Source organism: Rhineura floridana, chromosome 11 (assembly GCF_030035675.1).
Source record: "Rhineura floridana isolate rRhiFlo1 chromosome 11, rRhiFlo1.hap2, whole genome shotgun sequence".
NCBI lineage: Eukaryota > Metazoa > Chordata > Lepidosauria > Squamata > Rhineuridae > Rhineura > Rhineura floridana.
The window spans coordinates 26,284,229-26,351,846 of record NC_084490.1 but is presented as its reverse complement, the minus strand read 5'-3'; the positions used below and the strand labels follow the sequence as shown (position 1 = coordinate 26,351,846).

At 40.5% G+C, this 67,618-nt stretch overlaps 2 protein-coding genes across 2 annotated transcripts in view; both read left to right on the top strand.

Annotated features, from left to right (window-relative positions):
- The window catches only part of LOC133367610 (vomeronasal type-2 receptor 26-like), an 18,550-nt gene extending 16,965 nt beyond the window's left edge, over positions 1-1,585 (top strand). Inside the window, exon 6 of the mRNA XM_061591707.1 lies at positions 684-1,585. Coding sequence (XP_061447691.1) covers positions 684-1,585 — 902 coding nt within the window. The remainder of the gene's footprint in view (positions 1-683) is intronic.
- Positions 1,586-23,144: 21,559 nt separating this feature from the next.
- On the top strand, positions 23,145-30,217 carry LOC133367609 (vomeronasal type-2 receptor 26-like). Its single transcript, XM_061591705.1, has 5 exons — positions 23,145-23,423; positions 23,569-24,363; positions 25,144-25,371; positions 26,820-26,946; positions 29,316-30,217. The coding sequence occupies exons 1-5, from the start codon at positions 23,145-23,147 to the stop codon at positions 30,215-30,217; spliced, it is 2,331 nt and encodes a 776-aa protein (XP_061447689.1).
- Positions 30,218-67,618: the final 37,401 nt, after the last annotated feature.

Here is a 67,618-nt window from a genome sequence, read left to right as displayed (position 1 = left end):
GTGATATTTCTTTGCATTTGAGGACCTTTTCTAGTTCTCTCATAGCTGCCCTCCCCAGTCCTAACCTTCTTCCTAATTCTTGACTATTGTCTCCATTTTGGTTAGTGACTGTGCCGAGATATTGATAATCCTTGACAAGTTCAATGCCCTCATTGTCAACTTTAAAGTTACATAAATCTTCTGTTGTCATTACTTTACTCTTTTTGATGTTCAGCTATAGTCCTGCTTTTGTGCTTTCCTCTTTAACTTTCATCAGCATTCGCTTCAGATCATTACTGGTTTCTGCTAGTAGTATGGTATTGCCTGCATATCTTGAGTTACTGATATTTCTCCCTCTAATATTCACACCTCCTTCATCTTTGTCCAATCACGCTTTCCGTATGATATGTTCTGCATATAGATTAAACAAATAGGGTGGTAAAATACACCCGTCTCACACCCTTTCCGATGGGGAACCAATTCTGTGAATCATCAAATCATTCAAATAAAAAAAGATAGAAGTTGAACGGGATGATAATGAGTAAAACCAAATTTGGCTTGCACTAAGTGTTGGTAGAACAGGGATGTGCGTACCAAATGCTTAATTGAAGTGTTTGGTCCTGCTTCAAACAATAGGATTTCTCTCTTGTGACATTGCTTGAAGTCTTCAAGTATTTAGGCATCTGTTGTTTTCTTTCTTTCAGACATGGATGCCTGTAGTAATTGCCCAGAAGATCAGTATCCCAACAAGGACCAAAATCAGTGCATTCCCAAGATTTTATCCTACCTCTCTTTTAATGAACTTTTAGGAATCATCTTTACTACATCAGCAATTTCTTTCTCTTTGATTACAGTATTAGTGATTGGAGTATTTAAGAAGTACCAGGACACTCCCATAGTGAAAGCCAACAACAGGACCCTCACCTACATCCTCCTCGTCTCCCTCCTTCTATGTTTTCTCTGTTCCTTGCTCTTCATTGGACAACCTGGAAAGGTGACCTGCCTCCTCCGACAAATGGGTTTTGGCCTTGTCTTCTCTATGGCTCTCTCCTCTGTGTTGGCCAAAACTATCACTGTGGTTATGGCCTTCATGGTAACCAAACCAGGATCCAGGATGAGGAAATGGGTGGGGAAAAGAATGGCATATTCTATTGTCCTTTCTGGCTCATTCTTTCAAGTAGGCATTTGTACAGTTTGGCTGATTACTTCTCCTCCATTTCCAGATACAGACATGCACTCAATGAATGAGGAAATCCTATTTGAATGTAATGAGGGTTCACCCACCATGTTTTACTGTGTCTTGGGTTATTTGAGCTTCCTGGCAACTGTCAGCTTCACTATGGCTTTCCTAGCCAGGAAGTTACCTGACAGTTTCAATGAAGCCAAATTCATCACTTTCAGCATGCTGATCTTTTGTAGTGTTTGGGTGTCTTTTGTTCCAGCATACCAGAGCACAAAAGGAAAATACATGGTAGCTGTGGAGATCTTCTCCATCTTGTCCTCCAGTGCTGGATTACTGGGTTCTATTTTCTCCCCTAAATGCTACATCATTCTTCTGAGGCCTGAGCTGAACAACAAGGAACATTTAAGAAGAAGAGGAAAGTAAAGAGTGCAAATTCTTCTCTGTATATACATTATCTATAATTAGGGTTGCCAGGTTCATGGCCTGAGACTGATCCTGTATCTTTAGGGGAAGAGAAAGTCAGCCAAGTGTAGGTATTCTTGCAACACTGTAATGAGAAAAACCACAAGTTGGAATTCTCCCTTCCCCCTGCACAACTTTTAAAGATTCAGAAAACCTCTTGGAGGCCGGGTCCAGCAACCAAGAGGTCTTCTGTATCTTTAAAAGTTCTGCAGGGGAAAGGGAGAATTCCACCTTGTGGTTTTTCCCATTACAATGTTACAAGATCACCTGCACTTGGCTGACTTTCTCTTCTCCTAAAGCTACAGGATCAGTCTCAGGCCATGAATCTGGCAACCCTATCTATAATACATAATTGTTTGGACTGTCAATCAGGTTGAACACAATTATATCCTTAGACGGCTACAATTCTGAAAGCTCCTTCTATTATAATTTAGAAATGGTTTAAATTTGTAATGGGTCATCACTTCTCTAAAATAAAAAAATAAACTTTTAACTAATTCTCCATTCTGATAAAAAAAAATGAATCCAGGCCATCTGATGTGCCTTGAATAAGCACTATGTGGACTTTTACAAAAAGAGATATTCATCCACACAAAATTGTGAAGCTAAGCAGGGTCAGGTCTAGTCAGTGCCTGGATTGGAGACCTCCTGGGAACCATATGTAAGCTGCCTTGGGTTTCTCTCGTGAAAAGAAAGGAGGGTATAAATGTAATAATAATAGTAGTAGTAGTAGTAGTAGTAGTAATAATTCTCCCTGAAAGATATATGCATCCCAATAAAAAATGAGTCCAGACCATCGTACGTGCCTTGAATAAGCACTGATATGTGAATTTTACACAAGAAGATATTCATCCACACCAAACTGGGAACAACACATATACACCTCAGACTGTTCTGTCTGAATCCATTGAACTCAGGCATGGAGATGAAGGTGTGCTTTTCTTTAATAGGTTTAATAGAAAATTTCAGTTCAGTACTCTTCATGAATCAGCTTACAGGTTACACAGACCTCAGCATGTCTTCAGGTACAAGTAGGCACAGCTACACAGCACTGAGAAGTTGTTGGACCAATTACGCTCCGCTTACAATCCTTAAGTAAGTCTGGGCAAGCTCCTTCATCTTGCATCAGAAAGGTGTTGTGGTCAGGAGCATATGCGCATGTGAGCACTCCTTCTCCGTGGGACAGTAAGAACCCATAGAGCTGCCAGCACAGTAGGCTACATGTCCAAGGCAAGGGTGGTGGAGAAACTTCAGCAAGATTGCCCTCCTCAGGAGGAGTGTGCTGCGGTGACGTTGGGATGGGCAAGGAAGGAGAATGCAGTGAAAGTGAAGAGGCTGCTTCCAGATCAGGCTGAGCCTCCGCAGTTGTAATTGGAGTCACAGGGGCGGAGCTGTCACTGTCAATGGCACTGGAGCCTTCGCTCTCAACCCTCTCTGAAAGCAAGCCACTAGAGCCTTCTCCCAAATCCCAGTCCATCTCCTCCTCTTCATCCTTATCAATGCAGGACTGTACCATGACAGACTTTAGAAATAGGTGAGACATTGATTTGAATCTTGTATGAGTATTGGAATGTAGATTTCCATGCACATTCAAATGCCTACCTGTATCAACAAGTGTTAGGTTCTCACTATTATGTTTTCAGCTGAAGATGTTCAACAAGCCTTTTAAGGGGACATTTGAAATTTTTAAAATAAATTTATTTATTCTTGGTTTTTTATTGATGTTTCTATGATTTTACTGCTCATTGCTTTGAGATGTTTCATGGAAGTGATTCATAAATTAAATGTCTAAATAATGGAATGAGATGGATGCCTCTAGAAGTCCTTCTCCATTAATACACATCCCTACAGAAAAAGGAAAACAATGAGCCTGAGATTGACTTCTATATTTATATACTGGGTGGAGGAGGGAGTTGGACTCAGTGGCCTTATAGGCCCCTTCCAACCCTACTATTCTATGATTCTATACACCTTAAGTATTCACATTTCTAAATAGTATACATGAAAGCAAGCCTACATAAAAACATAAAATGCATTCAGTAACAAGAAATGTTTAGTCATATGTAAGGAATATTAGGTTCACAGAATAACACCCTAGCGGCATTTTGGCATTAGATATCCATCTAAATTCTGAGCAGTTCTTCTTAGCACTTAGCAGTAGTGGACCCTAAAGATTTCAAATAAAAATGTTGCATGGATATGAGGCTGAAAAATGGTCAGGTTGTAGGATCATGTCTTGATGTGTTGCATTGTTGACCTTTGTTCAATTTCTGCAACCTGTTCCCTATCCTTTATTTATATATTTGCATACACCAATAAAATTGTCATTATCCTCAGGAGGCTTTGGAGCCAACCCAGGTCTTTGGCCTATAGCTGCTGCCAGATTCCATTTTCTTCAGTGTCATGGTCATGGGCTTAATAAATACACAAACTACTGCTGATATGGTTGGGGCTATTTGTGGTCATGGGAAGGATGGAATACAAAGACTGGTCTGGGCCAAGGTGTCATCAATGTGGTATTAATACCCAGTTTTCTCTCTTTTGGTCATCAAATATGGCTGAAATAATGAAACAGTGCCAAGACATGACAACCCAGTCTGTGGCAGTTGAAGTTGAAGTTGAAGTTGAAGTTGAAGTTGAAGTTGAAGTTGAAGTTGAAGTTGAAGAAGAAGAAGAAGAAGAAGAAGAAGAAGAAGAAGAAGAAGAAGAAGAAGAAGAAGAAGAAGAAGAAGAAGAATTCCATGCTAGGGATTCAATGCTAGGAAAATAAAACTCTCAATTTCATAGTGATGTTGGATACAAATATACAGTGTTACTGTCCTTGGAATACTGTGTGCAGTTCTGGTAACCTCAGCTCAAAAAGAATATTGAAGAGTTGGAAAAGTGGCAAAAAGAGACAACCAAAATGTTCAAGGGGGTATAGCAACTCCCTGCTGAAGAACGGTACAACCATTTGGGCTTTTTATGTTTTGGGGGAAATGGCAAATAAGGTGGGTCATTAGCCGGGTGTATTAAATTATGCATGGTGTGGAGAAAGTGTAATATGAGCACCTGAGGCCTCGACTTTAGACTACAGGTGGAGCTTCAATTAGTTGAATGTTCATCTCTATACAAAATATAAATCCAGGACTTATGCAATAATATGGAAGTGGAAGGCTAGGCTAGAAATTGTGCCCTTAACATCCAGCATTTTATGTGAATTACACACACACACACACACATACACACATGGGATGAGCATATATGCGGAGTCTGAAGTGGTAGAAACTACAACATAATTTGACTACTCTCACCTGTTAATGCTGTCAAGCTGAATTATGATTAATGACACTTTCTCCACATCACCCTTTCTTTAGGTCAGGAAGCAGGACAACACCTCTTGGTGAGCTAGATTTGGCCCTGTGGCCGCTATTACTCAATCTTTGTGCTACACAAAAATGTAAATGTACTGCCTTCAAGTCGATTCCAACTTATGGTGACCCTATGAATAGGGTTTTCATGAGTCTGAGAGGCAGTGACTGGCCCAAGGTCACCCAATGAGCTTCATGGCTATGTGAGGATTCGAACCCTGGTTTCCCAGGTCATAGTCCAACACCTTAACCACTGCACCACACTGGCTCTCTTGATGACCCATAAATTAATCTTCACTGTCCACATGGAAAAGCTTTCACTCACATTGTTTTAAACTGTGGATGAGACATTTCCCCCTTAGAACTCCTGAAAGCAGTTGCCTTTCCTGGTATGTATGGAGATGTATATTCTGTATATGTATTCTGTATTCTGTATGTATATTCTGCTATACAGAATACTTCAAAGCAGGTTTCGGAAATATTTTTGGCCCGATGGGCCAGAACTTTATATTCCCCACACACCAGGCCAACTTTACAGGTGGGTGGGGCCACCCATTGGTCAATCACCTGGCATCTGATAGGTAGGCTTATTTATTTTATTTATTTAGACTATTTCTATACCGCTTAATATATAAAATATATATCTAACTGGTGTACAAAAAACCCACAAAGTACACAATAAAGCCATAATACAAATAACTCATACTAATACAAATTATTAACAAGTAAATATACCAACATCGCAGATTCCATCACACTTTCCCACTTATCCCCTGCTCCACTCTGTTCCAGCAACTTGGAAGAGAGTCCTGTCGTAAGCCATGGTGCATTCAAAGAGGCTACCCTTCCACTTCTGTTGTTTCAGTCTCCAAGTCGGCTTCCCCTCTGACCTATCAAATTTGGACCATGGAGAAGAGGGAGATACTGCCCAAGTAGGATTGAACTCCCTTAGATCAGCTGATGCACAGGGAGCACAGTCCTTCTTTCTATAGTGTTCAGAACTCACTGGCATGCCCGAACCAAGCAGGATCGTAGTCCTCACTCATCAACTGAACTGTGGAAGATTCAGTCCTGCTTTCTACAGACTTCAGGAACTGGTCAGTGCACTTGGCCTGACAGACACCGACATTCCCCACACCTGTTTTAAAGTGACCTCCATGTGTGGGCTGCTTCATATATAAGAGGCCTGGTATCACTCCTCCTCCCTAATAGGATAACAGAGAAATGGATCAATGGATTAGCTCCCAGAACAAATTATGGAATTGTCTAATGCAGGTCTGAGGAACATTTTTCAGTCCAGGGGCTGCATTCTCTTATGAGCAAACTTCCATTGGTGGACAAGCCAGAGGCAAAAGTGAGTGGAGCTGAGAGTGTGATTTTCCCTCCTATATACAGTAGGCTAGTTTCTACCCACATTCACACACCCCTCTCTATCCTCTATGCAGATAAGGAAGAGACATTTTCAGAGTTCAAGTGCACATTCCAGCCAGGCAGAAACACTCAGGGTTGTATCCAGTGCAGACGCATTGAAATTAAGGGACTTAACTTAGTTATGCTCATTTATTTCAATGGGTCTCCTCTGAGTAGGACTTCCATTGGGTATACAGTCCTCAGAGTGTAAATGAGGACCAGTGATGGGTATGGCCTAGGGAGAGTTCCAAGGGCCAAATAGAGTGTCTAGGAGAGCCACAGTCAGTCCCTGGGCTTGAGGCTTCCCGCCTTTGGCCTAATGTATTCAAGATACAGATTCCAACGTTTCATGACACAGGATTTGGATCTTTGGAGAACAAAGTAAGCACTTATTGAGCAGTAGGAGTGGCTTAGCAGGATTAAAAGAAGTAGACTGCAATCCCTTCATAAACTTTCTGATCTGTATGAAATCAACAATCAAAAGTTCTTGTCTGCCTTACTGTCAACTTGTGTACTTGAATGCTCCTTTTGCCATTTAGAGCTAACTCTCAAAGGGGCAGCTCCCAAAAGCAAAAGCTGAGCCAAGACCCTGCAATTAATTATAACTGATGGAGAAAGTTCACATATCCATCATGGATACCTCACACATGTTGATTAGATAGAACTGTCACAGATGTGGCAAGCACAATTATACTTGACATCTACTATTCTAAGTAACTTTAAAATAACCTTTGCTATATGCACCTTTCTGCCCTGCATTGTCAACATCCCAAAAGCTCTGGTTTGACTTTTAAGCGGCACTAATTGTAACCTATATTTACCTCGACACTGGTTTTTCCGTTTTTGTGCCAAATCCTAAAGAGGCAACTCCCTCAGGCACAGGGCAAGCCAAGACCCTGCAGTTAGGCATAATTGTCACAGATCCAAGAGAAAGCATATAATCGAATCTGACATACAGCTTTCTAACTATGAAATGAATTTTGCCAAGTAGCTGTTTATCAGGTTGCATGTTGGTACAAAGAAATAGACTGGCTTGGACACAGTTGCTGTCTCTCTCACACTTCAGGTTAATCATATCAACAAGCAGACATCACACTGGGGACAGAAGTGACAGGGAGAGACACCAGGGAGAGCTGGTCAATGCAAAAAACCCACAAAGATTCTCCTTTACTCATGCAAACTTTTCATGTGCGTCCCATCCCATCAGAATGTTTGTCGTTTGAACACTATGCTTGAAGTGGTCCATTTATGCAAGCTGCCACTGAAAAGTGTTTGAAAACATGAAAGCTAGTCCAGAACAGTGTGGCCATGCTCTTGCCCAGGACCAGTTATCCAAAGCAAGTGACTCAAGCTTTTTTAACCAAAAAACACCTTCACTGGTTGCCAATGCATGTCAAGGCACAATTCAAAATGCTCATTATGACCTTAAATACTCTAACAAATGTAGGTCTAGGTTATTTGAAGAGAGATATCCCCCTACATGAACCTAACAGAGTTTTGCGATAATAACATAATTGTGAGGATGCAAGATACGGCCTTCTTTGTGGCTATGCCTGGACTTGGCCTGTTTAGCTCCCTCTCTGTTAGCCATTCGTTTGTCAGCTTGCTCTTCTTTTTGATCTATTGTTTTTGTTACGAGGACATCTATAATTTGGGGGCTTTTCATTCTTTGATTCATCTCAGTGAACCAAGTTTGAAATTCCAAGTTGCAATGAATTCTGGGTAATTGCCCCTTACTGTTAACTCTTGAGCTGCTTGTCATTTCCTGTCTATGCTTAGCTTCCAGGAGTCAAAAATGGACATCCTAGTTCTCACAGTCATAAACCAGAAAGTCCTGAGCTTCAGTATCATCAGAGGAAAGACACTTCTAACAAACAATGAGACCATCTGGCTGAGGCTCTGAGATCCTTTGACCTCAAAGGGGTCAGGGACCGATCACTCCCAAACAGGAATTTGAAGTAATACTTCTTAGAAGATAAGTGTGTTATTCGTAAACACATCTGGTAGAGCCAGACTCTCCTCCATAACTCCAAAATCTTATGTTATACTTCACGTCACATCAGCACTTTCTAGGGTTGACAGGTCGGAACCATCGAAAAACCTGAGAAAATGGGGGTGGGCCCTAGTGACGTCACAGGGCGGGCCCTAGTGACATCACAGGGTGGGCCCTAGTGATGTCACCGGGCGGGCCCTAGTGACATCATTAAACATGATACATTGTATCAACCACAGTTGCTTGGAGCATACCATTCAAAAAAAATTATCTAGAAATCTTACCTAAAATAGGGTGTTCCTAGGGCCATCTGAAGTGACAAGGTCATTCTTTCTCACAAGCTTAGGGTGATGCAAAATGGAAATGGACTGCCTTCAAGTTGATCCCAGATAGGGTCTTCATGGTAAGCAGTATTCAGACAGAGGTGGTTTACTATTGCCTTCCTCTGAGTCTGACAGGCAGTGACTGGCCCAAGGTCACCCAGTGAGCTTCATGGCTGTGTGGAGATTCAAACCCTGGTCTGCCAGGTCACAGTTCAACACCTTTAGGGAACATTTAATCTAGCTTACTTGCTTCTGGCAAGAAGGGCTTACGTGACCTCAGGCCAGGCCATTATTGGAAGAAAGGAGCTTAGTGTTGCAGAGATGTTAGATGGGAGCACAGATGGATGCCCCTGAAGGCAGCAACTGTAAGCATGCTTATTAAGGAACTAAGCCCCATAGAACTCAATAGGACTTACTTCTGAGTAGATACGGTTGCAGCCATGTTAAGGACAAGGGGGGCATTCTAGGCAAGCAGTTGGCAACTGCCTGTTAGCATTGTGCTGTTGCTAAGACTTGACTGGGGATCATCCACAAAGTTATCCATAAGGCACTGCAACTTTATGTGTTGGCTGGCTACTGTTCTATCCGTCTCTGTTCAAAGAAATTGAACAATCACAATTATACAATTACCTCTAGTATTAAGGTAAAGGTAAAAACATGTGAGAGAAATAAAACCAATACCACCAGGTTACAAACAATTTTTTTATTAACAAACACTGTATTTTAGAGAACAAAGGCAGGTTACATCACCAATCAAACTGCTAATCATAATCCAATTGCTAGTCCCAACTAGAGTAGAGACCCACTGAAGCAATGGAATTTACATGGTGTAGTTGGGACTAGCAGCTGGATTTAGACATTTATCTCTCTTACAAAAGAGAAGTGGATGACATCCAAGGGATGTTTTCAACCATTATAAACATTATAAACAGTATTACTCTTTATAAAAGAAAAACAGAAATAATGAACAAGGTGCTTTCACTGTAGGAACTGGTGTTAAATAACTAAACAGGCTGAGTTTAGAATTTGTACTTCTCATTCGAAACACAAGCTTTAAGCAACCTTTGCTCTTCCTTCACATATTTAAAAAAATCAGCACAGTTCATGCCAAAGTTTAATTTGACACAAAGCTCTGCTTTCACAAGGGAAGGTTCCTGTTGTCAGTCCATACGTTGCCCATGAGTGAAAACACTCTCTCCACGAAAGCATTCCTTACTGGGATGGCAAACACTGCACTGACAACCTTCACCAGAATTCTTGATCTGATGCTCTTTAGCAACTGCACCCATTTCTCATCTAGAGGAAGATCAGATGTTCTGACCTCAGGCACAAACTTTTTAACCAGGCAAAGTTCATCAAAAAGTCCATCAACATCGACTTCAATGCCCAGATTTGAAGCCACTTTACTAACATGGTCCACTGTTAGCTCATCTGACTCTCTGTCCAGATCAAAGGCTGTGAACTCTTTTAATTGTGAGTTCTCAAAATCATACCATTTATCAAGGCATGCTATTTCCCGATTGTACATCTGGAGAGCATCTGTAGTGAAAGATGTACGTTGAGATTCAGGGAGGTGTTTTAGACCAGAAAGCACCTTTGCTCCAAAAAATCTGTTGTCCACACGATTTACCAGCTTCTCCCTCAAGCTGCACATGAAGGTGTGGAGGTGTGGCCTTACTGAGTGCTTTCTTTCCAAAAGACTAATAGTCTCATGAAACAGTTGCATGTAGTGATGCACAAAGTAGAGGTAACATTCTGGGACAGAAATCTTTTCAGTTGTGTCACCAGTTGCCTCATCTGCCTGGTCTCCAATAAAGTTCCATATCGTGTCATCGGTCTGCTCTTCTCCAAGCTCCAGGAAATAGGATTTTATAGCAGGCCACAATTGGAGTAGCCGCTCAACAGCTGGGAAAAGAGAGAGCCACCGTGTGTTTCCATGATTAATTACTGCATGGTACTGCATGCCTAGCTCATCAAAGCATTCCCTCAGTTTCTCATTTTTAAGGGTGCTCCTGGAGAACTCCGTGTATACCTTATGAACCAGATACGCAACATCATACTTCTTGTTAAACCAGCCATTCCTGGCAGCATTGTGTAGAACATGGCAAAAACAGTTTGCCTTCACAATGGAACTTTTCTGTTGCTTTAGGAACTGGAATACAGAGTTCCTTACCCCGTAATTGACAGCAGCATTGTCTGCTGTATAAGCCACTATATTTTCAACAGATAATCCCAGATCAGTCACAGTCTTCAGAAGGCTATTGTTGATGGCAACAACAGTCTCTGATGGTAACTCATAGAAGTCCAGCAGTTTCTCTTGGACTCCAAGGTCAGCATCAAAGTAACGCACAGCCACAGGAAACATTTTACGGTTGCCTTTGTTAGAGGCATCCGCGGCAATTGAAAAAGGAACTTTTTTAGTGGAACGTCCACCCAGTGCCAGCACCACATTTTCTACTGATTTTGGTCCAAGCACGTTTTCAACAATGCACTCTGCCTTGGTTCTTCCACAGTGCAGTTTTTTAACAAGAGCAGAGTCCTTGATCGTTGTAGAAATCAGTTTCATTCCACAATCCATGCTCATGTAACTGTGCTGGTGCATAACTGCATGATACACATTGCTAACCTCTATAGCAGCAACACGGAGCATTTCTGGTGTACTTTTCTTTGCAAAGAAGGATGTCATGGCAGCACTCTGATTCACCATTCTTGAGGCTCTAATGTGTGCAGCATTTTCCTTGTGTCTCCGAACGGCCTTGACACCATCATGTTTCACAGTGAAAGTAGAATTACAGTACTTGCATCTGACAAGAGAGTCATCTACTTTTACGATCCAGTCTTTGAAATTATCATTCTGCAACCATTCAGTCTGAAATGATGCTGCATATTTCTTCTTCTGTACTAGGTAGTGGGTAGTGGGTACTAGGGAGAAGGCCTTTTCTGTGGTGGCCCCCACTCTCTGGAACTCCCTCCCATATGATCTTCGACATGCCTCTTCCCTAGATGTATTCCGCAAGGCCCTGAAGACGTGGCTATTCCAGCAAGCCTTTGAGGTCATTGGGTAAATCACCATGATTCTGTCATTTATCGTATGTTGTTATTATAATTGCTTTTATATGTATTGATGACTGTCCAGTATTTTACCTATTGTTATTGATGTGATTACATCTGTTATTGTATTTTATCTCTTTTAATGTACGTCGCCTAGAGTGGCTAATTGTCAGATAGGCGACAAACAAATTAATTAATTTATTATTATTATTATTATTATTATTATTATTATTATTATTATTATTATTATTATTATTATTATTATTCGGCTTCTCTCCTTCTGGCTGCATTGAAACAACAGATGTGCAGCACAACAGCACCTGTACAGGAAGAAGAGAGTGTTCATAAGAAAAATGCCTAAATCCACAGCCAAGCAATACCTTTGTTAAGATCAACCCAAATGTCACAAACTAGTAAGCAAACTTTCAAGTTCTCCAGAATGCTTTACCAAGCTGTATGGCAAAGCTGGCTTGCTATTGTTGTCACAGAGTCTACATCTGGTCGCAGTCTGGACGGAGTGTAGGAAGAGGAGATTGTATTTCTTTACTTTATTTATTGGGTTTATATCCAGCCCTTTCTCCCAGTATGAGCCCAGGACGGAGATAGCAGACTGGCAGCACAATCCTAAACTCAGAAGTAAGTCCTGCTGAATTCAATTGGGCTTACCCCTAAATAAGTGGAGTCCGGCTTGCATCCTTAGGTTGCCCTCTCACTTACTTGCCAAAAAGCCCCATTCAAGTCAATGAGACTTACTGCTGACCAGACGTATAGAGGATTACACAGTTACGTTTGATTACTTTGCAAATCTCATTGCATTTAATGTAACATAGTAAATGTGTTTATTATTGAAGCTAGGTAGTTGGATTAATTTGATGCTATGTGGTTTTTAGGTTGTGTTACTCAATGTAGTAAGAATATGCTGATGGCAGTATGCATAGGATCAGGCTACCTGGTGAGAATTCCATCATCATAGTAGTAATAATTTTAAAAACTCACCACAGTGCTGTTGACTGTGCTTCACAAGTCAATCAAATGATCCTCCAAAGTTCTTCACAGACTATCCTTCGCTGCACAGACAGGAATGAGTAATGGTTAAGGAGATTCTCTACAATTTATTGGCTACCCTGTTGTGGGCAGCTATAAAATCACTTTGAAAGACAACCCAAATCTAGTGAGTAATAACTGACAGAGAGAAAACACCCATGGTTTGGTCTATCTTCACAGGGAGCAGCTTGTGAACAACAACTGCAGCCACACTTCCAAATATGTGAATTCTCTTTTACCATTAGTGGGCAAAAAACAAACCATCATGCAACCAACAAGGCACATCATCAATGGGTTTTAGGGGGTTGAGCTGACCACATGGAACTACTGTTGTTGCTTCTATGGATGTAAGGGAGGAGGGTCAAAGGTACATGAAATGCAAACAGAAAATGAAAAAAACCAGACAGTGATGCTTTCCTAAATGCAATACCATACCAACCACAACAAGATTTCAGAGCAGAGGTATCATGTGCTGATAGGATCTCACTCATGTCAGAAACCGTGCTGCAGCATTCTACATTAACTGACAGGTTGCCAGGATTTTTTTAGTTTTGGTTTTTGGTTATGAATCCTGAGTAGTTGTGGGATGCTGAGTTGTCTGCTTTACTCATAGGAATCTTGCTGTGGTTGGTATGGTATTGCATTGATATCTGCATTGGTTGCTGATTTGCTAACAAGCCAAGTTCAAAGTGTGCTTACCATGTTATGGGTGCCACAGCAGTACTACAGTGTAACATTTATTACCCGAATTCAACCACAGCAACACATACCAAAGGGCCAGCGTAACCCCTCAACTTCTGGGTAGAACTCTTACTAGGACATTAGGGACATTTCTTGGGAGGTGCAGTTCTGATGCCTTCAGAAAAGAAGTGTCTTAGTTTTTTCTGGCCCATTGAGGGTTCTTACCATCTTGGGCACCGCAGAGGAAGAGAAAATTTTAAGAGAATGGCGAAAGATGTTATCTGGAAGAAGGGACTAAATCAACCAACCTTTACTTATTTATTAGATTTAGATACCGCCCCATAGCCAAAGCTACCTGGGCGGTTCACAGCAAACTAAAACTTCAGCATACAATTAAAACACATAATTAAACAATTTAAAACAGAACAGAAAAATTTCAAGATTAAAACATTTTAAAACACATACTAAAATGCAGAAATGCAAAAATGCCTGGAAGAAGAGGAAGGTTTTAACCTGGCGCCGAAAAGATAGTAGTGTTGGTGCCAGGTGTACCTCATCAGGAAGATCATTCCATAATTCGGGGCCCACCACTTAGAAGGCCCTTTTCCTCGTTGTCACCCTCCGAGCTTCCCTCTGAGTAGGCACCCGGAGGAGGGCCTTCGATGTGGAGCGCAGTGTACGGGTAGGTTCATATCGGGAGAGGCGTTCCATCAGAACCTTGGCTTCCTCTGCATCATTCAGCTTTCCTCCACTTGCTAAAACTCAGGCCACATTCACACCACACATTTAATTCACTATTAAACTGCTACATCACACAATAATTTGCATTAATTAACTTATTTTGTAGAACCCAAACTTTCTTGTAGACCTGTAGGAGTTTCATAGGCACTAATGCAGGGGCCTAGTGGGAAATCCAGCCCTGCACACAAGTATGCCACAATGCTGCTGGAGGAGCCCTGTTGGATCAGAGTAAAGGCCCTTCATATGACAAGCTATATGGCTCTGTGTACCATTTGCTGGGAATCACAAGTAGGGACAGCGCTGCTGCACTCGGGTCCTGCTTGTGGGCTTCCCACAGGCATCTAGGTGGTCACTGTGCAAACAAGACGCTGGACTAAATGGGCCTTTGGCTGATCCAGCAGGGCTGTCCTTATGTTCTTCAAACCCAGCATCCAACCCTGGCCAGTCAAATGCATCCTGTAAGCTCACAACCAGACAGCAAGGCGATAGACCAGAGATTTGCAAACTCACCACCACCACTACTTGAACATTACTGAGGGTCTTGGCAGACCACTTAATGACTTTTTTGCCTGCTGAAGCTATTGAATGGTTTTTAATTGCATCAAGATGAAACGTCTTATAAAAGATTATACAAAATAAGAATAATCTTTTATAATGCTTGGGAAAATAGCAGGGAGTAGAAAAATAGGAAGGCCAAACAAGACATGGATTGATTCCATAAAGGAAGCCATATGATTCCATAAAGGCATGCCTACCAAGATCCTGCTGTGCGTGCTTCTTGGATGTTCTGGACCTCGTCCCGGCTATCTACAGCAAGATAAAGGTGGAGGGACAGGCACATCAGCGCTGAGAATTGTTCAGCCCACAGCCGCCCCCCTATCTCTGAGGTTATGCAGCCCATTGCTCTCTCTGCCCCCCCCTGAGGTTATGCAGCCCTCTCCCTGGGGTTCCTCAGCCCATCTCCCTGGGCTTCTTCAGCCCATCTCCCTGAGGTTCTCCCCTGCCTGATTCTCCTTTTGGTAAACTAATTAGAAGTGAAAGAAAAGGAGAGCATATTGTTTCTTAGATAGGGGTGTAAGAAGACATTGTTTTGCATTCCACACTGTGCATGGAGCACTGTTGCCATTCAGCTGCACTTTATCTTCTGCCAAAAACTACATCATTAGCTTCACTGTTACTTGTGGCAAAATTATGTCTTACCTAATTTATGTAATTAATTGCATGAATTATGTAAATTACATCATCACTGCGTTATTCCACTCCATTGATCTGAATGAAAAAGAAACACAATGCAAATGTGGGGGGCATATTAAATTGCATATAGTTTGTGGACTAAAAGCAATAACAGCAAATATCAATCATATTTGCTGGATTGATTTCCATTCCAGATATGGGACAAATAAGCAGACACCAGCAATTTCTTTTTCCATTTTGGTTTTCATCTGAATTCTCCGGCATCCTTAGCAGACACCCAGAAATACACTGCTCATCCTAAAGTTTTAGGTTTCCCAGCATTACAACAGTAGCCTCAAAAACATTATTGAATGAATTGCCCTTGAGGACAACTTAGAAACTTCAACTGATCCATAATGCATTGGCCAGGTTACTGGCTAGGGATCCATTTAGAACATATATAACCCATTTTAAAACGACTACACCAGTTGCCAGTTTGTTTCTGTGCTCACGTTGAGTATAAAGCCTTAAATGACTTAGGCTCCAAATATCTGAAAGACCACCTCCTTCCCTTTGGGGTGTTAAGATCAGCAGTGAGGACCCTCTTGAGTGTGGGGAATGGCAGTCTGGGGAAGGGTTGTCTCTGAGGCAGCCCCTAAATTGTGGGATTTCCTCCCCTGAGAGGTTCGTCTAGCGTGATCACTGTATAGCTTCCACTATATGCTGAAAAAGCACCTCTTTGTTGGCTTACTAGGCCATACTACCAATGTGTTTATTCATCAAGTCTGCAATGTTTCAAGAAGTATGGGAAAGCAGCCTTATCTGCTGTGCTGGCCTGAGAGTAGACATCCAAGGCCAGACAGCAGTTGTCATGGTAACGGGAGATAACAGCTGGGAAAGTTGTAACTAGCCTGCTGTTAGTTCTGTGTTCTTCTGTGTCTTGTCTCTGAACTGAGAGCTTCTCCTTGAAGGGGGGGGGAACTCTACATGTATCCACCTTTAAAAGCCTTTTGGCCTTAGTGTCTGAGTAAAGACTCTTAACCAAGTTCTTTGTCTATGGATTTCTTGACCACTTTACTTCTAAAGTAACGAAGCTGTTCACGCAACAACCGCACACACCAACACTCTTTACCCTGTCCTTTGACCAGTAGTGTAGTGGCAAATTCAGATATACAGGGTCCCTTTATGTTTATCACAGCCCTCCTCCTCCTTTTTTTTTTTTTTTTGCTGCTTGGTTGAGAATGAGGTCCTTGTTGACTTCCCAGGAGGATCCCTCCGCCTGTGCAGCCTCTGAGATGGGCTCCCGTCTTGGATGAAACTTTTTCAGTTATAAATCCAGTCAGAAGGGGTTTTTTTGACTGGGGATAATTTCTTCCGGATAAGGAAGAAACGTGAGATTTCCCACACAGCTTTGTTGTGATTGTTGGAGACTGGAATTCGTCAGAATTGTCTGTGAAAGAAGGACTTCCAGCAGCACGGACGGAGCGAGGATTTCTAGCTCAGCTCAGCTGAATAAGTGACCAGTTTTTTTTTCTTTAAAGAAAAACGGACTAACAGGCAAGCATTCTCCTGTCTACGCTTATTACTTTCTTATCTATACAGCTAAAGAGATTTGTCAAAGGTCCAGCAATTAAGAAAACCTGGGTGAGCCAAAACTTTCCTTCTCTTTTACTCACAGAACTAAGGGGGAAGAAATTAAAAATAGCCTATCTTTTTTTTATTGCAAAAAGCTGACATGGAAAATAGCATAATAAAGATTACAACGGATGAGGGGTTTCTGATTGGAAGAGAAAAGAAAAATCTTTTTGATTTATAAGACTTTTGTGTAATATATGTCTGGGACTATTTTTTCTGATCTACTTTTTTTTTGATGAATCTGCTCATCCTTTCTGTTATTAGTTATTTGGACGCTGTGAACTAAAGCTGTTTTTGCACTTCTGGGCATATAAGAGATAAGGGCTGTCTAGAGTGTGACGTCAGTTGGTTTGAAAGATTAACTCCTTTGTAACTGGGTAAAGAAATAAACTGCTCTTTGCTTGGGACATTGAAAATTGAAGGAGTTTTGTTCCTTTGGCTTTAAGAATGACAATTAAGAAGATCATGGATGTACAAGAAGGGACTTGATCTTTAGACATGTTTCAGAAAATAATGAATGGGATTAATTCAATAAAACAAGAACTGAGAAATAATAGTCAAGCATGGAGAATTGAATTTGATGAAATGAGACAGGAGCTGAAAGAAATTCAGGATTCTATGAGAAAGGAGAATAAAGATAGATCTGGAAAACCAAAAAAGGATGAAAGAGAAATTAAAGGCAAGGTTCAAACTATGGAGATTGGATTAAATATGGACATGGAAAAAGATTTGGATTTCCTGGCTGTGATGGAGCCTGGAGACAAATATTATGGTTTGGAACTCAGCGCTGTCCCTGAAGGAATTGAAGAGATTGGAGATAAAGATATTATCGGTTCAAAAAAATTCCTGGACTGGAAGGATTTGATGGAACTTGAAATGGAGAAAGTTAACAGAATTAATCCCTGTTTTGTGTCAATGGAAAAATCTTCAAGAGATGTGCTAGTGTATCATGTAAAAAAGAGGAACAGAGATGCGGCTTTGCAACAATACTTCAGTGATACGTTTGGAATTGATGGCAAGAAAATATCTGTGATAAAGGAAATTCCTATCAGACTCTTATTCTATGACTATGGCAGCAAGATTATTGGGTGCATAAAGATGGAAGATGGAAGATGGAACCAATATGGATAATGGAAGAAGAGCGATTTGAAATTACTGGACTTAGTAGACTTGATGAGTTGGATTAATTGACATGTTTATCTAGAAAAAAAATTGATGGACTTATATCTCAAGGACTGGAAACTTCTCTTTGACTTTTTGTGGAAGAATAAAATGATATGATGTTAATGAGATTTGAAACCAATTAAGATAACCGCTGGAGGAAGGTGATTTTATAATCTATTAAGAGACAGGCATGTTATATATTATAGATTTATAGCTGAACTACGATAAATCGGAAGTCAATATTTTTATATTTTTTATTTTTTTATTGTATTAGTTATTGATTTGTGTTTTTTCTTTTTGTATTGTTTTGGTTTTGAAAATTTGAATAAAAATTAATTTAAAAAAAAGAGAATGAGGTCTTGTTAATGTGTTATCCCACACCAACAGATGATGAAAAAGAAGAGAGTTAGCTACTGAGAAGAGTCTTCTCAGTGGCTGACTCATCTCTTTTTACTCTGATTGGCTAGTATGATGCTGGAGACAGAGGGACCATGCTGGGACCCTGCTGCCAAAAAAGTAAGGGGTCTAAGACTCCCTGAGACCTTGGAAAACTACACCCCTGTCATTGACACTGCTGATATATATGTTTGTGTGTGTATAATATATATATATAGATATATAGATATATAGATATAGATATATATATAGATATATAAAGATAGATAGATAGATAGATATAGATATATAAGATATATAAGTATACTGTGGGTTATAGAACTAACTATAACTTTTATATATATATAAATAATCACAGTATTATTCTTATTGCAAATTGTTTTAATGGATATTAATATTGTATTTTTAGATTGTTATAACACACCTTAGGGCCTTATGGTGAAGGGTAGGTATGGAATTCAAAATCATCATCATACATCTTAACATTAGAAAAGAGCAAATACAGCAATCTTCTGCTCTTGTCCCGTTCCATAATGAGGCACTTAGAACTTTACAAGGTTGAAGGTTTTAAGCTAAATATCATGTTTCTGCCTGAGTAAACATTCTCCATCCAGAATTCAAGCAGACCAATGAAAGTATGAACATGAATAGTCTGTATTTAATAGGTCTTTTTCCCAAAAAAGCAGTACAATGGTGATATCAAGGAGTCTTCCAAAGTAAAGGACAATTTAAAGTGATATCTCAGCTATTTCACTCAAAAGCACTCTCTCTCTCTCTCTGTCTCTCTCTGTGCGATGACCTACCAGGCCTGTTTCCCCGGAACCAATTCCCCTCTGCACAACGACTCCTGATTAATAATTAAGAGATTAGAAATTTCTATTATCTTATCATTTTTGGACAATACTTGCAAACTATTTTGTACTTCATATTTGCCAGTACCCTGCTCTCTTTAATGTCGTAGGGTTTGGAGAGAGAGAAAGAGAGAAGACTCAACGTTCCATTTTTGTTGCTATCAGAGGTAAACTCTTTGAGATTTGTGACTACTGTCTTTAAGATTTTTTTCAATGCCAATTCAGACTGAGTTCAATAAACACAGGACTTACACCTGTGAAGACAAAGTGAGGACCCAAAGAAATAAACAGGAAACTCTGAATTTGGGATGGGAACATTTGGCATTAGGATGGTGGTGGTAGCAATCGTGTTACTTGCACTATTGTTTCGAGCTGCATGCAAGAAACATTCTATTAATTGCACCATATCTGATGATCCGCTTCCGATAACTCATCAGTTTTATCAGCCGGGCAACTTTATCATTGGGGCAATTGTCTCTCAAGTCTCTTTCTTTCAAGACAGCCTCTGTTTCACAGGACAGCCCACAGAGATGTTGACTGATGAACCTATGTAAGGAAATCTTTCTTTCCCCCCCTTTTTTCTGTAACGACTTGTCAAAGGGCCCTCTAGATCGGTGTTTTATTGGGGATGTATTCTGCAACATGCTTCTGACACAATAATCGTGCATTTATTTTGCTTTGTTAGTTCTTCAATGCTTCCCCAAAACTATGACTTTATTGCTGTCCACAGGAGCTATGGCACAACAAAAGAAGAACAAAAATAAACCTGAACAGTTGTGGTATAAAAATGTACAGGATTTCAGCAGGAAGTTACAGGACATGCAGTGACTGGAAACAAAGCAGGATTATTGCCCTAAAACCTCTGCAGGCACAGACAGTATTGAAAGGGGAATTGCACATGACAGCCTCAATAATATCATGAGCACAAATCCTTGGATTACACAGACACAGACTTGGGTCTGGCATTGAAAGCATGGGCTTGCAGATGCAAGTCTGTCACCAATTCTTGTTCAACTCAGCACTTATAATATTTTAATTGCACAACTAAAAAACAAAACAAAGTGTGAATCAGTCCTGAGGCAGCTTCTGTTGCCCTGTTATCTCTGACTGTTGCTTTCAAATGGAAAATATTCTTGTAAAGTTACTTCATTTTATTCTATAGCTATTGCACCAAAATATTTTGAGTAAAAGAACAGAGTGTCCAATGAGACACACAGTAAGCTCTAGAAAGTCTCACTGTCCTTTCTCTTAAGATTTAGGTTTTTAGTAAAAAGGTTCAGAAGCAAAATGTACCATGCAAATGATATTTTGGGGGGTGGGCAGTGGCTGCACAGTTTTTCTTGTCAAAGGTAATGGATTGTGTCTAATGTTAGTCCAGCTCAGCTTAAAAATATTGAAATCAATACACATGGCTAACTTAGGCTGTTTTCACACATGGGGCTGATAGCATCAGTTTAATGGATTAAAAAGGTAGAGCTTCTGTCCTGTCCCTTTCACACTGCAGTACCTCTTGCATTAAGGAACAGCAGCTTTTTCAGCTGATATACAGGCATTTTGCACAACTGTCTTTCACACAGCTTGTTTTGGTCCCTCACCCATCCACACTGTTCCCCACTGTGTAGGACGTCTAAGATCTTGTCCCGTCACCATGCAAGTGATCTCCCTGTAGGAGCTCACTTTTAAAATTGTTTTAGTTGTATCTAGAAGGAGTGTGTGTGGGAAATGCTGCTGATATCTGTGCCAATGCCAGAATGCTGGTACAACATTTGTCAGGCAAAAAACAAACAAACCCCGCACGACTAAAGGGCGGGAACCTGTCACATGAGCTGCTGCAGCTAGTCATAAACTCCTGCAAACTTCTGGTATCATTTATCACTGAAATTAGCACTAAACTTCCACTACATTCCCCTAGAATTCTGGAGCTAGCTTGCATGTCGTGTGAAAGATCAAATATAATGAGCAAATTACCGGGTGACAAATCGTCAGAATAATGGAGAATAAAGTGCAGTGTGAATGCAGACTTAGGTACATTAATTTCAATAGTTCTGCTTTGAGTAGGACTAACGTTGACTTCATCTCATTGATTTAAATGGCTGTTGTAAGCTGTCTTCTAAGCACAGCAAACATCATAAATAATTGAAGAAATTTAGAGGATTTTTTAATGAAAGCGTAGCCTTTCTGTGACTTACAGTATTTTTCTTTTGCATTTGGTCCAGGAGGAGCAAAGTCTCTTGCATCATCTCCACTTTGTACTTCTGTATGTTTCAAAGTAGTGCTATACTAAACATTTCTCCTATTCCTCCACTTCAAAACCTCTCCATTAATTTGTGTGTAAACATATACCCTTCAAAAATGATCAAAGGGGAGAGTAAATTTCTGTCTACATGTCTGTGTGTGTCTGTGTGCACGCATAAGGGTGGATGGGTGGGTGCAGGTATTTTCACAGGCTTATCTTACCTCATTTTCAAGGTGGCTGAAGAGTGTTTGTGAGTGTCTTTCCATTCTACAAATCATCTCACCAGTGGTCTACACTCTGCAACCTTCCAGACATCCCCACTTCACTTAAGCCTAGGGAAAGATATAATGAGGTAACTTCCCCATCGGGACTTTATTAAAAAAAATGGTACCATGGGCAGCCAGGGAAGGGGAAGATTGCTGAAGAAATGATTACTGAAATGGAAATGCAAACACACGCAAATACATGCTACACTCAGTCATGCTGCAATGATAAAGTAAGCTCAAAAGATTGCACAATGACATTCTAAATTGGCCTGAGAAAAAGGCACAAAAATACAATTCTGTCTCTCAAAAAAAAAAAAATTAAATTGATGCAGTATTACTTTAAACTGGATCTCAGTCTTAAAAACATGCCATAAAGTGGCTAGGTTGGTGAAGACTCGGGACAGAGCTTTCTCTGTGGCGGCCCCCTCGATCTGGAACTCCCTCCCAATAGATCTTCGACATGCCCCTTCCCTAGAAATATTTCGCCGGGGCCTGAAGACTTGGCTCTTTAACCAGGCCTTTACAACCTCTGAGACTTCTAGAGTAAATTAGCCTTGTATTGAAATGCTGATAATTTATTATACTGAACTTGTATGTAATGTATTGACTATATCTTATTTATTGTATTTTATCATATTTTACTGTAAGCCGCCTAGAGTGGCCATTGGCCAGATAGGCGGCCTGTAAATTAAAGTTTATTATTATTATTATTATGGTGGTGATGATGGTTGCAGTGCTGGTGAGTAAAAATGCACTCCCTGGTATTTTGTTCAGCTGGCAACTCTCATTGCAGTTACGTTCCAAAGATGTACCAGCATACAGAGGGAGGGAGGGAGGGAGGGAGGGAGGGAGGGAGGGAATGTGCCGCAAGGAAAAAAAGGCAAGCGTTAAGGGAGGAGCAGCCTTAAATATTGCTGCTCAAACCCTTCCCTAATTGGCAAAGCGATCTCACATGACTAAATCAAGAAATTTCCAGAACCTACACGAGTCCTCTAGGGAATTCGGGTGGCGGTAAATATGCCCCCGCAAAGGCAGGAAAGCCATTCTCAAAAAAATATTTTTTTTTGGATGCAGCATTACTTTAAACTGGACCTCAGTCTTAAAAACATGTCATGGTGGTGATGATGGTTGCAGTGCTGGTGAGTAAAAATGCACACCTTGGTATTTTGTTGAGCTGGCAACTTTCATTGCAGTTACGTTCCAAAGATGTACCAGCATATCCTGGCCTTGGCATTTGCTATAAAGGAGATCAACGAGAATCCCAAACTCTTACTGAACATCACTCTGGGCTTCCATATTCTCAACAACTACTACATTGCAAAGATGACTTATAAGGCTACCTTGAACCTGCTTTGCACACAGAAACAGGCTGTCCCAAATTTCATCTGTGATGCTCAGAAAAAACTAGTTGCTAGCATTGGAGGACTTATGACTGAGACTTCTGCCATTATGGCCAACATTTTTGCTGTCTACAAGGTTCCACAGGTAAGCCATTGGAAAGTCCATAGCACATTGTGTAACATTTTATTTTCATCCATCAGATTAACAGCTATACATTTTATTTCAGCTCACTTATGGATCATTTTCCCCATCACATGGTCACAAAAGTTTATTCCCATTTTTGTACCAGATGGTCCCTGATGAATCCTATCAGTACACTGGAGTTGTCCGGTTACTTCAGCATTTTGGATGGACATGGATTGGACTCCTGGCTGTGGATGATGACTATGGGGACAGGTTTCTACAGGCCATGGTGCCTTTGCTTACCCAGAATAGCATCTGTTATGCATTCATTCTTAGACTACCAAAACGGTCTTACTTCGATGATTATGCAGACTTCATAGTAGGGCAGGTGAATAATTATCTAGTTCTCATGGAAAGAAAAGCCAATGTATGTTTTGTATATGGAGAATTTCCATCCTGGCCTGATCTACGAATGATGCTGTTTTGTGCACCATTTTTCTCATTGCCACCTCTGGCTAAAGTGTGGATTGTTACATCCCAATGGGATTTTGAATCACTGTCTATTCAAAGGATGTGGGACATCCAGCATTTCCATGGTGCTATATCTTTCACAGTTCACTCGAATCAGCCACTGGGATTCCAACAATTTGTTCACAATATAAAGCCTTTCTGGGCAAAAGAAGATCATTTTATTCAGAATTTCTGGGAGCAAGCGTTCAGCTGTTCCTTTAAAATTTTCAATGTGAATGTGGAGACCAGCAAATTCTGCACTGGTGAGGAGAAGTTGGAGAGTCTTCCTCATACTTTTTTTGAAATGAATATGATTGGGCATAGCTACAATATCTACAATGCTGTTTATGCTGTAGCACATGCACTGCATGCCATCTATGTATCCAGCTCCAAACACAAAAGATTGCTAGAAGAAGGGGAAGTGGGATTACAGATTGTGCAGTCATGGCTGGTAATTACACTTCAGTGCTTTATTTTTGATTTAAATGAGCTAGAATATGCAACAAGGAAGAATGAATTTTCCCTGCTAAGGGTGCAATCTTGAGTCATGGAAGCTGGAGCAATTTATGGTGGCTTAGGTTAAGCCAGTATAAAGGACATCAGATCCAAACTCTGTTCATACTAGGGCTGTTGCTGGCTGAGGTGACCCAAGCCTGTCAGCGGGAAAACAAGCCTGTAAGCTAGAGATTGACTTACACTGATGTAAATTCAACTGGGTTTCCAAGTAATGTGACAGAGTTGAATGGAGTTAGGTTCCAGTGAATGTTCCTTCCTGCCTCCACCACTCCCCAAAACATCCAATTCCTATAACTTACAGTATGTCAGCGATAGTTACACCAGTGTTGGCTCACCTGGCCAAATTCCGGCTGAGCTGAGCAAGTTAAAGTGGTGTAGCCACGCTGAGCAGGAAACCAGCCGGCTGAGTTGTAGTTCCACCTGGCAGTAGCCCTGCTTCTGAATGAAGTTTTCAGCAGGAGTAAATTACACTGACAACATTTATCATGACATAAAATACTCTGGCTTCCTATTGTTTGGATTGCTCTGCACAGGTGTTTTATATCGTCTGCCAACCTTTTGGAACCAAAAATAAGGAAAATAAGTTAGCAAAGTAAGATCACCGCATGAACACCTGAAACAACAATAATCCAGATTTAGATTAAACCTGTACTTCATTAAACTCCTTGAAGCATTTTCAACATCTCTCTTTTATTCATTTTCTTTTTCACCCTAGCTCCATCACTTCCTAAAGTGCACCTTCTTCAACAACAGTGCTGGAGACACTGTGAGTTTTGATGAAAATGGACAATTATTAGCAGATTTTGATGTTACAAACTGGGTAACTTTCCCAAATAACTCTTTTGTTAGAGTAAAAGTTGGAAGACTGGAACCTCATGCTCCTCTAGGCAAAGAGCTGACTCTTCATGATAATCACATTTTGTGGCACAGAAGCTTTAATCAGGTGGGATGATGTTGCAGATTCTCAAACAAATGAATTATTATTGTGGAAAAATCCATTTTGGACAATTCAGAGTTCTGGAGATGTCTTGGTGCTGAATCATGCAGGATAGCACAGTATTTGTAAAAGCACAATACCACACTATCTTTTCTAGGCACTGAAAGAATGTTGATATCAGATTGGTCTTCTTCAGCTGAACATTCTGCCAATTCTGAAGAAAATTATGCACATAGATATTTATTTATATATTTATTAGATTTATATCCCACCCTTCCTCCCAGTAGGCCTAGCAGAAGAGGAAAGGCTTCACTTGCATTGAAGAATAGATAAGGTAGGCAAAAATGAAGCTCAGAGGGGAGAATTTTTCATAACTGGGGTGCTGTTGTCAAGAATTCCTCCTTGCATGTCATAGATCACCTGATCTTTGTTAATGATGGCACTGGTGGGAGAGTCACCCCAGCTGACCAAAGGCCCAGTCAGGATTATACAGAGGAAAACACTTGTTCAGATACCCAGGTCCTAAGTAAATGTAGGGCTTTATATATTAGAACTAAAATATTTAATTGGGCCCATTGGCAAGTAGGGAACCAGTGCAGTTCTGTGAGGACAGATTATTTACAGTCCCATGCAGGTGTCCCCATGAACAGCCCAATAACTCCATTTTCCACCAACACCTTCCATTTTCTTCAAGGGCAGCCTAATGTAGAGAGAGTTGCAGTAATCCATCTGAATGGTGACTTATGCATAGATCAATAGGGACAGCTGTCCCTCTCCAAGAACAGCCAGAGCTGCTGTTTCAGACATAGCTGGAAAAAGGCAATCTGCACCATTAAGGCCACTTCAGCCTCCAGTGACAGAGCAGAAGCTAGGAGTACTTCCAGACCACACATGATTCTTCAGGAGAGTGCAACCCCATGTAGAACAGGCTGTCTTTCTGCTTTCTGGACCTGGGAACAACCAATCCACAGTACCCACATGTGAGGCGTCCTTCCCTGGCTCTCCCTGTCAGGTTCCTACCTGCTCGTGGTTACTGCCTGTCTCTAGGCACCACCAGGGACTCCACCAGTCCGGACCACTCTCTCTTATGATTTCTCTCCCCACTGTAGCACAGATCTCAACAGATCCCCCTGCTAGGCAACCACCAGTAACGTCCCAATACTAGTATTCCCAGAGACTCTGAATACTGGTATTGTTATTCTCTTCACCGCTGCCACCATTTGTTACAGTTCCCCTTCAGCCTTGGTCATTACCTTACCCTCCCTTCTGGTCTGTGAAACCCCAGCCAAGGATCAGGCCTTTGGTAAACCAAATTAAGTATTTATTAAAGATAACAAAGCTAACAAGATTAACAAGATTTCTTCTTAAGGCACATAAGCACATGGTTTAAAAAATGGGGAAATAGAATGACACATTTCTTTTAATAATAATCTCTCTTTTATGCTTCTGAACAGATCCAGCCCCTTTCTGTTTGCAATGACAACTGCTATCCTGGCTACAGCAGAAAAAAGAAGGAAGGAGAGAGATTTTGCTGCTACGATTGTGTTTCATGTCCAGAAGGAATGATCTCTGACAAGAAGGGTAAGCTCAATAAAGTACAGTAGGTTGCTCAACAAAGAAGAAACATTAATCCTCACCTGCCTGTTATATATACAGAAATTAGCAAATGAAGCTTTTGGTGGCATGATGATGGAAACATCGGTACTTTCTAATCATTGCTGACCACAGCAGTGTCAAAGGAAAAGCTAAATGTGCCCATTCCAAAGCAGACCGCTCTGACAAACATAAAGTGCAATTCCATCCCGCAACGGTTTATAAAAATGAAAGAAATATCATGACAGCTCACAGAGTCTATGATTGGGCTGGGATGTAGGGGCATTGGGAGCTTGGGATGAGCAGAATTGAATTAATCCAGTTCATGCTTGCTGTGCATGTGTTTACCTTGAAGTCTACTCTATCTCATTTCCATGCAGATTTGTTACAGGGGAAAATACTAAGAAATTCCTAGTTTAACCTCAATTCAAAATGTTTTTAAACATTTTGAAAACAACCCATGCCTTTTAGACATGTTCCAAGGGGTGTTTGTTTGTTTGTTTGTTTGTTTGTTTGTTTGTTTGTTTGTTTGTTTGTTTGTTTGTTTCTTTCTTTCTTTCTTTCTTTCTTTCTTTCTTTCTTTCTTTCTTTCTTTCTTTCTTTCTTTCTTTCTTTCTTTCTTTCTTTCTTTCTTTCTTTCTTTCTTTCTTTCCTTCATCTGCTCAGAACAGCCAGAAAGAGTAGCTGATGCTGCATGGGTTTGAACATTCTAGGGATAATAGAAGTGACTCTATGCCGTTGCATTGTTTCCCTGGTGGCTGCTGGGTACCGACTGGACAGCTATCTTTCCCCCCCATAGAGAGTACCAGGAAGGCTACTCCAAGCTTACAAGGGACCAGCTGGGGATAGGCAGTTGTGGTGAGTACCAGCAAGAAGAGGAAGCAGTGCTGACAGTAGCACAGCTCCATCTAGCAACTGCAATCAGCTCAGCACTGTAGAGGGAGCCTTCAAGAAGGAGGAGAACGGCTACAGTTGTTTTAGGCCCCCTGGCCCATGCTATGTGTTGACACCAGACCTGATATTTATGTATAATTAGCATTTTTGTGATATTTTAAGTGTTTAAAGTGGTGCATGTACATTACGCACACAATCCTTACCACAAAATTTTAAAATAGGTTGCTCCTATTTCCCCCTCTGTATTTCAAGTGTGTGTATGTGTGTGTGTAAAGTGAGAGACAATGGCCACTTAATGGGTTTGGTGAGGTGGTTGTTGTTGTTATGTGCCTTCCAGTCAATTACGACTTATGGCGATCCTATAAATCAGTGACCTCCAATAGCTTCTCTCATGAACCACCCTGCTCAGATCTTGTAAATTAAGGTCTGTGGCTTCCTTTATGGAATCAATCCATCACTTGTTTGGCCTTCCTCTTTTTCTATTCCCTTCTGTGTTTCCCAGCATTATTGTCTTTTCGAGTGAATCATGTCTTCTCATGATGTGTCCAAAGTATGATAACCTCAGTTTCATCATGTTAGCTTCTAGTGACAGTTCTGGTTTAATTTGTTCTAACACCCAATTATTTGTCTTTTTTGCGGTCCGTGGTATCCTCAACCTGTCCTCCAACACCATATTTAAAATGAGTTTTTTCTCTTACCCGCTTTTTCACTGTCCAACTTTCACATCCAAACAGAGAGATCGGGAATACCATGGTCTGAATGATCCTGATTTTAGTGTTCAGTGATATTTCTTTGCATTTGAGGACCTTTTCTAGTTGTCTCATAGCTGCCCTCCCCAGTCCTAACCTTCTTCCTAATGCTTGACTATTGCCCCTATTTTGGTTAATGACTGTGCCGAGATATTGATAATCCTTGACAAGTTCAATGTCCTCATTGTTAACCTTAAAGTTACATAAATCTTATGTTGTCATCACTTTACTCTTTTTGATGTTCAGCTATAGTCCTGCTTTTGTGCTTTCCTCTTTAACTTTCATCAGCATTTGCTTCAGATCGTTACTGGTTTCTGCTAGTAGTATGGTATTGCCTGCATATCTTGAGTTACTGATATTTCTCCCTCTAATATTCACACCTCCTTCATCTTTGTCCAATCACGCTTTCCGTATGATATGTTCTGCATATAGATTAAACAAATAGGGTGGTAAAATACACCCGTCTCACACCCTTTCCGATGGGGAACCAATTCTGTGAATCATCAAATCATTAAAATAAAAATTATAGAAGTTGAACGGGATGATAATGAGTAAAACCAAATTTGGCTTGCACTACGTGTTGGTGGAACAGGGATGTGTGTACCAAATGCTTAATTGAAGTGTTTGGTCCTGCTTCAAAAAATAGGATTTCTCTCTTGTGACATTGCTTGAAGTCTTCAAGTATTTAGGCATCTGTTGTTTTCTTTCTTTCAGACATGGATGCCTGTAGTAATTGCCCAGAAGATCAGTATCCCAACAAGGACCAAAATCAGTGCATTCCCAAGATTTTATCCTACCTCTCTTTTAATGAACTTTTAGGAATCATCTTTACTACATCAGCAATTTCTTTCTCTTTGATTACAGTATTAGTGATTGGAGTATTTAAGAAGTACCAGGACACTCCCATAGTGAAAGCCAACAACAGGACCCTCACCTACATCCTCCTCGTCTCCCTCCTTCTATGTTTTCTCTGTTCCTTGCTCTTCATTGGACATCCTGGAAAGGTGACTTGCCTCCTCCGACAAATGGGTTTTGGCCTTGTCTTCTCTATGGCTCTCTCCTCTGTGTTGGCCAAAACTATCACTGTGGTTATGGCCTTCATGGTAACAAGACCAGGATCCAGGATGAGGAAATGGGTGGGGAAAAGAATGGCATATTCTATTGTCCTTTCTGGCTCATTCTTTCAAGTAGGCATTTGTACGGTTTGGGTGATTACTTCTCCTCCATTTCCAGATACAGACATGCACTCAATGAATGAGGAAATCCTATTTGAATGTAATGAGGGTTCACCCACCATGATTTATTGTGTCTTGGGTTATTTGAGCTTCCTGGCAACTGTCAGCTTCACTATGGCTTTCCTAGCCAGGAAGTTACCTGACAGTTTCAATGAAGCCAAATTCATCACTTTCAGCATGCTAATCTTTTGTAGTGTTTGGGTGTCTTTTGTTCCAGCATACCAGAGCACAAAAGGAAAATACACGGTAGCTGTGGAGATCTTCTCCATCTTGTCCTCCAGTGCTGGATTACTTGGTTCTATTTTCTCCCCTAAATGCTACATTATTATTCTGAGGCCTGAGCTGAACTACAAGGAACATCTAAGAAGGAGAACAAAGTAAAGAGTGCAAATTCTTCTCTGTATATACATTATCTATAATACATAATTATTTGCAATTAGAATCAAGTTGAACACAATTACATCGTTGGACAGCTGCAATTCAGAAAGTTCCTTCTATCATGATTAAAATAATTTAGAAATGGTTAAAATTTGTAATGGGTCATTCCTTCTATAAAATAAGGTATCCGTTCTGATAAAAAATGAATCCAGCCCATTAAATGTGCCTTGAATCAGCACTGATATGTGGACATTTACAGAAGCAGATATTCATCCACACCAAATTAGAATCAACACACACTTACCTCAGATTGTCCTGCCTGAACCCACTGAAGTCAGACATGGACATGAAGGTGTGCTTTTCTTTAATAGGTTTAATAGAAAATTTCAGTTCAGAGCTCTTTATGAATCAGCTTACAGGTTACACAGTGCTCAGCATGTCTTTAAGTACAAGTAGGCACAGCTACACAGCGCTAAGAAGTTGTTGCACCAATTACGCTCCCCCTTACAATCCTTAAGTAAGTTCAGGCAGGCTCCTTCATTTTGCATGAGAAAGGTGTTGTGGTCGGGAGCATATGCGCATGCGAGCACTCCTTCTCAGTGGGACAGTGAGAACCCATAGAGCTGCCAGCACAGTAGGCTACATGTCCAAGGCAAGGGTGGTGGAGAAACTTCAGCAAGATTGCCCTCCTAAGGAGAAGGAGTGTGCTGCGGTGACGTTGGGATGGGCAAGGAAGGAGAATGCAGTGAAAGTGAAGAGGCTGCTTCCAGATCAGGCTGAGCCTCTGCAGTTGTAATTGGAGTCACAGGGGCAGAGCTGTCACTGTCAATGGCACTGGAGCCTTCACTCTCAACTCTCTCTGAAAGCAAGCCACTAGGGCCTTCTCCGAAGGCCCAGTCCATCTTCTCCTCTTCATCCTTATCAATGCAGGATTATCAAATTTGGACCATTGAGAAGAGGGAGATACTGCCCAAGTAGGATTGAACTCCCTTAGATCAGCTGATGCATGGGGAGCTCAGTCCTTCTTTCTATAGTGTTCAGAACTCACTGGCATGCTCAAAACAGATGTCCCTCCTTCTATGTTTTCTCTGTTCCTTGCTCTTCATTGGACATCTTGGAAAGTTGACTTGCCTCCTCCGACAAATGGGTTTTGGCCTTGTCTTCTCTATGGCTCTCTCCTCTGTGTTGGCCAAAACTGTCACTGTGCTTATAGCATTCATGGTAACCAAACCAGGATCCAGGATGAGGAAATGGGTGGGGAAAAGAATGGCATATTCTATTGTCCTTTCTGGCTCATTCTTTCAAGCAGGCATTTGTATGTTTTGGCTGATTACTTCTCCTCCATTTGTAGATGCAGATATGCACTCAATGAATGAGGAAATCATATTGGAATGTAATGAGGGTTCACCCATCATGTTTTACTGTGTCTTGGGTGATTTGGGCTTCCTGGCAACTGTCAGCTTCACCATTGCTTTCGTAGCCAGGAAGTTACCTGACAGTTTCAATGAAGCCAAATTCATCACTTTCAGCATGCTAATCTTTTGTAGTGTTTGGGTGTCTTTTGTCCCAGCATACCAGAGCACAAAAGGAAAACACATGGTAGCTGTGGAGATCTTCTCCATCTTGTCCTCCAGTGCTGGATTACTGGGTTCTATTTTCTCCCCTAAATGCTGCATCATTCTTCTGAGGCCTGAGCTGAATAACAAGGAACATTTAAGAAGGAGAGAAAAGTAAAGGATGCAAATTATTCTCTATATATACTTCATATACCTCACTCAGCATAGATTTTTTGCATTCCACAATGTCAAATTGAAAATACCCCCATGCCATTCTGATTCTTCCCATAAGCTCATTTCAAAACAAAACCTTTAAAAACCTATAGTCCTAAACTCAGAAACACTTGCTTAAAAATGCTTTAAATTTTGATGGTTATACACAAAACAGTCAGAGAGAATCAAGAGTTCAAACTGTAAAAAGAGAAAAAAACAAAACCTCTTTTACACTTTTTGCTGTCAGAGTTCTCATAATCTGTTGAAATTTATTAAAAATCAGCCATGTTCACAGAGTACCTGTAATCCTATTACTGACCTTGCCCCATACTCTGACCTCCATCTTCTGCAGTTTAAAAGTTAAAGAAAATGCCTGACTGATTTTTAATTAATTTAAAAAATTTAGCATGAGACTCAATGATAATGTTGGGCATGCTCAATAAGAACTCCACACTCCACACCTTCTCAGCCTGCTACCCTCCCTCTGCTCTTCACAATAATCTTTCCATTATTATCTAGACCAGCGGCTCCTAACCTGTTTTGGGTCATAGGACCCTTTGAGAATCTGTTGAAAACTATGGACCCCAATAAATAAATAAATAAATAGTATTGCATTGGACTTTTTTTGAGGGGGGGTTGGTTCATGGATCCTCTGAAGACCATCCATTGACCACAGATGAAGAATCCCTGATCGAAATGAAACAATCTTGTGGTGTCTGTTTAAGACTAAAGTAATTATTTGGCCTAACTGTGTACTACAGTCTGCTTCCAAATGCATGGCTTAAGCATCTAGATAAAGTGCCTCTTCTCCTGAGCACACATTGCACCATTTTTAAAAGAACTTCTGTTTTGAAGAGTGCTGTTCATCTGTTCAGTATTAGATTTAATAGAACCAACTAGAAAATGATTACTTTCATTTGACCATTACCCTGTCTCCTTCCCCACTGCTTCATGAGTAGAAACTTCATTGAGAAGACAGAAGAGACCTTCCTTTTCTCCATTTTCTGTGGATAGGTGCTGCCTATTGCACTGTGTAGTGAAAAATGCCCTCCAAGTTACAGCATAAAAAAGAAGGAAGGAGAAACATTTTGTTGCTACAATTGTGATCCATGTCCTGAAGGGATGATTTCAGACCAGACAGGTAGGAAACATAATGTGCAGCATCATGAATGCCACACTCTGTAATATCTTACACTAATTTTACATTACTGCATATCCACTTCTCCAACACTTCTCCAAAACAGAACAGTGACAGTGAAAACCAGTTGTGATGACACAGATCCTAACATGTTAAACACATGTAGCATCAAATAACTCTCCATTATCATCATTTTCTAGTAAAGAAAATATTTACTAAGGCATACAGTGGTTTTCCAGATAGAAGCTTAGCCATGTTAACAAAGTCGAGTGCAGTGTGTGCGTGTGTGAGAGATGAAAATATTCTTTTCTTTCACTAATTATAGGGTACTTATCTAACTTTGTGATTAGAGGCTGGAAATAAAAAGGAAAGACAACCAGAAATAGGGTAAAGTAGGGCCACTTTATTTAAATACAAAATAGATCTGCTTGAAATAAACATGTAGGAATGTATAGACCATTCTCTAAACGGGTACTGAGCCTGATAGTGTAGGTGAGCAGCCATGCCTGCCACAGATGTGATAAAGATGCTGCACCTTCCCCAAGGCCACACCTCCTCAGGTGAGGAGGGAGGCCTTCCTGATTTATGTAAAGTGAGAGCCCCAAAAGTGAGTCACACCCAACCCACATGTCTTAAGACCTATGTGCTAGTCTCAGAAATCACAATTCACCTGCCTTAGGGTGCTCACTTTTTCTTACTCTCTTTTCTGTGCATCTCTGCCAAAGTAGCCAATAACCAATTAACATTTTTACACCCAGCTTCCTCTCTAACTGCTGTTCCCTGATTCTTACTACAGAGTAGGTGAGGAAAAAAAGTTGAACTGTCTAACCAGTTTGAGTATGAGGCAAAACAACAACAACAAAAAACGCTACTCAGCCACGATAGGCAACTGGCTAATCCTTTACTGATCTGTTGAGAGAGTGGGGTGAGTGCCGGCCAGAGACTGAAGCATGAATCCCACCCTCGCTGTCGCCACTAACATTAAGTATGTTGGCACACAATGTGCCATCTCAACCTAAAACTCTGGTCTCATTTGTAAACTCATGTGAGAGAAGGAAGAGCAAAGTGTTCCTATTTCCATTAGAATCTTCTATCACTGCCCACATCCCAATGATCTTTGCCTCTCATACATTCATCCCTTCAAACAACACATTTAAGGCAATGGAATCAGTGTCCTTTCAGCATGACATTTTTTATTCTCATGCCATCCTCTCTTGCAGCCATGGGATAGGTAACAAGCATGAGGAAAGATCATCAACCAGGATGTATAGCTGAGGGGAAAATATACTTAATAACGCACCAAAAATATAGCTATCAAGCACTGTCTCCCACTTCCTTGAATGTAAGCTGCTAATCACAGGAGGGTACTGCTGACACTTCCAGACAGGGAATTCATGTTTTTGGTTGTTATTTAGATAGCACAGGGCACACAATCCTATGACTCTGACCAAATCTGGATGACTTTCCTCAGTCTGGGCTATTTACTTTCTAACTGATGTAATCAGATCCTTAATACTATCATATTAACAGTCTACCAGTTGCATCCTCCCTCAATGTCTGGATGTTTGTTTGAGATCCTTTATATTGAATATATGTGAATCTCCACAGTGCTTCACTGCTTTGACTTATTTATAATATCTATTTCCTACTAGGAAATAGGACTGAACAATATTTAAAATAAAGAGAAATTATTGGGAGGAGTAATGTATCATTTATTTTATTTTTTCAGACATGGATGATTGCTTCAAATGTCCAGATAATCAGTTTTCACACAAGGACCAAGATCAATGCATCCCCAAGCTTTTACATTTTCTCTCTTTCTCGAAACCTCTAGGAGTCACTTTAGCTTTTTTGGCATTGACTTTTTCTATAATCACAGGTTGGTACTTGGAGTCTTCATTAAGTATCAGAACACTCCAATTGTCAAAGCCAATAATCAGAACACCACATACTCTTTGCTCTGCGTTCTCTGTTCCTTACTGTTCATTGGCCAGCCTCATACAGTAACCTGTTATTTATGACAAACTGCTTTTGGAATGATCTTTTCAGTGGCTGTTCCTTGCATATTGGCAAAAACAATTACTGTGGTTTTACCTTTTATGGCCACAAAACCAGGATCCAGGATGAAGAAATGGGTGGGGAAAAGATTGAGCAATTCTATTTTTATTGGTTGCTCCTTTATTCAACTTTGTATTTGTGCTATATGGCTGTGCTTTGTCCATCCATTCCCAGATTTTAACCTGCACTCTGTGGCTGAAGAAATCATAGTAGAATGCAATGAAAGGTCTGTCACTATGTTTTCTTTTGTTCTGGCATACCTGGGATTTCTGGCTATTTCCAGCTTCACCACCACTCACCATATGCTCAGAGGTACATGTTACCAAATTCTTGCAGGCTACACAGCAAGTGGATTGGACTCAGAAAGACAAACACAAATTGTGTTTGCATATTTAAAATTTTGTAGGGCAGTACAACATCTCAGGAGGAGGTCAGGTCTCCTGCTCCCATGGTACATTCACTATAGCTGCCCAATTTCCCTGCTTTTGAAAGTTTGATAGAAATATCTGTTGGCTATAGGTACCTTCTTAAACTGCAAGGTTGGTGGGTTTTTTTTTTTTGCCTATTAGTGAATTTCTTAGCTTTTTAATCCATGAGGTAAGAAATGGGATCCTGTGCAAGTTGGCTAAGAATGGATTGATCATTTGCATGCTTATTGAGTTGAATGGGATTTACTCCCATGCAATCAAGCTTAGGATAGCTAAAATTGACCATGGAGGAGGAGAAAGGGGGAGGGGAGAGGAGAGGGAAAGCGGAAGGGAGGGGAGGGGAGAGGAATGCGGGGGAGAGGGGGCAAGAGGGGTAAAGGAAGTGGAAGGGAAGGGGTAAGAGGGAGGGGAAAGGAGGGAGGAGGAGGGGAGGTCAGGTTTAATCATTTGCATGCTTTTTAGTTCAATGAGATTTATTTCTATACAATCATGCCTAGGATATGTGAAACTGACCTGGGGGAGGGGCAGGGAAGAGGAGAGAGGCAGAGAGAGGGGGAGGGGAGGAGGGGGAAGAGGAAAAGAAGGGGAGGAAGAGTAGGGGGAGGGAGAAAGGGGGAGGAATGGGAGGTAGGGGAGGAGATTGGGTGGATGTGCACTGGGCAGAGGAAAAGCCCCTTTCCTTTCCAAAAGGAAAACATTGTGAACAGTATAATTGCTTTTCAGAGTTTTCCCCACCTTTTTATTCTGTAGCAGCACATGTAGTCTCCCACACAAATTTAAACCAAAGCTGTCACTGGCCACTTCCACACCAGACTTTTATTTCACTTCAGAAAGTCACGGCTTTTCCCAAAGAATCCTGGGAACTGTAGTTAGTAAAGGGTGTTGAGAGTTGCTAGGAGACACCCTATGCACCTCAAAGAGCCACAATCCCAGAAGAGGGCTTGACTGTTAAATCACTTTGATCACTGGAGCTCTCTCAGGGGAATAGGAGTCTCCTAACAACTCTCAGCACCCTTCACAAACTACACTTCCCAGGATTCTTTGGAGGAAGCCATGACTGTTTAAAGTGGAATAAAGGTCTGGCATGGGTATGGTCACCTGATTAGCCAAGGTAAGCAGCTGTGAGTCTGGCTTTTAGAACACTAACAGTTGGTTCTTACTGAGCATACCTGCGCTATCATAGACTGCAGTGTTATTATTATTTATTATTATTATTATTTATTAAATTTATATACCGCCCGACTAGCGATAGCTCTCTGGGCGGTGAACATAAAATAGTATAAAAATACAATGAATAACAGAATAATATTAAAATACAATCAACAATACAATAAACATTATTAAAATTAGATCAATGTAACTTAAAATGCTTCAGAGAATAGGAAGGTTTTGACCTGGCGCCGGAAGGAAAGCAGCGTCGGCGCCAGGCGTACTTCCTCAGGGAGACTGTTCCATAGTTCGGGGGCCACCACTGAGAAGGCCCTAGATCTTGTCATCACCCTCCGGGCCTCCCTGTGAGTTGGAACCCGGAGGAGGGCCTTCGTAGCAGAACGTAGTGCACGGGCCGGTTCATATCGGAAGAGGCGTTCCGCAAGGTATCGTGGTCCCGCACCGTATAAGGCTTTATAGGTTAATACCAACACTTTGAATCTAGCCCGGAAACATATTGGCAACCAGTGCAAGCTGGCCAGAACAGGCCAGAATTTAACAGTGTTAAATTTCTTAAATTGATTAACAACCAGCCATGTATTTTTTTTAACTTTTAAACTGAAGAAGATGAAGGTCAGAGTATGGGGCAAGGTCAGTAATAGGATTACTGTCAACATAGAGTACTGAATCATAGGCTGATTTTTTAATTAATGCCAACAAATTATGAGATCACTGGGATCTGGATTTTCCCCCACTTGTTTTACAGTTTGAACTCTGGATTCTCTCTGACTGTTTTGTATATCACAATGAAAACTTACAAGGTTGTTAAGCAAGCATTTCTGAGTTCAGGACTATAAGTTTTGTAAGGTTTTGTTTGAAATGAGCTTATGGGAACAGCAGAACAGCATGGGGTGATTTCAATGTAACATTGTGCAATGCGAAAAATCCATGCTGGCTATAGTAAGCAGCCACTCTCGTGGCTGTATAATTAACTTGGTGCAGAGCTGGAATATGGAAAGACACAGATAGACTTGCTCTGTGAGCTGAAGTCCAAGCCATGGCTTTGGGGAGTTTCCCTAGAAACTTAGTGGGGAAGCAAGATCTGTTGGAGTATAAATGCTAAGAACCCTCTATCTTATGCTTAGGTTGTATATACTTCTAAATAAAACCATATCTCCTAAAAGTTACCATAGTCTCTGCTGATCTTTATGCCAAGGAAACCAAATCCTGGGTAAGTACTGGAACTCCTGGAAGTCTCGCATTGCTCAGAGATTGAGGTGCACACAACAATATGATCATTTACTTAAATGACACAGAAACTATACAACTTCAAACACATAATGTATTATGCTAGCCATCACCATCTGATAATGGCCTGGAGAGTTTTTCCTTCAATAGTTGCCTCAGCCAAGAAGTCAAAATGTATCAAATGATTCACCTTTAAGATACACATATGCAGCGAGAGCTAAAATTGAACAACACAATATGCAGGGATGCGAACAGAATTTTCTGAGCCCAGTATACTGTACGTTAATTGGGACTGGTGATACACTCATAAAATAAGGCACACATAAACATGCACACACTTTATATCACACAGAGATTTGTACCTTGTTTAGTGGTGGGGTGGAATGTCCTAAAGTAAATTGGAGTCATACACAAGTAATAAGATGTCTGCTAGAAAGAATATCAATAGATGAAGCTTTCAGCTATTATACCCATAACTGTAGTTCCATACCATAAAAGGTTTACTCTTTAATATCTGCTAGCACTGTACACAGGCCCCCCCATCATCTACCCCACAGCATCAATCTGGGGTCCCAAATCAGGCCAACCCATCCTGCACCAATCTGGGGACCATCCACCCCATTCCAGATCCTGTCCTGAATTAATTTGGGGATGGGACTAATGCTAAATTTCTCAATAGTGTTGCCTGAGAATGATTTTGTATCTTTAAGAGAAGAGAAAATTCAGCCAAGTGCAGGTGTTCTTGCAACACTGTAATGGGAAAAACCACAATGTGAAATTTTCCTTTCCACCTGCACAACTTTTAAAGATACAGAAGACCTCTTGGTTGCCAGGCCCAGCCTCCAAGAGGTCTTCTGTATCTTCAAAAGTTGTGCAGGGAGAAGGGAGAATTCCACCTTGTGGTTTTTCCCATTACAATGTTGCAAGAAAACCTACACTTGGCTGAATTTTCTCTTCTCTTAAAGATACAGAATCATTCTGAGGCCCTGAGCCTGGCAACCTATTCCTCAAGTTTCTCAAGTTCACAATTTGAAATGGTGTCCCAATAACAGAGGGCAGGGGAGAAAGTCTGTGGCAGAGGAAATAACCTCTATAGTCCCATGAGCTTTCTGCAGAAAGTGAACAGTGAGACACTGGTTTGTTTGTTTTTCTCCATTTCTCCCATTTCTGGGAAGTTAGAAGAGATGATGGGGCTTAGAATAGTATGAATCTATGGCTGCTGTGGCCCTAGAACTCCCCACTATTGGTCCTCGCTACCTATCAAACAATGCTGGTGTAATATCTATGCCACTGGAACTTTTTGAAGGTGTACTGGAGGCCCCATTCCCATTCCCACCAATGGACCTGTCTCTAACTCTCTGCAGGTATAGAGAGCCTTTTCTAGTGTCTTGGCTAGCTGTAGGATTATGATATTATGGTGGGGAAAAATCATCATCATTTTATTCTTCTGACAAATGTGATGCCTTAAACATCACAATGCTCTATAATTTTGAACCCTGTAATCATCATCTCAAATTGCTAGCTTTCATAGTATATATTACCAAATAGCATGTGGATTTTCCCAGGTCACAAATACGATCAATAACTCAGTCTGAAAACTTATATAAAATGTGTCTGTGCCATTCAGAGCTTGCATGAGGAACTCTGAACATATAGGACTGCTTGAGTCAGATATTTGGCAAGTTCCCTTTATCAAAAGAATCCAGACCCATTGAAGAAAAGGTCTTGTAACCCAGCTGATATTGGGTGTTGGATGGAAAGTGGATTTTCTAAATAAAAATTGGACCCTAGATGGCAGAAACATTTTTGCTGATGATCATTCTGCGGCTGCATTTGTCACCAACTGAGTGCAGGGAACAGTCTGTTATATGCACCATAATTGATCCTTTCCAGCTACCATACCAGTATTGTCAGAGAGGGGAACTAATCATTGGAGTGATTGCTTCTCAGTTTGGCTGTTTATCGGATGAAATATATTTCAGTGACCACCCTAAAACAAAGTTTGTAGATGAACTCCTGTAAGAAAATCCCTGTTGTCCATAACATGCACTGCTTATCTATTGCAAGGATGTTATTAGAGCAACGGAATATTCAGAAAGCAGTCTACATATGATATCTTTGTGGTTTCATTTAAGCATCTTAGAAATTATATATATGGTTCCTTCAAAAATATGAGTTTGGTATTTATCCTCTCTCCTCCTGTTGTCAATTATTTCTTCTATCTATTATGCTTTCATAACATATGGTATTAGCCCTTGTATTTTGACATTTTCTTCCTATTTTATCTTCATTCTTCCTCTGTGTCCTTTCAGATCATCTGTGTATGTATTCACAGTGCATCAGAGTTTCTTCCCACAATTAGATCTCAACCACTATAATTATTCTAGCAGTCATAGTAGTACTGATACATCCTGCTATCCATGCAATAATACTGGGGAAAACAGAAGGGAGTAGAAAAAGAGGAAGGCCAAACAAGAGATGGATTGATTCCATAAAGAAAGCCACAGACCTGAACTTACAAGATCTGAACAGGGTGGTTCATGACAGATGCTCTTGGAGGTCCGTAGGGTCGCCATAAGTCGTAGTCGACTTGAAGGCACATAACAACAACAATTTAAAATGCATAAAGGTTTTGCTCTTTCAACTTTCTGCTATATTTGCTGATGCTCTTTTATCTATAGCACACCTACCATTTCATTCCAGGCAATAATTATTTGAGTATTGTCAGTCAGGATTTCTGATTTGTGAGCACTTATTAGAATATTTTGTTTCAATGGGGAAAGAAGTAATCATGTTCTTCAGTGCTCCCATTGAAATCAACTTGAATGACATGAGCCTATATTTGGCTAGATTGAGATCAGGGATTTTATATAAAATCTGGCAGGAAACAGACGTTATATGTTTTGTCTCTTGTCTCTTTCTTTGTTTTAATATTATGGGGTTCACTGGAAAAATTGTTGGTAGAAAATTAGTCAAGAAGACACAGTGGAAACTGGTCCATTAGAGCCAATGGGGTGCTGCCCCACCAGCTGTGGTCTGCCCTCTGCCAGCCTCCACCTGCCTTCCTGCTTAGTTGTATCCAGTCCAGGGGGTGACACTGCCTGTCATGTTCCTTCTTAGTCTCAATATTACCAGTACAGAACTCAGTAAAGAGGAGGATGGGGGATAAGTTCACAAGACAGGAATTTATCTATCTGCTTAAAAGCTGAAGAAGCTAGCTCTTTCTTCTTGAATGATTTAATATCTTACACATGGTTTACCTCTTCCTTAGCGCAATACCAAAGAACTACCAACATGTTCTCTCCTTGGTATTTGCTGTGAAGGAGATCAGTGAGAATCCTGGGATCTTACCAAATGTCAGCCTGGGATTCCACATCTATGAAAGCTACATACATGCAAGGATGACTCATCTGAACACCCTGAAACTTTTGTCCACTACGGAAAGAATTGTCCCCAACTTCAAATGTAGCAAGAAGAATATGGTAGCTGTTATTGGAGGACTAGACTCTGAAATCTCCCTTCATATGGCTAGTATCTTAGACCGCTACAAGATTGCACAGGTAGAGTGGGTGTGTGGGCTAGTAAGCTTTTCTGACTCAGACAGCCTGATATAATAAACCTTCTTAGATATCCTTAGGATTTATGTCTCCATTGTTTGTTTTATGAGAGAGAAAGTGAATGGAAGAGAGAAATATTTAGTTGACACGAAAGTGTAAGATTTGCGAAAGTATTTCTTACACTAATTTTGATGATATGCATGTGGTGCATGGGCTATGCTTTATTATATCTAGAGGTCAGCAATGCATTTCAAAAATGGAAACAATTTCTAATATGTGTTGCTTTTTTATGATCCACAACTATGATACAATGTGGTCTTTTAACCAACCAAGCAACCAACCAGCTGTGTATATGTCTCTCATGAGGGTAGTATAGACATCTATGTCTAAAGTAAGAATGAGAAACCATCAATTTTTCAGGGATGTTTCTAAGTTTTAGCAAAAATTAAAAGATCTAATAAAAGATCCAGGGTCCAGTTCTTACACTATATTAGTGGTCTGGTTCTCCTCCTACCTTACTCCTCACGGTGATTGGTATTATAAGCCAATGTGGGGACATGCATGATGAGGCTATTTTACCATACAGTATTTTTTTTGGCCACTTGCCAAAGTGATTAACATGACAGAACAAGGATTTTTTTTTTTTAAGGTAAGGTAATACACAGTTTAAGATCCTCCATGGTGCAGAATGGTAAGCAGCGGTAACGCAGCCAAAGCTCTGCTCAAGGCCGGAGTTCAATTCCAACGGAAGGAGGAAGTCGAATCTCCGGTAAAAGGGGTCAAGGTCCACTCAGCCTTCCATCCACCCGTGGTTGGTAAAATGAGTACCTGGCATATGCTGGGGGGGGTAAAGAAAGACCGGGGAAGGAACTGGCAATCCCACCCCATATATATGGTCTGCCTAGTAAACGTTGCAAGACTTCATCCTAAGAGTCAGAAACGACTCGCACTATTTATTTATTTATTTATTCAATTTATATACCGCCCCATAGCCGAAGCTCTCTGGGCGGTTCACAACAAGTAAAACATCTGATATACAATTAAAACCACATATCAAGCAATTTAAACATACATTGATGATATCAAAAAATTAAAACATATGTATACACATACAACTGCATATTAAGTATTAAAAAGCTAAAATACTAAAATACTAAAATGCTAAAGCTAAAAAACTAACTAAAACTAAAATGCCTGGGAGAAGAGGGAGGTTATTACCTGGCACCGAAAAGTTAGTAATGTTGGCGCCAGGTGTACCTCATCAGGGAGAATATTCCATAGTTCGGGGGCCACCACTGAGAAGGCCCTTTTTCTTGTTGTCACCTTCCGGGCTTCTCTCTGAGTAGGCACCCGGAGGAGGGCCTTCGATGTTGAGCAGAGTGTACGGGTAGGTTCATATCGGGAGAGATGTTCCATCAGGTATTGTGGTCCCGTGCCGTGCAAGGCTTTATAGGTTAAAACCAGCACCTTGAATCGAGCCCGGAAACATATAGGCAACCAGTGCAAGCGGGCCGGAATCGGTGTTATATGTTCGGACTGCCAGGTCCCAGTTATCAGTCTGGCCGCTGCATTCTGCACAAGCTGTAGTTTCCGAACCGTCTTCAAAGGCAGCCCCACGTAGAGTGCATTGCAGTAGTCTAATTTAGAGGTTACCAGAGCATGAACAACTGAAGCAAGGTTTTTCCTATCCAGATAGGGGCGCAGCTGGGCCACCAGCCGAAGTTGGTAGAAAGCACTCCATGCCACCGAGGCTACCTGGGCCTCCAGTGACAGGGATGGTTCTAAAAGAACTCCCAAGCTATGAACCTGCTCCTTCAGGGGGAGTGCAACCCCATCCAGAACAGGTTGAACATCCACCATCTGGTCAGAAGAACCAGCTATTAACAGCGTCTCAGTCTTGTCTGGATTGAGCTTCAATTTATTCACTTTCATCCAGTCCATTATCGCAGCCAGACATCGGTTCAGCACCTTGATAGCCTCACCTGAACAAGATGAAAAGGAGAAGTAGAGTTGCGTGTCATCAGCATACTGGTGGCAACGCACTCCAATACTCCTGATGACAACACCCAGCGGCTTCATGTAGATGTTAAAGAGCATGGGGGACAGAACTGACCCCTGCGGAACTCCATATTGGAGAGCCCAGGGTGCCGAGCGATGCTCCCCAAGCACTACCCTCTGGAGACGACCCGCCAGGTAGGAGCAGAACCACTGTCAAGCAGTACCTCCAACTCCCAAATCCGCAAGTCTATAAGTGCGAGGGCACCTTTACTTTTTTTTAATACCCAGTTTACACACAGAGAGAAAATAAGAATCTGCATGTGTTGCCTACAAGGCTCAAATTAAAGCATTGACAATAGTTTATAAAGATGTATATGGCCTGGGGCCCAAGTATCTGGAGGGCCAACTCATTACCACCCAGCTTGTTCCTTAAAAAGACCCTTGCTGGTATTTAGACGCTGCTGGGCTCTTTCTGGGAGGAAAGGTGGGATATCATCATCATCATCATCATTCTGTCTGCACCAACAGATCTCAGGTCCCTCAGGTGTCAAAGGCCATGGTAAAGAGATGTCTGCAGCACTTGCTGAAAACTGCACAGTGAAAGTGCCAGACACACTTGTGTGGGAAGGGAATTCAACAATGCAGGGGATGCCACAGAGAATGTCCTGTCCAGACCACCATCCCCCCAGCTTCTGAGGGTGGTATAACTGCTGATCTTAACACTCAAGAGGGTCTGCATCAAAGTAGGTGGTCTCTCAGATATTTGGGCCCTAAGTTGTTTAGGGCTTTAAACTCTAGTATGAACACCTTGAGTTGTGCCTGGAAATGAACTAGCACCCAATGCAACTGTTTTAAAACAAGGGTCACATTATATGAGTTCTTAAAGCAACCCCAGCTGGTAATCTGGCTGCTTCAGTTTGGACTAGTTGAAATTTCCAAGTTGTCTTCAAGGGCAGCCCCATGTTGGGCACACTGGAATAATCAAATCTGGTTGCAGATCCATATCCATATCAAATCTATCAATTCCAGTGATTTCTGTATTTGATGGTAAGTGGTATCAAACATGGCCTACTCTCTTATGACACCCTGATGTGGAATTCCCTATCCACACGCATTGGTCTCTTATGTGGTTAATTTTAGATGTCAGCTAAAGACATACCTGTTTCTCAGGCTTATGGTACCATTTGTAATTTCTCATTCTTATTGTTTTAATTTTTCTTGGTATGCATGGATAGATACTGTATATAGATAGATGTTTTACAGCTTTTGTATTGATATATATGTTTTATACTCTGGGCTTATCCAGACGACTGCAAAATGTGTGACACGCCCGCTATGTGTGTACATTATTTTACTGTTACGCACTTTCTCAGGTTAAATCTACTCCTTGCAATACCGGCAAAAATGTGATTTGCTGTTTAAAATCGGGAATCATCCACTGTGCCTTCAGAAGGTAGGATGCAATACTGCGGACTTTACAGCTGATTGGTGGTTCTTGGGCATTTCCCCTTGCCCTTTCTCCTCATTCCAGCCAATCACGTATCTGCACTTTTGCACATGTGTGAGAATAAGCCTGGGAAAATTGAACCAATCATCGCAATGGTGGGGTGTTGGGGAGGGTCTGCAACTACTGTGCAGATGCATTTTATTTTTTGCCAGCCTGCAAACTGGGCGGCCGGTCTGGGTGAGATCTGCAATGCACAGCAAGCGAGCAAGGGGCTGCTGATCGGTTTCATGCCTGCCTCTGGAAAGCTTTGTCAATTTCATTCTACTCTCTGGGGTTTTTGTTTCAAATCATTTCGCCATGGGAAGGAAAGGGAGAAGCACGGGTGTGTGACACGTTTCTTGCTTTTTTGGAGAAATAAGTGCAATTGCCAGCGTGTGTATCTCCTTAAATATCCATAAAGTCAGAAAAGCATACATTCCATAAAGGCAGAACAGCATACATAAGCGTAATATCGCAAATACAAACAAGAAAGTAAGCAGGCTTCAAATGGGTAGACCTGGTGGCCTGGTCTACCCATTGAAATGCATAGACTTTCCAGACACCAGGTCTAGCCATTGAAATGCGAGATCTACTCACTGAAACGCACTGGCTGTTGTGACACCAGGTCTACCCATTGAGACGCATGGGCTTTTCTGCCCCCAGTTCTACCCATTGAAAGTAATGGGCATTCCCTGCCCTGCATATGAGTGGTTTGCTACAGCGTCCCCGCCGTCCGGAACCATAGAGACTGGAGAACCATACAGCAAGACACGTGTCACCCCCCTTCTCCTTTTCCTTCACGCGGCAAAATGATTTGAAACAAAAACCCCAGTGAGTAGAATGAAATTGATAAAGCTTTCCAGAGGCAGGCGTGAAACCAACCAGCAGCCCCTTTCTTTTTTGTATTTGCGATATTACGCTTAAACGAATGTATGCTTTTCTGCCTTTATGGATATTTAAGGAGATACACACGCTGGCAACTGCACTTATTTCTCAAAAAAAGCAAGAAACGTGTCACCCCCCCTTCTCCCTTTCCTTCCTGTGGTGAAATGATTTGAAGCAAACACCCCAGTGAGTAGAATTAAATTGACAAAGCTTTCCGGAGGCAGGCTGAAACCAACCACCCCCCTCCTTCTCCCTTTCCTTCCATGGCAAGAACTCCTTTACAGCCATATTGTGCTTTGTTGCAAAGGGGGAGAGAAGCATACGTCATTTTTTGCTGACCAATTGGTTGATAGGGGGAGGTTTTAGAGGCGGAAAAAGCAAAAAGAATGTAGGGGTCTTACCGCTGTGTGTGCGGGTGCAAAAAAATGGTTTTTTTAAATTGGGAAACAGCGAACTAAAAGGTAAAGTGAGGACTATCAGATGACAAACCGAATATGGAAACTGTGGATTATCCCACTCTGTTTGGATAGGGCTTCTGTCTGGGTACCTTGAAGCTGAAGGGTGGATTATAAATCTAATTATCAATGGTGATGATAAAATAGCAATAATAATCAATTAATATTTCATGAACATATAATGAAATAAGTTGAAATATGCTAGTACCCTACCACAAAGCTGAAGAATGAAATCACTAATTCATTGTCTTAAAAAAAAAAAAATTAATGTTGGCATCAAGGAAAATAGGAATAGAACACATAATGTTCTTATTTTCAATGCTCCTTAAAAAGAATCCTTCTTAAAAATGTTGCACTGTGAATTTAAAAAAACCTCAACCAAGATGTTATCAATAAAAAATAAGACAAAAGTTCTAATGCCCATAACACAAGCAGCTTGACATTTAGATTCCTTCAAATTCTTCCTACATAAAAATTGCTTGTTTGTTTTTTACTTTATAAAATTCCTATGGGTTCCAAGCAGTTATCTGGATTGAGTAATTACTGTTTAGCATTATGTCTACTATTTAGTATTGCATCTGCCCAAGGTAGTGAACCCCCCCATTTTTTTTAGATTGCATATTGTTTATTAGCTCCAGTGGTGAGTAATAAGTCACAGCTCCCTTCCTTCTACCAGATGGTTCCCAATGAAGAATATCAATATACAGGGATTCTCCATCTTCTTCTGCATTTCCAATGGACATGGGTGGGGATTGTTGCATCAGATAATGAAAATGGAGAAAAGTTTATGCAGACCTTGATGCCGATGCTCTTCCAGCATGGAATCTGTACAGCCTTCATTGAAAAAACACCAACCATATCTCAAGTTATAGACAATTTCAGTTCATTAAAACTCATCCAGGCCAAATCTTTTTTCCGGACCATATTAAAAGTCAAAGTGTTGGTTTTATGTGCAGAACCTCAGACCATGACAACATTGATATGGATGGCATTTTTATTTTCAATCTTAGAAGATACTACAGAGTTTTCTATACATAAAGTGTGGATTATGACAGCGCAGTGGGATTTCTCATTAGAAACAATGCAAAGGGAGTTTAATATACAAGCTTTCAATGGTGCCTTATCTTTTGCAATTCACTCAAGCAAAGTGGTGGGTTTTACAGAATTCTTGCATATCCTACATCCTAGTTATTTCCAAGGTGATGGTTTTATCAGGATCTTCTGGCAAAAGGCATTCAACTGCTTATTTTTAGATTCTAATAAGCACAAGCAAAAGACAGATACTTGCACTGGCCAAGAGAAGCTAGAGAACCTCCCCGGTGCTCTTTTTGAAATGAACATGACTGGCCAAAGTTACAGCATTTATAATGCAGTCCACATCATAGCACATGCTTTAAATAAGATGTATTCATCCAGGCCAAAACATAGAGCAATGGCCAACAGAGACAAACTGGATCCTTCTATTCTGCAACCTTGGCAGGTAAGATTTCACATCCAGAGAAAGCCTCCTATAATGTGTAATGACCTTCAGCTCATGGAGAATACCACCAAAATAACACAGCAATCACCTTCTGTCTCTTCTATGGTCAAATGCCTTCCTTTGCCCTCTTACTCAAAGCACCAGAGAAACCTACTAGTCAAGATTTTACCCATATGTCTTCCTATACTCTAGTTGAGGAACTCACAGCAGTTTGTATCCTTTCCTTTACTGCTTCTTCAAGAGCATGAGATACATGCCTCTTTTTCCTGCAGTTATTGATCAGCCCAGTGTTATTCCTCAGGCTGGGTGGCAGTGGCAAAAGTTTTGTGGAAGGAGCTGCATGATGGACTCCTGTCTTATGATCTTGAGATTGCCTACATAGACAGAAGGAAGTCTTGGGAAGCAAAGAGTTGGTTTAAAGTCATATTTATTAAATATAAGGTGAGGATCTATAATTAACTTTAAGTATGGGCAAATGACACCCATTTAGTCAGGAGGGAAAACCTCTTGTCTGCTATCCAGAGCTAAACCACCCCAGCTGTGCTCCATCAGCCTAATGGCACAATGACAGGTAAAGTTTCCCATCTCCCCAAAAAGGAGAGCAATGCATTGAAAACAGGTTCAAATTTTCTCTCTGTTGAATATGCTCCTGTGAGCTAGTGGTGGTAATCAGAAATGAACCAGAGTAAAAATAATAAGTAAAATAAAATTATATGAACATATTTAAATCAAACCATGGAAATGATGAAACTATACAAAATAACTGACATATAAGAATGAAAACAGTATATGACTACAATATGAGGCCAATTTATAAAAGGAAAACAATATTAGATTGGCAAATAAAAATAATGAGCTGAAGAGCTACCAATACATCATATATATTACTAAGCACTAAATTGCATCTGCCTAAAACTTCCCAACCTTACAGCATTTTAACCTAAAGATTAAGGTGGTAGGATTGAAGCTATATATTTAAGCATGAATGCAAGGAACTGGCTTCTGTGGACTCAGGAAGGAAGTTGAGAAAGAAGAGTCAAGGATCCAGAATGGTCCAAGTGGGAAATAAGTTCAGGTAACAATAAAGGTGCTTACCGATACTCAAATGCTTTTACCTGCCTGCAAATAAGGGCTATAGGTTCCTCACAGATAAAGAATGAATATGAAGAGTGAAAAATATGTTTTCAAATATTGGATTTTCTATTCAGGCATTTCTATATGGTGTGTTTGTTTCTATCACTAACTGCATAATCTTTCAGTTCACCACACCTTTTTTGGAAATTAAATTTGATCTCTGCACTCAAGTGGAGAGTGTTGGTTTATTTCTCAAAATCTGACATCAATGGCAATTGATTGATTAATAGGAAAATATACTTAAAATGTTCTAGCCATAATATTATGTTCTTGGCCATTCCATAGTGCGACCTTCATAGTATGATTTTCTTATCTCTAGTGCAAGAAAAATAAAAACATACTTTTGTCATTTTGTTAAGTCTGTCCTTGCCTCTTCCAATCTAGCTTCACTCTGTCCTGAGGAGCATCTCATTCAACAATAGTGCTGGTGACACAGTGTCCTTTGATAAGAATGGTGAATTAGCAGCTGGGTTTGACATTATTAACTGGGTTACTTTCCCAAACCAATCCTTCTTACGAGTGAAAGTTGGAATGATGGATCCGCAGGCTTTACCAGGCCAAGAGTTTCTTATGAATGAGGAAACCATCACATGGCACAGCACATTTAATCAGGTGGGTTGGACTATAGGATTTTAAAAGACAGAAATATATACAGTATACGTTATAGCACATATATATTAATATTAATAATCTTTCCCATCTTGCTGGGAAAATTCCATTTTTAAAAAGATCTCAGGGACAGCAAATTATTTGGAAAATGTTTATTTATTCCCCACCTTTCTTTTCATGATAGAAACACAAGGCAGCTTACATATGGTTCCCAAGTGGTCTTCCATCCAGGCACTGACCAGACCTGACCCTGCTTAGCTTCAGCAGGGAGCTGGCCTTATGTGCCTTCAGACCATAGCCACATACATACAGTGTTCAATAGATTTCAAAAATAGATTGATCTACATGAATGTAACAGTATTGAATTGCTATTTATTTAGTATAACAAAATTAAGCGACCTGAGACTTAAATATAGTACTCCTATATCATTTTACAGTAATCTGCCTTAAAATTAGTGGGACCTGGTAAGGTCTGGAATTAAAGCTTCTAACGCCCCTCTTGCTTGCACGGGTGCAGAACCTATTTGGATGGACCACCCTTGGAGACATATGTAATCTGATGAATTATTGGTTGCTCTGGGGGACTTTCTGTTCTGTTGGATAGAATTGACAATCCTGTCAAGGTCTAGTCTTGCTATGGGATGGCAAGATGAGGTGGGATACTGTTATGATTGCTCCTGAGTGCCCTCTCTAATGCTGTGGAGACCACTCAGCACCCTAGTTTTCCAGGGAACTAAGGTCTATAAAATGGGCCATATAGCAGCTAGAGGGCAAATGGTGCATGTCTCAGGGTAAAGCTGACTGAAATATATATAGAGAGAGAGAAAAAAAAAAAGGTGTTACCAGTATTCTGATGATACTCAGCTCTACTTCTTTGTAACATCTGAATCAGATGAGGCCTGAATCAGTGTCTGGAGTCAGTGATAGGCTGGATGACAACCAACAATCTAAACTTGATAAGACAGAAGCCCTGCAAGAGACTTCTTAAGTTTGGGAAATTGGAAGGTTGACTATCCTTGATGGAGTTATACTTCCTGAAGGATCAGGTATATAGCTTGGAAGTATTCTTAAATCCATCACTGTCACTTGAGGTACAGGTTTCGTCAGTGGCTAAGAATGCTTTCTTCCAGGTTTGGGTGGTATGACAGCTATGATTGATCCTGGGCAGGGATGTCTTTTAGTGTAATAGCACCAGTACTTTAGTACACTGTTTTGATTCACACCCACAGTTCTCCTTGCTGAAAATGTTTGTTTCATCAAACAGTCAAGCAGATTTAGATAATTAATTTTATTCATTTTTTATTTTATGCTTTTATCATTTTATGCTGTTTTAATGATGTTGCACACTGCCATGATATTTTTAAATGAGTGGGTAGTTTAGAAATACTCTTACGAATAAATAAAATACATAAACTCATTTCTGAGGACATATGTTTTGTATGGACAGGTGCAGCCCCTTGCAGTGTGTAATGATCACTGCCATCCAGGCTACAGGAGAAAAAAGAAAGAGGGGAAGCCATTCTGTTGCTATGATTGTGATCCATGTCCAGATGGGATGATTGCAAACCAAAAAGGTAGGAGATGTTATGTGCAGTATTATAAAATACTTCCACATATATTTCAACAGTTTTCCTTTAGCAGGAGTTCAATTCTTCTACACAGAACAGGATTTATGACAACACTTTTGCTCCTCTGGCTGGCCTTGAACAAGGCCCAGACAGAAGCGTGTTTGTGATGAGACCAACGGAAGGGCAAGTAGCCATTCTCTAGTCTACATCATGGATAGGCTGCCAGGGCTGGGGAGAAGTGAGCAGGGAATATAAGGAAGCCCCACCCTTATCCTTCTCTCTTTGGGCTGCACTCAGCCCACCCACCCAGTATGCAGTGTGGGATTAACTGCTCAGTAATAGGGGGCTGAGTAGGAATTTGATTCCGCTCTATGACTGGCCTGTAATGGGAACGTTTTCACCTACTCTACACTGCAATGCTAGATAGGAGCAGCTAGTGGTGGGAGCTGAGTAAATAGGTTGCTTGGGTGAACTGATTGATTGGTTTGATCACTTGGTGAATGTGTGGGAAAAGGTGACACATTGGCACAAATGGTGGGTACTCAGAGGCACTGTTCAGATGAACAGTTATTCCAGAAACTTGCATATAGGGCTGTGGGACTGGTGGGGCAGGTTAAGGGTTACTTTTTAGGTTAACCTTTCTCACTTGAAGTTGTGGGGCTACAAGGGGAAGTGGATCAGGAAGGCCTCCCTCCTAGCCCTGTGATACACAGGGTAGGGATGGAATTAAAGTCATATTTCCTTCCTGCAGGGTAGGCTCACTCAATGATGACAGGCATAGGAGCCTGATAATTTATGTTTCCCATGCATTGACTTTCCCCTATGCAGACCATGAGATCTGTTATATTTAATAAAGTGACCCTAGCTTAAACCCTCACCTTCGTTTCTTGCCTATTTATTTCTGGTTTCCTCACACAAAGTCAAGATACAGATTCTAACACATCACACACATGCAAAACCAATAAATAAAACCCACTTACCTCTTCATTACCAACATTTACCAAGGAACATCATTGCACGTTTAAAACAAGCCCGATGATATAAGCCCAACTGACACTTACTGCTAGTCAAATAATTTTTGAACATGCTCAAGTTTTACATCCATTTACATACCTTATAAGTAAATAATATTTTCTAATAAAGATGCAAATGTAGCAACGAGCAAACAAAAGGCTAGTTTATTCAGTATGTGCTCTTGGGTAGATAGGCCAGTCCATTACATAAGATAAAGTTACACACTTATATCTAGCTTATACTTAAACTCATTACTACTACTACTACTACAACTAATAAGCTTGCTGTTGTTGTTGTTGTTATGGGCCTTCAAGTGTATTACAACCTATGACAACCCTATGAATCAGCGACCTCCAAGAGCATCTGTCATGAACCATCTTGTTCAGATCTTGTAGATTCAGGTCTATGGCTTCCTTTATGGAATCAATGCATCTCTTGTTTGGCCTTCCTCTTTTTCTATTCCCTTCTGTGTTTCCCAGCATTATTGTCTTTTCGAGTGAATCATGTCTTCTCATGATGTGTCCAGAGTATGATAACCTCAGTTTCATCATTTTAGCTTCTAGTGACAGTTCTGGTTTAATTTGTTCTAACACCCAATTATTTGTCTTTTTTGCGGTCCGTGGTATCCTCAACCTCTCCTCCAACACCACATTTAAAATGATTTTTTTCTCTTATCCGCTTTTTCACTGTTCAACATTCACATCCATACAGAGAGATCGGGAATACCATGGTCTGAATGATCCTGATTTTAGTGTTCAGTGATACACCTTTGCATTTGAGGACCTCTTCTAGTTCCGTCATAGCTGCCCTCCCCAGTCCTAGCCTTCTTCTGATTTCTTGACTATTGCCCCTATTTTGGTTAATGACTGTGCCGAGGTATTGATTATCCTTGACAAGTTCAATGTCCTCATTGTTAACCTTAAAGTTACATAAATCTTATGTTGTCATTACTTTACTCTTTTTGATGTTATTATTATTATTATTTATTACATTTGTATACTGCCCCATAGCCAAAGCTCTCTGAGCAGTTTACAACAATTAGTGTTCAGCTGTAGTCCTGCTTTTGTGCTTTCCTCTTTAACCTTCATCAGCATCCACTTCAGATCACTACTGGTTTCTGCTAGTAGTATAGTATTGTCTGCATATCTTGAATTATTGATATTTCTCCCTCTAATATTCACACCTCCTTCATCTTTGTCCAATCACGCTTTCCGTATGATATGTTCTGCATATAGATTAAACAAATAGGGTGGTAAAATACACCCGTCTCACACCCTTTCCGATGGGGAACCAATTCTGTGAATCATCAAATCATTCAAATAAAAAAAGATAGAAGTTGAACGGGATGATAATGAGTAAAACCAAATTTGGCTTGCACTAAGTGTTGGTAGAACAGGGATGTGCATACCAAATGCTTAATTGAAGTGTTTGGTCCTGCTTCAAACAATAGGATTTCTCTCTTGTGACATTGCTTGAAGTCTTCAAGTATTTAGGCATCTGTTGTTTTCTTTCTTTCAGACATGGATGCCTGTAGTAATTGCCCAGAAGATCAGTATCCCAACAAGGACCAAAATCAGTGCATTCCCAAGATTTTATCCTACCTCTCTTTTAATGAACTTTTAGGAATCATCTTTACTACATCAGCAATTTCTTTCTCTTTGATTACAGTATTAGTGATTGGAGTATTTAAGAAGTACCAGGACACTCCCATAGTGAAAGCCAACAACAGGACCCTCACCTACATCCTCCTCGTCTCCCTCCTTCTATGTTTTCTCTGTTCCTTGCTCTTCATTGGACAACCTGGAAAGGTGACCTGCCTCCTCCGACAAATGGGTTTTGGCCTTGTCTTCTCTATGGCTCTCTCCTCTGTGTTGGCCAAAACTATCACTGTGGTTATGGCCTTCATGGTAACCAAACCAGGATCCAGGATGAGGAAATGGGTGGGGAAAAGAATGGCATATTCTATTGTCCTTTCTGGCTCATTCTTTCAAGTAGGCATTTGTACAGTTTGGCTGATTACTTCTCCTCCATTTCCAGATACAGACATGCACTCAATGAATGAGGAAATCCTATTTGAATGTAATGAGGGTTCACCCACCATGTTTTACTGTGTCTTGGGTTATTTGAGCTTCCTGGCAACTGTCAGCTTCACTATGGCTTTCCTAGCCAGGAAGTTACCTGACAGTTTCAATGAAGCCAAATTCATCACTTTCAGCATGCTGATCTTTTGTAGTGTTTGGGTGTCTTTTGTTCCAGCATACCAGAGCACAAAAGGAAAATACATGGTAGCTGTGGAGATCTTCTCCATCTTGTCCTCCAGTGCTGGATTACTGGGTTCTATTTTCTCCCCTAAATGCTACATCATTCTTCTGAGGCCTGAGCTGAACAACAAGGAACATTTAAGAAGAAGAGGAAAGTAAAGAGTGCAAATTCTTCTCTGTATATACATTATCTATAATTAGGGTTGCCAGGTTCATGGCCTGAGACTGATCCTGTATCTTTAGGAGAAGAGAAAGTCAGCCAAGTGTAGGTATTCTTGCAACACTGTAATGAGAAAAACCACAAGTTGGAATTCTCCCTTCCCCCTGCACAACTTTTAAAGATTCAGAAAACCTCTTGGAGGCCGGGTCCAGCAACCAAGAGGTCTTCTGTATCTTTAAAAGTTCTGCAGGGGAAAGGGAGAATTCCACCTTGTGGTTTTTCCCATTACAATGTTACAAGATCACCTGCACTTGGCTGACTTTCTCAAACAAATACCATGGTCTGAATTAGCCTAATTTTAGTGTTCAGTGATATTTCTTTGCATTTGAGGACCTTTTCTAGTTCTCTCATAGCTGCCCTCCCCAGTCCTAACCTTCTTCCTAATTCTTGACTATTGTCTCCATTTTGGTTAGTGACTGTGCCGAGATATTGATAATCCTTGACAAATTCAATGCCCTCATTGTCAACTTTAAAGTTACATAAATCTTCTGTTGTCATTACTTTACTCTTTTCGATGTTCAGCTATAGTCCTGCTTTTGTGCTTTCCTCTTTAACTTTCATCAGCATTCGCTTCAGATCATTACTGGTTTCTGCTAGTAGTATGGTATTGCCTGCATATCTTGAGTTACTGATATTTCTCCCTCTAATATTCACACCTCCTTCATCTTTGTCCAATCACGCTTTCCGTATGATATGTTCTGCATATAGATTAAACAAATAGGGTGGTAAAATACACCCGTCTCACACCCTTTCCGATGGGGAACCAATTCTGTGAATCATCAAATCATTAAAATAAAAATTATAGAAGTTGAACGGGATGATAATGAGTAAAACCAAATTTGGCTTGCACTACATGTTGGTGGAACAGGGATGTGTGTCAGCTTCACTATGGCTTTCCTAGCCAGGAAGTTACCTGACAGTTTCAATGAAGCCAAATTTATCACTTTCAGCATGCTGATCTTTTGTAGTGTTTGGGTGTCTTTTGTTCCAGCATACCAGAGCACAAAAGGAAAACACATGGTAGCTGTAGAGATCTTCTCCATCTTGTCCTCCAGTGCTGGATTACTGGGTTCTATTTTCTCCCCTAAATGCTGCATTATTATTCTGAGGCCTGAGCTGAACAACAAGGAACATTTAAGAAGGATTACAAAGTAAAGGGTGCAAATTCTTCACTCTGTATACATTATCTGTAATACATAATTGTATGGAATGTCAATGAAGTTGAACACAATTACATCGTTGGACAGCTGCAATTCAGAAAGTTCCTTCTACTATGATTAAAATAATTTGGAAATGGTTAAAATTTGTAATGGGTCATCACTTCTATAAAATAAGGTATCCATTATGATAAAAAATGAATCCAGCCCATTAAATGTGGCTTGAATAAGCACTGATATGTGGACATTTACAGAAGAAGATATTCATCCACACCAAATTGGAATCAACACACACATACCTCAGATTGTCCTGCCTGAACCCACTGAAGTCAGACATGGACATGAAGGTGTGCTTTTCTTTAATAGGCTTCATAGAAAATTTCAGTTCAGAGCTCTTTATGAATCAGCTTACAGGTTACACAGAGCTCAGCATGTCTTCAAGTACTAGTAGGCACAGCTACACAGCACTAAGAAGTTGTTGCACCAATTACGTTCCCCCTTTCAATCCTTAAGTAAGTTCAGGCAGGCTCCATTTTGCATGAGAAAGGTGTTGTGGTCGGGAGCGTATGCGCATGCGAGCACTCCTTCTCAGTGGGACAGTGAGAAACCTTAGAGCTGCCAGCACAGTAGGCTACATGTCCAAGGCAAGGGTGGTGGAGAAACTTCAGCAAGATTGCCCTCCTAAGGAGAAGGAGTGTGTTGTGGTGATGTTGGGATGGGCAAGGAAGGAGAATGAAGTGAAAGTGAAGAAGCTGCTTCCAGATCAGGCTGAGCCTCTGCAGTTGTAATTGGAGTCACAGGGGCAGAGCTGTCACTGTCAATGGCACTGGAGCCTTCACTCTCAACTCTCTCTGAAAGCAAGCCACTAGGGCCTTCTCCGAAGGCCCAGTCCATCTTCACCTCTTTATCCTTATCAATGCAGGATTATCAAATTTGGACCATTGAGAAGAGGGAGATACTGCCCAAGTAGGATTGAACTCCCTTAGATCAGCTGATGCATGGGGAGCTCAGTTGTTCTTTCTTTCTCCAGTGTGTGTGTTTCTGCAAAGCCAGTACTTCAAAGAAGGATAATTTCTGGACAAAATACAAGGCATTGGGGAAGGTACCAAGTTCAATTCCCAGCATCTCCAGGAAGGACTGGGTATGTCCTTTGTCTGAAACCCTGGAGAGATGCTGCCAGTCAGTGTAAACAATACTGACAGGATGAACCAATGGTCTGGTTCACTATAAGACAGTGCCCCATGTTCCTATGTATATATTTACTTCATTTTACAGGAAAGCTGAAGGCCACAAGAAACTATGGCATAATTTAATGAACTGATATACCATTTACTTATTTTCCCCACAGACATGGATGATTGCTTCAAATGTCCAGAAGATCAATTTGCAAACAAACACAAAGTGCAATGCATACCCAAGATCATGGTTTTCCTCTTTCTCAGAACCTTCGGGGACCATTTTTGCTTTCTTGGGTCTGTCTTTTTCTCTAATCACAGTGTTGGTGTTTGGAGTTTTCACTAAACATTGGAACACCCCCATTGTCAAAGCCAACAATTGATGCCTCACCTATTCTTTGCTCTTCACTCTTTTGTTCTGCTTCCTCTGTTCCTTGCTATTCATTGGCCAGCCTCATACGGTGACATGCTATTTACGACAAACTGCTTTTGGAATCATCTTCTCTGTGGCTGTTTCTTGCATCTTGGCCAAAACCATCACTGTGGTTTTTGCTTTCATGGCTACTAAACCAGGGTCCAGGATGAGGAAATACGTTGGGAAAAAATTGGCTATGTCTATTCTTCTTGGTTCAAACCATCATTTGTGCTGTATGACTCTGTACCTCTCCACCATTCCCAGATTTTGACTTGCAGTCTAAGGCTGAAGAAATCATAGTAGAATGCAATGAAGGATCAGTCACAATGTTTTATTGTGTCTTGGGTTACCTGGGATTTCTGGCCATTATCAGCTTCATTGTGGCTTTTTTAGCCAGGAAGTTGCCAGATAGTTTTAATGAAGCCAAGTTCATAACTTTCAGTATGTTGGTGTTTTGCAGTGTTTGGTTGTCCTTTGTTCCATCTTACCTGAGCACCAAAGGGAAAAATACATGGTGGCTGTGGAGATCTTCTCTATCTTGGCATCAAGTGCTGGATTACTGTGTTGTATATTTATCCCAAAATGCTGTATACTTATCCTAAGTCCTGACCTAAACAGAAAAGGCAGGTTAATTAGGAGAAATTAGAAAGAATCTATGCATTTGGGAATTTTTGTCTAAACTTATGGTTTTTATTAGAAGAAAAACAAATAAAAACAAAAAAGTGCTTTGTCTTTTTCTTTACATGCTCTACTTCTTTATCTCTCTAGTATGTGAGGTTTACAAAATAATATGCTTAAGGCTTAGCCTCCTTAAGAATGATATGAATAATTATTTCCCTAAGAAGCAGTTTTTTGAGTAACGATGGTGAACAAGGTTTTTACAAAATAATGATGGATGAGCTAAAACAGGCAATATGGAAGTCAAACAATAGAGGAAAAAGAGGAAGACCAAAAACAAGTGCATAAATATTTTAATTAATTATGCATTACCCTATTCTGTCTTTCTTTCATCATGGAATTTAAAGTGCTATGCATGGGGTGCCAGGAGATTGCCCATTGATACTGTTTGTACTGACCAGATCTATATATACTTAGATTCAATCCTCAGGCTGTATACCTGTGTGTCAAAAGGGTGGGACAGGACCAATATGTTCCTTTCAATTCTCCTCTCTTCTGAAATATTCACCCACTGTGACCCTAACACAGCTTCCCTGAAAAATAATTGTAGTACATACTGAGGAAGGAGACTCCAGACCCTTTTCTGGAAAACCTGCTTTTGCATACATTAAATACTTGCTCTAAGGCTGATACTTTGTGGAAAACAAATAATGAGATGTTGAAATAAGTAAGTGGGTACTGCACAAACAACTGAAATCATCAGGGGAAATGCTTGGCAGGAACCTTGTAGCCATCAGCAATGTTCTACTCTTTGCTAACTCAGCAGAGCTGGGGAGGGGAGATTTGGGGTAATTGTCATCACCCCAAATGCGTGCCCACCCTATTGAGTTATTTCTTCTTTCCATATAAGGTATGATTTTATGCTTACCAGGCTACATCTATATATTCTCATGTAACCTTGCCTAGAGAGAGATTTTCCTCGTGTTCAGGTAACTGGCACTGGGCTGTCTATTCTGATGTACATCAGTATTTTCTTTTTATTGCAATAAACTTGTCCAATTGACAGCGTCTCCTAAATTGTGAAGCGTTTCCTTCTACAATACTGTGTGAATATATTGTTACTCTTGGCTGGTTGGAGCCCTGACCCTAAGCATTCCTGTTTGAGGAAGTTAGATTCTGATATTAGTTTGTATTCCTAACCTTTTGTCAACACTGGCTTGTTGGAGAACTGCACCACAAAATTCAGAGAAATACGAATTTTGAAGTGTAGCTGTGTTTCATTTCTCATATTGTTTCAGAAAGTGCAAATTTGATAGATTTGGATTTAAATGCAAACTGAAGAAAATTTATCCCGCATCCCTATTTATTTATTACATTTAAATGCCACTTTTCATCATAGAATCCAAGGTGGCATATTTGTGGGTCCCAGGTGGTCTCCCATCCAGGCACTGACCAGATCCAGAACTGCTTAGCTTCAGTAAGGCTGTGGTCCCATGTGCCTTCAGACCATGTCCTGGGATCCTCCACACAGAGTTGCTGTACACCTATTAGAAAATATCCCTTTCTCCTTTCTAATTATTATTTTCACACAGAGTGCTTGCTTCCTTCCCTATTTTATTTTGGTTTGTGAAATAGTATGACTGATATATTGAGTTCTGGGGCTGAGATGCACTTCTGGGTTGGTGAGAATACTGATAAAGGTTTTATTGGTCTGAGCTCCAGAGCTCAGAGCTAGGCCTCTCTTTCTTGGTCCCATTAAAATAAAACCCTGAAGTCTTTGTTTATCTCACAAGCATAGTTCTTGCTTATATCACCCTTAGCTTGTAGGATAGGCATGAGAAGATGTTTCTCCTTTCTCATAATGGCTCTCATCTTTCCTCCTTTTAATTTGCAAAGTAATATATTTCTGCACACCTGCAGAATGCCACATTGTCAGAAACCTCTACCTTTGTCTATGAAGGTATATACTTCACTGCCAAGCTTATAAGCTTATCACTAAAAGTATAAGTTTAGGACCCATTTTCCAACCCATGCAGGAAACCCACTACTACAGCATCCCAGAATTATGGCCATCCAGTATCTGTGCCAGTTATTTATTTATTTTAAAAAATGCCCTACTGACATTTTACAATGAGATCTGCTCAACATGTTTTCCATTCCTGCAAGTGGTGCCTGGAGATTCTATCTGTAACCTGTAATTATGTCAGGTTACTATGATTCAACCTCTACCTTGTCAAACTCACGTGCTTTTACATGGGGTAGAAACACAATAAACAGGCACTTATATAAAATATATCTGTATCTGAACAGAGCTGGAAGGAAGGACTTTGGATAGGAAAAGCTATCCTAGCCTGATCTTTCATAGTTTCCCCTTATAAAAATAACTTGGATCCAGTGAAGGAAGCTTTTTTTAAAAAAAAATACTAGCTGATGGTGGGTTCCAGGTTGAGAACAGAACTCTAAGTTAAGAATTGTATTAGGGTTGGTAGGGATGTTTTTGTGGTTGCTGTGTCTCTTTCTGTGGCTTCAGTTGCCTCCAACTGATGGAAAGGAAGACATTGTTATGTGTGCCATGAATAATCCCTTCCAAATCTCATATGAGTATTATCAGAAAGGGGACCTAATCATTGGAGAGATGGCATCTATGCTTGGTTTTGTATATGATGAATTATCTTTCCATGAACACCCTAATACCAAGTTTTCATATGAACTTCTGTAAGTATTTCTTACCTCCATAAGTTGTGCAAATTTCCAAAACAGTCATACAAGTAATGTTGAGAAGGCATTGGATTTTTAAAAGGGGGTTCCAGGATTATTTTAAAAATGCATATCAATGCAATTATTTCTATATGGTGTTCTTACTATTTATTTTCCTCACTTTGCTCTCCCTACACTGAGAGACCGTTGTTGCAGACAGGCACAGAAGAGGTTGCCAGTTCCCCCGCTCATCAGCACACAATGGAAAAAAAGAATAATGCAGTAACTCTTTGGCAAATTAGGAATCATTTGCCAGACAGGACTCCTATTTCAGGCACCAGTAAACACCTAAATTCCTGCACCTAAATTCTTGCACCACCAACAAAGAAGACATAGATAGATCCCATCCATTGGCAATCCAGGATATGCTTGCCAGAGAAGAGACACATGTTACGCACTACTGGTGACTGTGCACCTGAATGTTAGCACCACCAACAAAAAGGAGATGGAGGCAGATACAGACAATTGTGACAGGCAACAAAATATTGCAGGGTGAAGTGCTCCCTTTTCAGGTTTCTAGACACTCCTTTCAATTTTGTCAATTTTGTCTCCACCCTTTTTTCCTTCCCTCTCCCCAGTTGTCACTCAATATTCTGTGGCCATTAGGCTGTTTGAGTGATTCCCCATGTTTCTTTCTATTTTTCTTTGTACCATTACCTGAGGTTTCCTTAAGCCAGCTGAAACTTTCTCTTGTGTGCTGGTGGTGTAACTTTAGCATGTAAGCAATGACTCCCCTGCATTCAAAGGGATCGGAGACAATCCTGTCCATAATATTCAAATGAAATCAACAATAATTGGATGTGCTTTGGGGGAGATGAATTGTGCTTGTGTATTTTGTTCAAAAAATTGCAAACCCCCTTTTTATGTGTGCATTGCTTAAATTCAGGACTCTGCTGAAAAAACTAGAAAGAAACATCTCTGTGTGCTCAAAAACCAGGAAAGATTTTGCCATGGGTTCCTTGCACTGTTGCAAGAAGTGCTGAATTCTAGATGCACTCAACCCATATGTAAGTGGGAAACCACACAACTCATAAAACCACAAAATGGGAATTACAGCATCCATGGAAACATCACCAGAGCCCCACTCACACATGAAATAAATCAAACACACACACACACACACACCAATTCAGGACATCTCCCTGCACCAGAACATACACCATGATGCCATAGCACTCCCACTCTGTGAGCTCTAGCAGTACAGGTATAAATAATTCTGTCCAGTCCCACCAGGCAGAAGCCTGAGAATGCTTATGCAACACCCTCCTCATGTACACTGTTTTTGAACACAGGAGAGACTAAACAACACAGCATTCCTATCATTCAGTTGGCAATAGGCTGCAGCGGGAACCCACGGTCATCCTCAAGATAAGGAATGAAGATTCACCAAGGGAGGGAAATACTCTTTTGCCAAGCAATGAAAAGGAAGAGCTTGGACACACAAGAAGTACTATCACACATTGACAATAGCTGCCTCCAGTAGCTGAGGGCATAGGCTAGGGTTGCCAGGTTCAGGGCCTGAGACTGATCCTGTATCTTTAGAAGAGAAATTCAGCCAAGTGCAGGTTTTCTTGCAACAGTGTAATGGGAAAAACCACAAGGTAGAATTCTCCCTTGCCCTGCACAACTTTTAAAGATACAGAAGACCTCTTGGAGACTGGGCCTGGCAACCAAGAGGTCTTCTGTATCTTTAAAAGTTGTGCAGGGGGAAGGGAGAATTCCACCTTGTGCTTTTTCCCATTACAGTGTTGCAAGAACACCTGCACTTGGCTGACTTTCTCTTCTCCTAAAGATATACAATCATTCTCAGGCCTTGAATCTGGCAACCCTAGCATAGGGTTAGAATTACAGAGCTTGGAAAAGTTACTTTTTTGAACTACAACTCCCATCAGCCCAATCCAGTGGCCATGCTGGCTGGGGCTGATGGGAGTTGTAGTTTAAAAAAAGTAACTTTTCCAAGCTCTGGAAAGTAGGTGATGTAAATGAGATCCACAAGGGTGAATGAAGGAAAATGTTCCATTCATCTTTTGAATGTCAAGGCCAAAGAGAAGGAGCCAACTGATTTGAACCCACACTGCAAACACTACAGAGTAGTATCCTCCCTACCCTGTTAGCCACAGGAGCAGATGGGAAACAGTAACCATATGCCCTTAAATAACATGGTGCTGTTGCCTGTCTTGTTTTCAGTGAATAAATAAACAGTGCTAATAACATTTGCAGGCAGGAAGGTATAAATAATGGAATGAAGTTTTCGGTATCTGACAAATGATATACTTCTTCTTTAGTGCAATGCTGAAGAACTATCAACATGTTCTATCCTTGGTATTTGCAGTGACTGAGGTCAATGAGAACCCTAAGATCCTACCGAATATGAGCTTTGGGTTCCACATCTATGAGAGCTGTTTAAATGCAAGGATGACTTATCAGAACACCCTGAAGCTTCTGTCCACCACAGAAAGAATTGTCCCCAACTTCAAATGTGACAAGAACAAGAATCTAATTGCTGTTATTGGGGGACTTGATTCTGACATCTCCATGTACATGGCTACTATCTTAGGCATCTACAAGATTCCACAGGTAGACTGAGTGTGTGGCCCATAACAAAACTTTTCCAACTTGGATGCAATAATTATCCTTCTCCTATATAATTTGTTATTTTTTATATGAAAAAGAAAGTGAGCATGAGAGACACATTGTATAACTCATTGTGTCTGCAACCAAAGAACCAGCCGTTCCTCATTTTTTCAAGAAAATGTGTAAGGTGGGGGAAAATAGTTTGTATACTCTCTATGATGTGCATGTGTGGGAAGAGGCTATGCATTATTTCATATTAAGGTCAGTCAGTCAAACTTTATTGCCTAGCCGTAGGCCTTAGCAATTACAATTTTAAAAACAACAGAAACAGTCTGCATTAGCACAGCATTAAAACAACTTTAAAACAGGAACCGTATGTCCCTTAGCCATATACAGTGGATGTAGTACATGAATAAATAACCATAATCCCCCTAAGATTGTATTAAGGTCAGAAACACTTCCAAAAAAATAGTCTCTACTTTTTTTATAACCTGTAAAAATGATGCAGGAGTGAATCTTATAGGTGCATTTGTTTTTCAACTGACTATAGGTAACTCTCATTAGGATGACTCAAATTTATCATTTTTCTCTCAAGCAGGGATTATATGGAGAGAAAACAATTTCTTTTTCTTTTTTTATTTCATAAATATAAAGAGACGTATATGATAAAAACATAGGCAGAATAAAAATACTACAGATCAACAAAAACATGTCTGATATTTACATTCAAGATACTGTAAACCTAGAATTTATATTTGATTTATGTTTTCTGATTTTGAATAAAAAATTCAATTCAAAAAAATTGAATAAAGTTTATCAATTTCATTAAAAAGGTACTCTGTCTCTGTTGTCATTTTTACTTATTAGATGAGTTATTTTTGCCAGTGTAGCAAATTCCCAAACCTTCTCATACCGTTATATTTGATACAAGGCATACTTGCTTGCCTCCATTATCATAGCTATTACAACGCATATGATATTAATGTTTTATGCTCTCTGCTTAACAACTCATTGGTATTCATTTTGCATATTCTTTTGGGAAGTGTGAATTGGGAGGTTTCACATAAAAATGCATTCTGAATCAAAGTTATCCCACATCCCTACTCTCAGGGGGACTTTACTAGAGCCTCTGAGGCTTGTGTACCTCTGAATAAGGATAACTCTGTGGCTGGTAAGACTACAAAGAGGTTGGAATTAATAATTTTTTTAAAAAAAACAGGAATGGAGAAAAATGAGAATGAGAGGAAAAAGAGAATGAAAGGAATTTTTAAAATAAAACTCCCCTAGAAAAAGTACCTTATACATACTTAAATATATTATAGGAAATTCCATGGGTTCCAATTCAGCATTTATTTTGGACAAATCATTAAGCTTGGTATAACTCTGCCCAACAAGATTTTTCTCTCCACAGATTTCCAGTTGCATATTAGGTCCAGTGATGAATGCTGAATCCCAGCTCACTTTGTTCTACCGGATGGTCCCCAATGAACAATATCAATATGCAGGAATTGTTAATCTCCTGCTGCATTTCCAATGGAATTGGGTGGGGATGGTTGCAACAGATGATGACAATGGAGAGAAATTTATGCAGACCTTGATGCCAATGTTTTCCCAGAATGGAATCTGCACTGCCTTCAATGAAAAAACACCAGTCATATCTCAAACTGTAGAGAAATTTAGCTCAGAATTATTAAATTGGGGCAAGAGCTTTTCTGGGACCGTCTCAAGAGTCAATGTGTTGGTTGTATGTGCAGAACCTCAGACCATTACATCTTTGATATGGATTACATTTTTATTTTCATTCTTTGAAGGTATTACAAAGTTTTCTTTTGGTAAAGTATGGATTATGACAGCCCAATGGGATTTCACATTAGAAACGATGCAGAGGGATTTTGATATACAAGGCTTCCATGGTGCCTTGTCATTTGCAATTCACTCACATAAAGTGCTTGGGTTTACAGAATTCCTACAGCTCCTACATCCCAACTTTCCCAAAGGAGATGGTTTTATCAGGATCTTCTGGCAAAAGGCATTCAACTGCTTATTTTCTGATTCTAATGAGAATGAGGGAAGAACTGAAACTTGTACTGGTGAAGAGAAGTTGGAGAGCCTCCCTGGTGGCCTTTTTGAAATGAGCATGACTAGCCAAAGTTACAGCATCTATAATGCAATCCAGGCCATAGCACATGCTTTACATAGGATGTACTCATCCAGTCCAAAACACACAGCAATGGCAAGCATGGAGAGATGGTATCCATATCTGAAACCTTGGCAGGTAAGATTTCACATCCATAATAGCCCTCCAGTCATGTCTAATTGAAGATGACAGTTAATGGATTATATCAAGAGAACCAAATGTATGCAACCTTTACAATTCCTCAGAAAAAAAGAAAAGACTCTTATGCTCACTGTTCCATAAATATTTTACCCATACTTCCTCTTCCTATGCCCAATTTGAGGAAGTAGTTAAAGAAGTAATTGCAGTAGTTTTCTCCTGACTCTTCAGGAACATGTGATGTAGAAAAACACACGTGGTGATGGTGGGAATTTTTGGTGCAGTTACTTTCCACACCAGTGTCACCACTCTGGGGATCTGGACAGTGCCTTATGGGTAAACATGCATAATGGACTTTTGAGTTTGGAATTCTAATATTACTGGAGTGGTGGTGTGGGAAGGATGAAGGTTATACTGCGAGGTATGATATGATAATATCAGATCCGTCCCTCAGATAATTTATTGTGATTAAAACTGTGTTAATTTTTTTGGAAGAAAACAGTTAGTTGATTGGACAAGAACAAAATGAAATCCTCTTGGAAAATCATTGCAAGGGAGGATTAATTTTTAATTTTTGGAAGGGCCTGTCACTTCTCTTACTTAACCTTATGTAGTAAAGGATTTTATAGTTTTTTCCTGTTTTCAAATATTTGTGCCCCTGGGGTTAAGGTATTAAACAGTACTGTTAGTTCTTATTTTGTATGAAATGACTATTTGTCTATGGGTTATTTTCTATAAATAAATATGTTTAATTATTTTAAATTTATGAATGTATTCTGTTCTGAAGGTTTCTAAAGGTAAAGGTGTCCCCGCACTTGTAGTGCGAGTCGTTTCCGACTGTTAAGGTGATGTCTTGCGACGTTTACTAGGCAGACCATATACATGGGGTGGGATTGCCAGTTCCGTCCCCGGCCTTTCTTTACCCCCCAGCATATGCCAGGGACTCATTTTACCGACCACGGATGGATGGAAGGCTGAGTGGACCTCGACCCCTTTTACCAGAGATTCGAGTTCCTCCTTTCATTGGAATTGAACTCCGGCCATGAGCAGAGCTTCAGCTGCGTTACCGCCTCTTACCACTCTGCACCACGGAGGATCTTAATTCTGAAGGTTTCTAGGTGAACATATATCACCCCAAGAGCTGACTTTAGGTGACATAGGCTGCTTTCACATTGCACTTTATACCATTTTTCTGATGTTTTCTTACCTGGTAATTTGCACATTATATTTGACCCTTCACATGATGTACAAGCTAGTTCTGGAATTCTAGTGGAATATAGTTTAACTTTAGCACTAATTTACATGATAAATAATACCAGAAAAAATCTGTTTGCAAGGCTGGGAACCTGGAAGATTGCAGGAGATTTGTGACAGACATCCAAGCTTCCTCTCAGTAGCCTTGCTATATTTCTATATTTTAAAACTCATTTCTGCCTGTGCGTGCTCCCTATTTGCCTTTGTTTGCCTTTGGTGAGTCCTCCTTACATCATTCTTCTCAGTGTGACCTCTGATCTGTGTCTTGGAAGTCCTTTCTTTTCCACCTCTTCCCCCCTCTCACTCCCCCCCCCATGGAGGTTCTAAGATCTAAAAGATCTTAGCTGCCTTTTCCTCTTCTTTGTGCTCACTTTACTCCACCTAGTTTCCCCTGGCTGCTTTTAAACATGAGGGTTATTGTGTGTGATAGTTGCTGAAGTTGCTTTTCAAGTCCTTTTCTATTGTCTTTTAAGCCCTCCTTCTCTCAGTCTTTTTTTTATTTGAGTCGGAGCAGCTTGTATTTTTAAAGTGACCACTTTCCTCCCTTTTCTTCAGTGCTTTGTTTCTGGCTCTTTCTTTTTGGAGGGGTTTTTTTTTTTTTTGCATTCTTGCTGTTTTTCCTGCCCTTTTCACCTCTTCCTGGTGTCACCAATTGCAGCAGTGTGAAAGACATTTGTGCAACATGCTGGTATATCAGATACTACAGTGTGAACACAATATTA

Bases quoted from the DNA above. Each gene is read 5' to 3' on its own strand.
- LOC133367609 (XM_061591705.1), top strand. From the start codon at position 23,145: ATGTACCAGCATATCCTGGCCTTGGCATTTGCTATAAAGGAGATCAAC. The intron at 24,364-25,143 runs GTAATTACACTT...TTTTCACCCTAG, and splicing joins AGATTGTGCAGTCATGGCTG to CTCCATCACTTCCTAAAGTG. The intron at 25,372-26,819 runs GTGGGATGATGT...GCTTCTGAACAG, and splicing joins GGCACAGAAGCTTTAATCAG to ATCCAGCCCCTTTCTGTTTG.